The sequence below is a fragment of the Hylobates moloch genome, unplaced genomic scaffold (genome assembly GCF_009828535.3).
Source record: "Hylobates moloch isolate HMO894 unplaced genomic scaffold, HMol_V3 SCAFFOLD_17, whole genome shotgun sequence".
NCBI classification, from domain to species: domain Eukaryota; kingdom Metazoa; phylum Chordata; class Mammalia; order Primates; family Hylobatidae; genus Hylobates; species Hylobates moloch.
This window is the reverse complement of record NW_026652292.1, coordinates 35,841,660-35,913,748: the sequence shown is the minus strand read 5'-3', so window position 1 is coordinate 35,913,748 and position 72,089 is coordinate 35,841,660. Positions and strand designations below refer to the sequence as shown.

Below are 72,089 nucleotides of genomic sequence, written 5' to 3'. Positions count from 1 at the left end.
TGATCTTAGCTCACTGCCACCTCTGCCGCCTGGGTTCAAGCATTGTAAACATATTTTTAAAAAGTGTCCCCATATTTCCAGTTTTGGAAATTATTTTCATTACTTATCTCTGAGATTTAGGGGTCATATATTTAACCTAATTACATGTGATAAATATGCTATGGTTCTGTTCCTGAATAAATATTATAATTAGGGGATAATAATAGCCAAGACATTAATATTTTAGCATACATTAACTCTGTACAAAGTTTCTTACTTTTATAATCTCATTTATGAGGTAGATACTATTGATATTCCCATTTTGCAGATAAGAAAAATTAAAGTTTAGAGAGGTTAATTTTTTATTTTTATTTATTTACTTTTTTTGAGGTGGAGTATCACTCTTGTTTCCCAGGCTGGAGTGCAGGGGCACAATCTCAGCTCACTGCAACCTCCACCTCCTGGGTTCAAGCGATTCTCTTGCCTCAGCCTCCCGAGTAGCTGGAATTAAAGCCACCTGCCACCGTGCTCAGCTAGTTTTTGTGTTTTTAGTAGAGATGGATTTCACCATATTGGCCAGGCTAGTCTCGAACTCCTGACCTCACGTGATCCACCCATCTCAGCCTCCCAAAGTGCTGGGAGGTTAATTAAATGGCTAAGGTCACAAATTAAGAAAGTAACAGAAGCAGGAAGTTAATGAAAGCCACCTGATTTAAGATTGACCTGTTAGTTGCTTCACTACACTGCAATTCAGGCACAAGATAAACATAAAAGTTTTCTTCCTAAGTGTTATCCCTCCTAAGAGCTATTTCTTGGCTACCAAAGGCTAAAAGTAACACACTGAGCAAGGCTTACTGCTCTTTTTTAAATTTATTGAAATAGAGAATGTCCTATCCTGTCTATATAATTAGTTTATGTGTGTGGGTCTCAAGGTCATAGACTATACAAATTCATTCAGTGCCTTTCGTGGGTAGGCACTGAACAACTCCTTCTATAAAACATGAATAGGGCAGGACATAAATACGATCAAAAGCCTGATAGCATTGTTCATTTAACAGGTAAAGGTTTGCTAGCCACTACATGGGAAAGTCTTGCTGGGTGATATAAGTAGCATTCATATTTTACTTTCCGTAGAAGTTATGATCCTAGTCTTTAACTCCGAAGTCTTCATTTCTTTTTGATCAAGAAAAAGGAGTAAAGTTGGACATTTCCATAAAAGTTTCCATGGACAATTGTTTTACATGATATTTTCAGAATAGCTCATATTGGATGGTGTCGGTGTTAAATTGTGTCCAAAAAATATGTTGAAGTCTTCACTTCTGGTATCTGTGAATGTGACCTTATTTGGAAACAGGGTCTTTGCAGATGTAATCAGATTAAGATGAGCTCACGCTAGATTAGGAAGGTCCCTAAATCCAATGACTGGTGTCTTTTTTACAAGGAGAGAGACACAGAGACAGACACAGAAGGAAGAAAGCCATGTGATGACAGAGGCAGAGATTGGAGTGATGCAGCTAGAAGCCAAGAACCTCCAGGAATTGCTGGCAACCACTAACAGCAAGGAAAAGGGCATGGAATAGAGTCTCTCTCAGAACCTCCAGAACTGAGATAATCAATTTCTTTGTTTAAGCAACTCAACTTGTGGTAACTTGTTACAGCAACCCTAGGGAATATAAATAGCAATATGGTGCAATGGAATGAAAATTAAAAATCTCAACAAAAGATCTTAGTTTAATTCCTTCTATCCCTTTGCCAGCCATGAAGAAGACCAATTATTATGATGAGAGTTTCATTTGTCTTATCTGTAAAATGGGAATAATAACATTTTTCCTACCAATTCAGAGGATTATATAAAAATTAAATCAAGCTATAATAGGTATTCCAAAGCGTGTTCAATGGAACTTGAGGGTTTATAAGGTCTGTAATTAAGTAGGTTTCAAAAAATCCTATATGTATGACTTCTCTGCAGGAGACCCACAACACAGGTTATTATACAAAAGGCACAAAAAAGACATACAGTTTGGAATCTATTTAGCCTTACCTCATCCAGTCTTCAAATTTATTTGGCCATGGAATATTTCCTTTGTGGGACTTCAATTACTATTTTGTGGATGCAGGTATTCCTTTGGAGAACAGTTTGGAAAAGACGACATTATGTCATTATAAGAACTCTGGTTCTTGGGAATATATGCTTAGGAATTATTTATATAGGAATAAATGAGGGACACTTGGCATATCTGCAGAAATCATCCATATGTCTTCATGGCAGCATTCCTGTTCTTATATATCGCCCACATGGCTTCTGCTGAATGGAATTGGAAAAGCTGTGTAAATGTAGTAACAGCTTTTATCAAATGCCTACTCCATTCCCAAGTCCAGGAGCAACAAGAGTTCCTCTGCCTCCAGAAGGGTGGCAGGAAGAAAACTAAAACTCTTAGTGTTCTGAGACCCAGGACAGACAATTTCACAAACATTATATCATTTCCTAGAAATATTCATGGTCTTAATCTTTGTATATTAAAACTTGTATGTGACAAAGATATTTCTGTATGAAAATATATTTTCTTTAGTGACAAAAATGACTTAAAACTACATTATTTATTAACATTTTATAGGGCAAAAAACCCAAAATAAGTACTTAACAACCAAGTTCAGAATCCCTGATTATGCATATTTTATGTTAGAAAAAACAGAAAGTCTCAGTGGACTCTCAACTGTTAACTGTCCTAACAATTCTGAGAGATGAGTTAATTTGCCATTGTTCTAGCTGTGAGAATATAGCACCAAATATAACAAATATAGTTTCTGATCTTCCATAGCTTGTATATTAGAGAAAGGAGAATAATTACAAAGAAATGAGTATAAATATTTATATGGTGATGATATTATTGTGGAGAAAAATTAAGCAGGAAAGCAGAATAAAGAGGGAAGTGAGTGTGTTATTTCATATGCATGATCAGGGAAGGCCTCACTGAGCAAGGGAATTGAGCAGAACCCTATGAAAATGTACGAATAGTCAGGATATCTGAAGGAAGAGAAGAGAGTATCAGGCTAAGAAAAGAGCAAATGCGAATGACCTGCCTGTGATGAGAGAATACTTAACATATTCCTGGAACAGCAAGGAAGCCCCGTGAGGCTGGAACATAGTAATTGAGAGTGGAGAAATATGAGATGATGTCAGGCAGCTGAGAGTGGGATTGAGGGCACAGATCATGTAGAGACTTCACAGGCAGGACATGGCAAGAATTTAATTTTTATGTGCAATGAGTTGAGGAGCAACTTAAAGTTTTGAGCAGAGAAGTAATGTGATCTGACTGATATTACAAATATATTCCATGCAGAAAATATGATGATGGTGTGGCGGAGGAGAAAACTGTGGCAGTAGGAAGACCAATTAGAGACTGAAACCAGATTATTCCAATTTAGAGATGATGATGACTACTGACCAGGGCTGCAGTTGTAGAGGTGGTGAAAAGTGTAACTGTGTTTTGAAGACAGAGCCAACAGAATCGGCCTGAGAGACAGCAAGGGAGGTGTGAGAGAAAGAGAAGAGTCAAGAATGAATGTGAGGCTTAAAGCTAAGCATCTAGACAAATGCTTGGATGACATTAAATGAGATGGAATGAGTATGTAGGTGCAACATTTTTTTTTTGAGGGAGAATACGGATGGAGTAAATGGATAAGGGAGAGAATCAAGTTTAAGATGTCTTTTAACAGCCAAATGGAGGTGGTATGCAGGCCATTGGATATACTAATATGGTGTTCAGGCTAGAGTCTAAGCATGGCATCATCTGCTCATAAATGATACTTCAATCCATGGGACTAGATGAGATTACTCAAGACTTGAGTTTAGACAGAGAGGAGGAAAGGACAGAAGACGGAGTCTTGGGGTATGCCAGTGCTTAGAAGACCATTTTTATACAATGGCCATTTTATTTCTTGGCAAGGAATATTCAGGTAGCATGGCTGGAAATTGAGCAAGAGTCCTTTATCGTAGCCAGTGAAGTTCTTTATCACATAGCATATTTATACTCTTGTCACAAGAGAGGCATGTTTGCTGAGGATCTGGAAACAGTTCTCCTGCCTCCAGAGCACCAGGCTTAGGAGAGGACTGTAATGAACACTAAATTGGCAAGAATCAATATTTTAATCACATTGATTCCACTAGGCATATAACTGCAAATATTCTTTTGATTTCTTGGGGTGTAAAATAAAGCCAGTTATAGTTTCAAGATCATAAGCATTACATATCCTACTCTATTTAATAGTCATCATCATTTATTGAGTATAATATGCCAGGTACTTTGCTAATCATTTTGGTGCTGGGTATTTTCCAGTTCCTCTCCATATCCACCCTTCATCCTGCCCCTTTCCTTCCACTCTGTGCCCAGAAATACTGATCACTGTGGACTGCATCAAGTGGCTTCCTCATTCTCTATTCCACACCACTCTCTCCTTCCAGATTCCGGTCATCATTCTTTCCCCTCATTCCTTCCAGGACAGAGGAGCAGGGGATGAGAGAAAGTGTGTGGCTTTATTACCATACTGGCCATTCTGCTGCTTCCTCCACTACCTACCCACAGTTTTATGTCACCCCTTTCTTAAACTCTCCTCAAGTGTCTCATCGTTTTCCACTGGGACCCTGCTAATGAGAATGCTGGCTCATTAGCCCTCTCCCTTCCTGATATAGGTATAATCCCCATTTTACTAACAAGAAAAGAAAGGTAATCCTGTATTCACACAGAAGGACAAAGTCAGGATTTAAACCCAGGTTTGTCTGCCTTCAAAGCCTGTACTCCTAATTGTTTCACTAAATTGCAAAACAAAATTAATTCTAATCAATTTTAACTATAGTCACAGGAGTTACAAAGTTATAAATACATCAATTTGAAATATATTTAAAATAATTTTAATTTTTTCTTATATGCTAAGCATTTCATAAGCATTCGCTCATTTGATGCTTACTCTAACCCTATCATTATCACCATTTTAGAGATTTTTTTAAAGTCTAGAGTTTAAGAATTTCTCAGGGTCACAACCAATAAATAGCAGAGCCAGGATGTGAATGCTCCAAAGTCTGTGTTTAAAAACTTTTATGTTATATTGTAATCAGAATATTGTAGGCAAAAAAATATTTTTTTATCATTGGCAAAAAGGAACGATTATAGTTATATTTAATATACATGTTAGGTTTAAGCATTTTGAACAGGTTATACTTATTTACCAAGAATGCAATAGAACTGACAACAGCTTCCTGAGCGTCCATGCACATTGCGTGCTAATTTGCCTCTGTAGTCGACGTGGTCAATATGGGTTTGATAGAAGCTGACCAAAGTGTAGCCATCAGACTCTTGAATGCATGTGATACTCGTCAAGCGATAATCAACAAACCAAGATTTTCTGAGGACCTGCCTGTGCCCAGCACTAAGCCAGGAAGTGCCATATAGAGTATTAAAAATAAAACCCATAATCTCATTCTCTGAGAATATGTAGCTAGAGAGTTAAAACAGAACTATAAAACAATCATTCACTATGTAAGAGAATACATACTGATATGCCAAGCTGTGTGTGTAAATAAAAATATCAAAGGGAGAAGAGAGCCAGAGGGGTCAGGAGTGTTCACAGAAAAGGTAGGCTAACACCCTGGTTGATACAGCTTTGATTCCGTGCCTTCTGATTTCAAGATATTAATTACTAGATGTTAATTATTAGATTTCAACCCTTCAGTCTAGGATTCTTTTGAAATACATTTTAAGTAAAAATTGCTAATTTCAAAAGGTAGTAATTATTTTGAACAATGTTTTCCAATTATTATAGAAGGTTCTTGCCACTCTCAATAACCAAACGAGGTAAATCACAGCAGGTTGGTCCTGAGAGCTTTTCCTGCAGCTCACGCTGAGCATGTGTTATTCCTGTAGTCTAGCTCTTAGCATCTCTGCAGTCTTTAGACTGCTCAACAATCAAGGAGCCCCAAACTCTAAGAAAAGCACTCCAGATCCTCAAGCAAGACTCCTTGCCTCACCTGCCCCCCACGTCAGCTAAGGATTTATTAATAGTACCTTCAGGGATAAAGTTCAGGCAATGCAAAATAATCAGCCTGAAATCTTTGAAGGTCCAGGGCTTTCAGACCTTAATCACGCCTAGTGTGTCAATATCATGCTAGGATACTTTATTTGCTGTGCAGACCTAAGAGTTCCACAGAGCACATAAATGCTCTAATGGGGTCACCAATCGGAAGAAGGGCAGAGAAAGAGAGAGCATTTTCTTTTTTTGTTGTTACTTACGACTCTTTTTCCCTCTGTTCTTCATAATTCTTATGCTCACCCAAAAAGTAGAGGCATCCTGCCAATTCCTCACGAAGTAGCCACCACTTGATTTATACACATGCCTGGCCAAGAAATCTGAATATGTGTGAGAACGCTGAAATGTTAATACTCACTCGGCTGGCAATGGAGCAGTTAAAGAGTAAGGTCCGGACCAGGCACGGTGGCTCAAGCCTGTAATCCCAGCACTTTGGGAGGCCAAGGCGGGCGGATCACCTGCGGTGAGGAGTTCCAGATCAGCCTGGCCAACATGGTGAAACTCTGTCTCTAGTAAAATACAAAAAATTAGCCAGGCATGATGGCGGGTGCCTGTAATCCCAGCTACTCGGGAAGCTGAGACGGGAGAATCACTTGAACCCGGGACTTGGTGATTGCAGTGAGCCGAGATCACACCACTTTATCCTGGGCAGTTGAGCGAGACTCTATCTCAAAAAAAGATAAAGGGGGGGTAAGGTCCATTCTTCTATATTGGTCAGGCAAAGTCACCATCACAGAGCGTTAATACACTTACAGGTGAAAATCAGCATAGAAAGAGTGAAGGGAAATTTTGGCTATCCTTTTGAAAACTCAAAGCAATAACATAGTGGCTGGCAGTCGAAGTTCAAAAGGCCAGGAGTATTATTTTTCTGTTAAAGTCTCAGCAGTGCATATATGGTTTAGAGTTTTAAGAAATGGCACCAAAATGCCACAAACATCATATCCACAGAATAAAATGTTTAGAGCTGTTTGTTTTTTGTTTTGTAGTTTTAAAGAAAAAAGGGTCATAACTTTGAGTTTCTTCACAGGGATTCTCTATCAGAGTTCTGTTTTAGGTTTTAGAGAAATGAAACAAATTCCAAGGCACACTGAGGTCTCACCCAGAGGCGGTCATTTAGATATTGCTTGTGCAAGAAGGGAACAGGAATCAGATATGTGGCCATTAGTATTCACTCATTTTCACGTTAAGGAGGCAGCTGCCAGGGACAGGGTCTTTCTCTCTCAGCCAGGCTAGAGTGCAGTGGCATGACCTAGACCTAGACTAACGGCAGCCTCCAACTCCTGGGCTCAAGTGATCCCCCAACTCGGCCTCCCACATTTGATGAGACTCCAGGTGAGTGTCACCATGCCTGGCCACTGTTATGATTTCTGAAGGATTATAGTACTCACATCCTTTCCTGAAATCACTCCTCCATGCTTTGCTCCCATTTTAGAAGTCTCCTTTTGTTCTAAAGCAAGGATTTTCAAAGTGCTTATCAAAGTCCCAAGATTTTTTTTTATTGGTGCCTAAGGGACTACCAAAGAAGCTGATGAGTGGTCTCCAGAATTCCACTGTAGTTATATCTCCAGTTATGCATTGTTTTTTGTTTAAAATCTTTACTAACACATGGGTAGAAATATTTAGTTCATAAAAGGAGTTTTCCGAAAAAGTAAAACAAAAAGCCAAGAAAAAGAATAACAACAAAAAACTATCCACAAATTTAGAAAATTACTGAGTCAAGTCATCACGTTCAGTTGGTTGCATATTAAAATGCCCCAGTGCAGTGTGGAAGAACACAACTGCAATGCATTTGCAGGAGTCATTACATCAGCAAAGGGCAAGCCTCTAAGGAATGGAAGCCCCAAATCTGAAACAGGATGGAGAATGGGAGGGTGTGGAAAGCACCAGGACCAGATGTCAAAAAGAGATGAGGGGCCTGGCGGGTGGTGGCTCATGCCTGTAATCCCAGCACTTTGGGAGGCCAAGGCAGGCGGATCACCTGAGGTCAGGAGTTCAAGACCAGGCTGGCCAAAATGGTGAAACCCCATTTCAAAAACTAGCCAGGCATGGTGGCGGGCGCCTATAATCCCAGCTACTCAGGAGGCTGAGGCAGGAGAATCATTTGAACCCAGGAAGCGGAGATTGCACTGAGCCAAGATCGTGCCACTGCACTCCAGCCTGCGTGACAGAGCGAGACTCTGTCTCAAAAAAACAAAAAAGTGAGATGAGGAGGGTGAAGGAGGCTAAGCCTGAGGGAGATGACACATTTTACACACTTGGTAGAATACATAGCATTTTAAAAAATGACATTTGCACAGAAGAGCCTAAAAGCAGCAGAAAGTATTGAAGGAGATGATACACAATATTAAATGGAAGATCCAAGTAAAATGCCATATGAAAAACTGTCAGATACCAAGTGAGTGGAGATGCCTAAAATTAAAACACAAATTTCAAAGGAAATCACTCAGAATCAATTACATGACTTTGGGCCTCTCACCCACTTCAAGGACCCTAAAGCTTCCCCACACTGGACATGGAAAGGAAGGTTTCTAAGAAAGCTTTGGTTGGAAACTGTAGTGTGAGTTCTACCCTCCACTCAAAGGAGACGTTGAGGGTAAGATCTGGCTCCTCCCTTTGAGTCTAGGGAGAGGGATTTCAAAGGAGACCACTCAGAAAATTTGCATTTGTTGCCTGGAGTTCAGGAAGTTTCTCTGCTCCAGACCAAAGCAAGAGACCCTCTGGTGTTCTGTGAGAGCAGAGAGAGCTGCAACAAGAAAACGACTTCATATTCCTCCAACTGCAAGGCAAGATCCGCGATGCCTGGGGCCAGGTGGAGGCTCCGAGGAAGGAATGCCAGCCTGAAGCCCTTTTATATGAAATTCCAAAGATTTGTCTAAAAGCTGCTGGAAGACATGGAGATCAGGACAGGATATCTGTGTAAAACGAATTACTGGAAAAGCAGAATCTGAGGAGTCATCAGAGCGATGAGCCAAAGGCCAGCCCTGGGCACCATCAGGAGAGTTGTCTGTTGTTGGCTGAGGGGCTACACAGGTTGGGAGTCATGGAAGACCATCATCTGCAAGGCTGTGAGAGCAAGATGCCAACTACAGGCATGACAAGTAGGTTGTTTCTCTTCCTTGTATCTGCCTTGCCTCTGCCTTGCCTCTCCCTTCTTCAGCCCTGAAGTCAGAAAGGTGAGTGGCAAGAAAAGATGGCAAGAAGCCCATGACACCCCCTTTACCAAAGACAGACTTGTCCAGTGCCAGCTCTCGCAGGTGCAAGGCAGATCTTTTTTTCTGAATGCCACTTACAGTGTTTTTTAAGGCATTATGGTTGAATATTCGAATTTTGGAAGTAAGACTGTGTTTTTTTTTAATTTTATTATTATTATGCTTTAAGTTTTAGGGTACATGTGCACAACGTGCAGGTTTGTTACATATGTATACATGTGCCATGTTGGTGTGCTGCACCACCCATTAACTCGTAATTTAGCATGAGGTATATCTCCTAATGCTATCCCTTCCCCCTCCCCACACCCCACAACAGTCCCTGGTGTGTGATGTTCCGCTTCCTGTGACCATGTGTTCTCATTGTTCAATTTCCCACCTATGAGTGAGAACATGCGGTGTTTGGTTTTTTGTCCTTGCGATAGTTTGCTGAGAATGATGGTTTCCAGCTTCATCCATGTCTCTACAAAGGACATGAACTCATCATTTTTTATGGCTGCATAGTATTCCATGGTGTATATGTGCCACATTTTCTTAATCCAGTCTATCATTGTTGGACATTTGGGTTGGTTCTAAGTCTTTTCTACTGTGAATAGTGCTGCAATAAACATATGTGTGCATGTGTCTTTATAGCAGCATGATTTATAATCCTTATACTACAAGTCTACAGTCACCAAAACAGCATGGTACTGGTACCAAAAAACACATGAAAAAATGTTCATCATCACTGGCCATCAGAGAAATGCAAATCAGGACTGTGTTTTATAACTTAAGCAATTTGTAGCCTCTTAAACCTAAGAATGACCAAATATGTCATGATGCCTGACAGAGTTTTCTTCCAAAGGCAGAAAAAAAATCTTCCTCCAATGAATTAATCTTAAGGTGGCAGTGGTGGGGGAGGGAAATGCTTTTTAATTACAGGTCCATTAACTATTTGTTGTACCAGTCAATTGCTCCTAAGATACAGAGTTGATCCCACAGCCACCACAATGTCCAGGGCAGGTATTCACCTGGAGCTGCAAAGTTTAATTCCACATACTGTGGGCAGGAGTAGAGCGATTAATGAAAGGAATGATAAAGGGTTTGAGGTATGGCTACTTGTTTGTTCGTGTCTTTTAGTTTTTCATTGCAGAAGATTCTTGCAGGTTGTATTCACCCTGGAAAGTCTTTTGATCTCACCACATGCCAGCATTTTACATAAACACCATCCACAGTAGTACAAAGAAGCCCATCTTGAGTATTCATTCCCTACACACACACACGACATACATATGTGAGAGGAAAGGAAGGAGGATTATGCAGGAAGAGTCTCAGGCTACACTGCAATTCCAAGGAATGTTCAGCCAAGTAAATGGGGAAACTTCAAGTCAAAGCCATCTTTTGATGGGCCCCATATCTCACAGTTATGGTCTGCATTGGTACCGCTGTGCCCCCACAGGTATGTGTGTGTGTGTGTGTGTGTGTGTGTGTGTTTGCTTTTGGGGGATAGGAGACTGGTTTAAGTCTCCTTTCAAAATATTAACTATTTATTTACTTCTCTCAGTAAATCCATTCACAACTTCTCACTACAGAGTAAGAAAAAAAAAAAGAAAATCCTTTTTTTTTTTTTTTTTTGAGACGGAGTCTTACTCTGTCACCAGGCTGGAGTGCAGTGACTCAATCTTAGCTCACTGCAACCTCTGCCTCCTGGGTTCAAGCGATTCTCCTGCCTCAGCCTCCCGAGTAGCTGGGATTACAGGCGTATGCCACCACACCCAGCTAATTTTTGTATTTTTAGTAGAGTCAGGGTTTCACCGTGTTGGCCAGGATGGTCTTGATCTCTTGACCTCATGATCTACCCACCTCAGCATCCCAAAGGGCTGGGATTACAGGCATGAGCCACTGTGCCCGGCCAAAAAAGAAGACTTTCTTAGGAGAAAATGGGATATGCCTTCACAGAATCGAAAGAATAGGCATAATGTGACTGACTGTATGATTAGAAACAAATCATCTATTAGACTCAGCAGGAAATAGAACTGGAATAATGGCTGAAGGATTATAGAAAAAAATATGAGAGCCTTGTTTCTTTAGAGTGTTAGGAAGCTCTCCTAATGAACTATTTTATTCATAAAATATTTTAGAATATTTTAACAGAACAATAAATAGTAATCATCTGGGAAAAAAATCAGTTCTATTCCTTGGCCCACAGATAGAGAAAGAACTTGTGTGCAATGCAGGCCGTTCCTATGAGACATGGAATCTTCCAAAACTAGAGAAAAGATTGTCAATTTCTGGGTCCAACAAAAACAGAGTGGCGTTGATTATTGTCATCTCAGATTTTCACCTTCTCACAGCAACACCATGGTATGCTTACTTATTCATACACTCAACCAATGCCGATGTGAAAGTCACATGACAGTTCAGAGGCCAGACTCTGGCCCTATCCCATTACTACCTGAGTGATGGTAACAAAGTCACTTAATCTCTCTAGGTCTCAGTTTCCTTACTTTAAAACATGAACGATAATAGTCCTGACCTCATAGGATTTTTGTGAAGATTTAATGAACTAAGGTAGGTGTGGTGGCCATGCTGTGAGAGCATAATTAATTAACAACCCCCAATACTGTTCTTTTCACCACCATATTCCCACAGGGCTGCTCATGGCCAATGATCAAACACAGTGGGGCTACCAAAGCAGACTGCTGCTGTGAGATATGGAGCCCCTCGAAAGATGGCTTTGGCTTGAAGATTCCCCATTGGCTTGTCTGAACATTCCTTGGAACTGCATTGCAGCTGGAGACTCTTTCTACCTAATCCTCCTTCCTTCCCTCTCTTCTGCCACAGGTGTCAGACCATCACTGTGGTATGAAGGCTCCTGACACTTTCTGCTACTCCCTCCTGTTTTATTCTCCACAGGCTTTCATCCAACCCTAATACATTTTTTTTCATTTTGTCCCATCATGATGTATCCAAAGTAACACAATAGGTAAAACCAACATCTGATATATAATAAGTTCTCAATAAAAAGTATTGTTTATTATTATTAACAAATAGAATGAGATCTGGTATAAACATGGAATGCCTGGAGAAATTCAGAGGAAGAAAATGTTATTTCAAACCAAGCATTCAGAAAGATTTTATGTATGAGATAGATTTTGAGCTAGCTAGAAAGATCTCTGAAGTGGGGTCTATTGAATATCAGGGAGGAGCAATTTCAGCTAGGAGAATAATACAAGCAGAAACATGAAGGCGGGGTACTGGAAAGGCTTCCAGATTGGCTGGAGTGTAGGGTACATGTGCAGTTGTAGTTCCATATAAGTCTATGGAACTACATAATAAGTAAACCCAAAAGCTATCATAATAAGTAAACCCAAAAGCTCAGTGGTTTATGACAAAAGATATTTGTTTCTCATTTGTGTTATATGTTGGTGAGTATGGATCAGCTGCTATGATTCTGTTTCATGTGACTTCTCATCTTAGCCTGTGACCCAGGCTGAATGAGCAGTCCCTGATTTGGGAAACATGGTTTCCTAAGGAAAAGGATTGGCAGAAAAATAGGAAAAGGGCTGGTTTTTGAAACTTCTGCTGGAAACAAGCCATATGTCATATCTGCTCATAATCCACTGGCCACACGGCCAAGCCTGACATCAAAAGAATACACCTGCCAATAGAAAAGTCACATTGTGATGGATGGGGATATTTTCTCCTCTTAGAGAAGAGGGCTAAATCATTAGTAACTATAAATCAATCTACCACCAGTAAGAAGTTGACCAATGTGAACATGTGATATTTTTTAGCAGGCCGGTGACACCATCGCGGTTGTCTTTTGACATGGAGATGAATCTGGAATGTGAAAGTGGAAAGAAGAATACTACTACATGGTTCAGGCAGGAGATGATAGCAGGCCTGGCTAAAGCACTGACAGCAAGAACTTATTTGTGCCCTTTCCCCAGGAACCTAACTCTCCAGTCTGTATTATAAAATCTTCATAAGCAGATGGGGCAGAAACTAACATGTTAAGACTAAGCGCAATTGAATCACTTTACAAGTATCTGCATATTGGGGAAGGCAGGGCCAATTCTCAAGTCTGGTCTCAGAAAACCGTGAAAGAGAAGTTGAATTTATGTTTGGAGCCCACTCTCTTCTTTGTACCTGTCTCTTCGCAGGAACCTACAATTTCCATCCTCATTGACCAAGACCTACCCCACAGTGCCTTCATTTTGTCTCCAGTATACCTGAGTCTCTCACTTGCAAAGCTGCACGGGGCCTCCCAGGTAACACCCACTGTCCCCAGCCTGACCCTTCCCTTCAGCCCATCTTCCTCAAAGCACTGCACTCCCGATCAATAATGTGAGCCCTATCATCAGGGCCTCCTGGCTAGGTAAGTGATTAGGTGTTCCCTCCAAAGATATAATCCAGTGTAAATGTTAACTTCATTCTCCTTTCCTGAAATATTTACATTTTTAGTTAATGTCTTAGATATATAATACTTTAGCTTCCAAAAAACCATCTACTATATAGGCTAATTGAAGGAGATATGTTTTCCTAAGCAATGCAACTTGCTAGGAGCAGATTTTAAGCCAGATCACACAGGCATGTGCTGAAGTTTGTCAGGGTCTCTGCTGGGTGTTTTTTAGCAAGGTATATGGAGTGTGTGATGTGCTGTTTACCTGTCTGCACAGGGTTCATATTGACTATGTGATACCAAACATAGCATTCCATAATCCTAGAAAAGCATTTTAATGAGGGTAATAATTTCAGAGCCAGGCGCCAATGCCTGAACTTCCAAAGACCTACAATGACCACTTCTGCGTCCTATAAAGCTCCTTGCAGTGGGGAGGGATCAGTTCTCTTGCCGTAGTCCTTTCACACCCATAACTAAGCTCTAAGTCTTTGCATTTGATGGAAACAGAAAAGAATATCATGCCAGAGAAGGCGGTGACCAGGAACCAGCACTGCTTTGGCAAATATGCATGCAATATAAGAAATCTTTCACCTACAAGTGCCCTGGTAGAGGCAATTCTTTTTTTTTTTTTTTAACTCAATGATTCTAACAGCATAAGCCCTCAGGTGAATAAATAATCTACTACTTTCTTACCAGTAGCACCAGGTCATATAATCTGTGGCTTGGAAGCTCCATCACCACACAGGTGCCACCATGCCTGGAGCTTTGTGGGACTTTTAGCACCAGGTTCCCTTCCATGGGAAACAGAGTGACATCTACTTGCTCCTACTGCAGGTAAGTTAAAAGGCATCCATTCATGGTAACAGTCTGAGTGGAGTGAGGGGACATAAAAGGGCAACAAAGCACAGAAACCTAAGCTGGGAGGGGCTAGGAGACTTGGGCTGACTTGGCAGATGACAAGCTTTGTTGCAGATTTTAAAAATAATGTTGCTTTAAGAACGGAAAGAAAGCCAAGCCAAGAAACATCAACAGTAAGTTTTCCTTCTTTTTCCCCCTTAAGATATGCTGAAGCCAGGTTTAATTTTATGTCAGGAAAGAATTCCCTCCTGAGACTTTCCTGGCTACGGTTCAATTGAGAATAATGTTTTCCAGCCATGTTTCCAGAGTCCCTGAAAAGTTGAAAGAAAGTTACGAAGCTCTCACTTTGTATCAGCAGGGGGAGCTGTTATGATAAAGAAACTAGGTGGTTTCTTCCTGTGCAATGAAATTGTCAACGTTCTCAGCATTTCATTTTCCGGACCAGGGAATACCTAAAGAATGAAATATTGACAGATACTAGCAGCTTTTTTTATGTCTTATTTTAATGCAAACCCTTCGTGTTATTTTAAAACGTTATTAAATAAATGTTAAATTCCAGAGTAAACAATTTTTAATCAGAAGGAAAAAGCCTTAGATATTTATATAAGTGGCCTGTATACATGCCATATTTGTATAAAAAGCTTGCAGAGCATAAGAGTATTTCATGATACTTCGATCACCACGTGATGTAACATATCTCATACTACCTATTGCAATCCCGAAGTCTCTGATGGAAATGGTTGTCTAAAATGGGATTTCCAGGGCATATAAAAGAGCCATTATAATAGCCTCATCAAAACTTAGCTCCCTTTACCACATAAGATATGTTGATGCTGCCATCAACATATCTGTTTAGTAAACATCAACTTACCTGTTTAGTACATTCCGGTTTTCAAATTGCTTGAGCCCATTTAAAAATTGAGGGGGAGGAAAGTAGGCAGGCCAAACTCTCTGCTTATTAAAACCAGTCTTTACACCTCTGATGGTTTGTTTTGAAGTCCTACATTACAGCCACACAATATGATTCCACACCAAGTTAAGGATTAAATGACTATTAACATCTTAAGCAATTATCAAGCTCACACACCTCTTATAACTTGTTTTCTTCTAGCATCAAAAAACACTTACCTGTAGAAAATTTGAAAATTTAAAATTCGAAAAATATTGATGTCTCTCATAGACATTTCTGTGGCTGCTGTATATACATTATTGTCAACTATGTCCCCTAAGTAGACTTCCAGGGAGGGCTGGCCAAAGAGAGTGCTGAAGTTCAGGTGAATTGAGTCCTGGAAAAGATGGACTTCATGGGGGATTGATTGTTGGGACACAGGGGATTCAAGAAAAGAAGAGACGATTTTCAAGGAAGAATTTGAAAATCAATGATCTCTCAGACCAGGTGTATAAGCAATACAATCACCTTAAAGGCTGATATTATATGGGCTAAGGAGTTTCATTACAGCAAAGCATTTCAGATTCTCAGAGAGATTATGGGGAAAAGGATATGAGAAGGCAATAAATTGTCCAGAAAATAGACCGAAACTGATAGAGGGCTGGCAGTAACAGAGTCGGCAAGCAAAGAATACAGTATGCAATATATATCTTTTTTTTTTTTTTTGAGATAGAGTCCCACTCTGTTGGCCAGGATGGAGTGCAATGGCACAATCTTGGCTCACTGCAACCTCCATCTCCCAGGTTCAAGCAATTCTCCTGAGTAGCTGAGATTACAGGCGCCTGCCACCATGCCAGGCTCATTTTTGTATTATTAATAGAGATGGGATTTCACCATGTTGGACAGGCTGGTCTCCAACTCCTGACCTCTAGTGATCTGCCCATCTCGGCCTCCCAGTATTGGGAGTACAGCTACAGGTCATACCTGTAATCCCACTGGCCACCGCACTTGGCCAGTATGCAATATACATCTACGCAGTGGAGGTAGAAGAATTGAGGGAACAGAGAGAATTCAACAGAACTCATTCAATAATAGCCTAGTCTTCCCTCAGAAGAATTTTGACAGAAATAATTGTTAATATCCTATAGCATCATGAAATACTTAGTATATCTGCTCTCGATAAAAAAGAGCTAACGTATTAGCTATTTTCAAATATGACTAGCTCACAGTAATATACTTTATGATATACTTATCAGCTGGGCTCTTACTGGATACAGAAAGTTCTGAAGCATCTCGTAACTGGCTAGGTACTCATTCTAAACTGTGGCCCAAGCAGGGCTAACCTGTCTCTTGGGGCTAACATGTTTGTTTCTCCTTTACACAATGAATTCTTTTGAATTAGAATAAGACTGTGCATTTCTGTGTGTCCTCCAAGGGGACCCCTGATCTCCAGAGACTTCACTAGAGATGTAGTGAATGCGATATTACCTGTCGGATCCAGCAATAAATCAGTAATGGAAGGTTTGCATTGATAGTAGTCTGGGGTTGAAATTGTTCTTTCTTTGCAGACGTTCTATGAATTTCAATAGTTTTACATAAGCATCTCATTTATTAAGCAGTATTAACTTAATCAGAAATAAGAAGCTTTTGTATTTCTAAATCATTCTTTTCCAATTATTTTATACCAACTATTCATTCTCCACTGGCATCTAAGGTAGCTCCATAGTTGCCAGTTGCTTTCTGATAGTAAAGCTTAGTCCAATTTAAAACATCAAACATTAGTTTATTCTCCTCTTCTTTCCTCTTCCACTTTACCCAGTGCAAGTAGGAACTGGCACCCTCTCTAATTAGGAGTCTGCCTCAGGTACACCATCACCTTGCATTCCCCTTGTTGTATTCCTCTTCAGGGTATTGAGCTGAGAGGTAGAACAGGGAAATGAAAGAGCGTAATGCTAACAGGCTGCTATCATACCTTTTCCTCTTGGTTCCTGCTTTTTTTCTGGCCAGCACAGCCTGGCTGTTGATATCATCTGCAAGGCAGGGCTTCAAATTCTAGCTCTGGGGAATAAAGGTATGAGTTTTTGGAGCTTCAATGATTTTAAGCCAACTTTTTCAAGCCCCTGAGCTCTCACTACTGGCCATATAGTGCATGACCTCGTGTTGCCGGGAATCTGTCTTGGAAAGAGGTTGAACAAGCCCAGCTACATTCAAAGTAGCATCCACTTGAACCTCAGGCATCACCTATCTTGGCTCTGAAACTGGGTGAATCCACACTAACCCTACATCTCTTCTCTCCAAGATTCTTCTCCCCTGCTCCTACGATGAACAGGTAAATCCACAAGTCCTTTTCCTAAGCAGATGTGCAATTAGGTAACTAAATTATACAACAGCCTTTGTAAATGAGTCTCTTAGAGCCTCTCAGGAGGTTTTAGGAAGAAAGACCAGGTACTCTAATTTCCCTTCCCTCCCTTGGGGAAGGCAGGGAATTTCCTCTCATCTCAGACGCACCGCATTCTAATGACCCTTGGATCTGCTCCTCTCTGTCTTGTTCCCAGTCTTATTATATAGAAGATGGAGGCTGGCAGCAGTTTGCTGCATCCATCACCTCTTAAGAGGCTTTGGCTCTGACTCTGGTGACTGTCAGTTCAGATATTAAATACTTTCCTGTCCTCAGCCTGGGTCCTAATTACCAATCTCAGAAGTCCCACTAAGAGCTTCTTACATGTGGAAGGTAAACAAAGTTCCTTGGAAGAAAACAAAAATACAGATAACATATGGATATTTAGAATAGGTATTTGGCCTCAGTTGGGCCACTGTTAAGATTTTTCATCATCATTCATTAATTCAACATATTTAGCAAATAAGAACTAAATGCCTACCACAAGTTGAACAAGATGACAGACTCTTATAATTCAGAGAAGAAGAAAATGTATTCCCTGCTCTCTAAATGCCATTTCCTACTGTATAGTATTTAAAATCCAGGACTGTGGATGCCAGTGTGAAGGTAGGGGCTGAGGACAGTCAGGGCAGAGGGAGAACATACAAAGCTGGAGAAGGCAAGGTAGACTTAAAGAAGAGATGGCATTTGAAAGGGCTCTTGAAAAACGAGTGGCATTGATCATCGGCCAGGAAAAAGAAAATAGAGGAAATAATATCAAGTAGAGATAATAATGGCATGAGCAAAGACAAAAAGATACAAAGATTGTGGGGCAGTTAATGCCTGTGCCTCTGTCAGCGGGGTGGTGAGAATATAGTGAGGGCTGGGCCTCACCGAATCGATTCATTCAAATTCCAACCTCCTTAACTGCTAAGGAGTGAAAATTCCAATTGAAAATGGGAAATTTCAAACCGGTCAAGGAGTTTGGAATTTTTCTGTATATAAAATGGGGAATTATCAAAGGTTTTAAAGTGGAATAATGATGCATGGAATACCATTTTAATAGTAAGTCTCAATATCAATATGAAATAGATGAGCAACTAGCGAGTTGGGAGACGACATGATCTGGAGAGCTGGTGAGTGCATGAACTCAGTATATAAGAATGAGGAAGGAAGAGAAGGAACAGAGATGAGAAATCTTTAATAGTAGAATTAAATTGAGAATGACTCAGGGATTTTAAGCTTTGGTGTCTGGGCGTGTAAGATATGCAGATATTCTTGCTGAGATAGGGAACACAGGAAGAACCGGCTGAGAAGAAGAGAATGAGTTCATTTGGAGATGCAATACTTTAAGGTGATGCAGAACATCTAGGAGGAGCTTCCCAGGAGTCATTTGGGCCTGGAGTTCAAAGCAGACTGGCTAAATGTGGGAACAATCAGTGAATAGAGGAGGCTTGAAGCTAGGTGAGTGCACGAGAGAATGTCCAGTTAGAGTATGTAAAGGGAGCAGGGAGCTTGGGACGGGGCACTTAAAGAACTGAAAAAATGATGGAGAGGAGGTAGTGAAGACGCTGGAGATAAAGACATCAGGAGAAAAAAAATCAGGATGGACCAGTGTCTCAAAAGCCAAGGAAAGAGGAAATGTCCAGCCCGACTGAAGCAGTTCCAGTGTGAAATGTTAGAGGAAAGCCACACAGAATAAAAACTGAAAAAAAAAAGTCATAAGATAAAGAAATTGGGAAGTATTGGGTGATGCTGGATTTAACTAGACCATGTTTCTCTTGTGTTTAGATATTTGAAATGTATGTTTTAAAATAGACTTTTTGGAGAACTCTTAGCTGTCTTTTGTGTCAGAAACCTGTGTAAATGCTGATTTTTCCAAAGAACGTGAAATGTGCTCATATCCTTACATTTTTCTTTAAGATAAACAAATTTTGAGCTAATAAGCAAAAAGGAAGAGACATGCACTTAAAAAAAAAGCATTTACTGTACATGAAAAGGGCCATTACTAAAACGGTTGGAAGTGATAACAGCAATTTTTCTCTTAGGAAAGGAAATAACTTAGATTCAGGAAAAGGAGCTTGCTGACAAGGCAGTCAGTCACATGTCTCCCCAAAGGAAGTTAAGAGATTGGTTTTTTAAGGTCGTAGTTCAGTGTAAAGCGAAGTTGATGTTCACTTGAATAAAGCTTTCTTCAGTTATACTGAGTGGATTGTCAAAATAACTAACAGAAACAATAGAATGAGGTGGTGATACCTCCCTCAGTGCTCCAAGCTTTTCAATGTCAAGTCAGATTATTTGCTGAAAGAGCAAGCATCTTGAAATATAATGAGAAAGTTCATATAGATTTTTTTTTTGGCTCAACATCTTAGTCCCATGTAGCTACTTAATTGTATGTTTTCTTGAATAAATACATCAAGAATAAAAGATTTTCAAAAATATGTCATTCTCCTTTTGTGAAGAACTAGATCAGTGGCTCACCATATAAATGTGCAGTATTAGTTCTTATATTCATAGAAAATACATTATCAAATAAATAATGATTCTTTTATATGTTAATCCTAATGAAAAAACTACTTCAGAATATGTATGGACCCAAAGATAACTCAGGAGAAAGGAGATAAGTTTAATAAAGTGCTTGCTGTACTTCAGGCATATGATGAGAATTGTGGTGATATTAATGACATAGTCTATGAGTCATGCCCAGTGACCAAGGGCTCAAGTGTCCTCTCAACATTTGAAGCGGTCTTCCAAGCTACCCAAAGCCCCACTGGATGTTGATCTCATCAGAATATGGTTATCAATGATCTTTGACCTGTTGTCATCCTGAATCAAGGATAATTTGGATCTTAGAATAAATGGAGGTAAAAAAGAAGTAAAAGACTTTTATCTTGAGCCCCTCACTGTAGGCTGGTTTATCTCTCTTTCAAGGGCCTGTCTCTCGGCTCTTTTGTTGAAAGCAGGCCTGCTCAACTATACTCAAAGCATAGGAAGCTACTTAGGTCATTTGCATATTTTTAGTATTTTATATTCCTTTGCAACCTTTGTAACTTCTACTTTCTACTCAATGTGAGAATCCCTCCTACACAGTGAGGCATTGAAGTTAAATACCTAGAGCTTAACATTACCCAGACTCAAGTTCTAATTCCTGCACTGTCATTTACAAGCTGCATACTGAGGCAAGTTGCTTGACCATTTCAAGTAAAACCGGGATGACTAAAATGCCTCTATTTGTTAGACCATTATAAAGACTAAATGTGATACTATGTGTTATATACTTGGTATAGTGCTAGGAACTTAAATAGTCATAGGGAGAAAAATGACTTAGCTAGTTTCAGTTAGTCATTATCTTCAATAACAGTCTATCCCATTTTTAAAATTTCAAAACGTCATGCAGTCTTTCCTTTTATTAAGCCAAGTCTATCTTATTCTCAACTTTGCCCACTAATCTAAATTCTGTCCTCTGGAACACCACAAAATAAATCCAATCTCTCACATTTTTCTATTCCATTTAGTACTGAACTATCCACTGTTGGAAAACAAAAATGAACACGACATAGTTTCAGGCTGAAATAACCTTAGATAGAAGAGAAAACATATGTATACACATATGTATTTGCACACACATATGTATTTGCACATGACATATATTTAGTGTTTAAGGGTGCAAAGATTTAAGTTGTGTATTCAATTATTACATAAATGGAATAGGAGTATTTCAAAATACAAGAATAAATGGTTAAATTAGCCGGGCGTGGTGGCGGGCTCCTGTAGTCCCAGCTACTCGGGAGGCTGAGGCAGGAGAATGGCCTGAACATGGGAGGCAGAGCTTGCAGTGAGCCGAGATCGCGCCGCTGCACTCCAGCCTGGGCGACAGAGCGAGACCCTGTCTCAGAAAAAAAAAAAAAAGAATAAATGGTTATTGGAACACAAAGGAAAATGTGACGTCTAACTGATTGAGTGGAGAAGAAACTATACTATGACCTTAAGGATGGGTAAGATGAAAGGGCCTCCTGGAGGAAACACCATGTACAAAAGAACCCAGGCATATTCAGAAAACCAAGGGCTTTGCAGTTTTCCTAAAGCAAGCTTTCCAAATTGTGAACTGTAGGTGTGAATCTTTAGAGTTTCAAAGGATATGTTCATCTATATATGCACCAGACATTAGGTATGGTCTGAATCGCAATAACAAAATGCCTATGGCATGACTTTTCTTAAACCGTAATTTAACGGTTGTTAGTATTGATGATAAAGTCAGGCTGGGCACAGTGGCTCAGCTGTATATATATATATATATATGCACATATAGCTCAGCTATATCTCTCTCTCTCTCTCTCTCATTGATAGCTGTACAGCAATCAATGAGATAGGAGACATTTAGAATGTACTGGTGTTTCTGAAGAAGAACACAGAAGGAACTTTCAAATAAAAGGGAACTATCAATTGTGTGCAATGATAAAGAGAATTTATGGCTGGGCACAGTGCCGGTAATCCCAGCACTTTGGGAAGCCTAGACATGAGAATCACTTGAGCCCAGTTTGAAACCAGCCTGGGCAACAAAGTGAGACCCGTGTCTCTACAAAAACTCAAAAAATTAGCCAGACGTGATGTCATGCACCTGCGGTCCCAGCTACATTGGAGGCTGAAGCAAGGGGATAGCTTGAACCCAGAAGGTCGAGCTGGGTGTGGTGGCAGGCCCCTGTAATCCCAGCTACTCAGGAGGCTGAGGCAGGAGAATCGCTTGAACCCAGGAGGCAGAGGTTGCAATGAGCCAAGATCGCACGACTGCACTGCAACCTGAGCAACAAGAGCAAAACTCCATCCCAAAAAACAAAACAAAAAAGTCGTAATTCTGTGTTTTCTTCATCACTGAGTACTCAGAGTACAACCGCTAACATAGGTAGTCCTTGAGAGTTATTAGCATCAAAAAGGGATCTACTCAAGCGTTTGGGAGGTATCAGGTCAGAGTACAGAGGGCTAAGCAGGAGTGGGCCATTCCTTCCCCTTGGCATAGCTCCCTTCCCCTCTTATCTATTCAAGGACATTGCTCTGGCCATTTGCCCCTGTTTTAAGTTTTTCCTTACCACTACAGTTTTCTCATTATCATCCAATTATGTTGTGTTTTTTTCAGTGTGGAAAACAACTCATCTCAACATTGCTTCCATCTCCAACCAGCTAGTTTTTACTGAAAGAAAAAAAAAAGCCCTAGGAAAAACAACTGTGTGTGCACAGTTTCTAATTTCATTCTAGTATTTTCTCTGTGAGCTTTGCCTTCAAAACACATCTACTATCTGAATTCTCATCTCCATAGTTGCAGTTACCACCCTAGTCCAAGCAACTCTTATGTCAATTTTGGATCCCAGTAGCCTCCGGACTGGTCGGTCTGCTTTCATCTCCCCTTGCCCCATACTTTTTTCTCAACAATGTATCTGGAGTGATTCTGTGAAAACATAAGTCAAATCATGTCATTCCTCTACTCCAAGTCTCCTTAAGTTACCCATCTCATTCAGAGTGAAATCCCAGTCCATACAATCATTTTTCAAGACCTGCACTCTTTCCTCAAAGTTCTATCTGACGCCATCTCTTAAATTTGTCCTCTTTTCTCACTCTCTTTCAGCCATACAAGCTGTCTTTCCATGCATCAAACTTGCCAGGTGACTCCGTTCAGCTCAAAAGGTGATGTGATATATGCCTAATTACCTAGTAGCAAGCTTTCATTTTTTCGTATGATCGTATTCCTTGATGTACACGAAAATTAGAGTGATCTATAGAGTTGGTTAACAGTGGAAAATTAGCTTTTTTTGTCATTTGAAAACACTGTCTGGCCGGGCGCAGTGGCTCATGCCTGAAATCCCAGCACTTTGGGAGGCCGAGGCGGGCAGATCACGAGGTCAGGAGATCGAGACCATCCTGGCTAACACAGTGAAACCCCGTCTCTACTAAAAATACAAAAAATTAGCCGGGAGTGGTGGTGGGCGCCTGTAGTCCCAGCTACTAGGGAGGCTGAGGCAGGAGAATGGCGTGAACCCGGGAGGTGGAGCTTGCAGTGAACCGAGACTGCACCAGTGCACTCCAGCCTGGGCGACAGAGTGAGACTCCGTCCCCCAAAAAAAAAGAAAACACTGTCTAGAAACTCCATAAATAAAACACATTTATTTTTCTTTTCAAAGTATTCCAAATGACTTACTATATTTTTTTTATCATGTGACGCCTTTTCAGCTTTTGCCCTGCTTAAATTCTCTCTTTTTTTTGAGACAGTGTCTCACTCCGTCGCCCAGGCTGGAGTGCAATGGCATGATCTTCACTCACTCAATCTCGACCTCCTGGGCTCAAGCGATCCTCTTGCTTCAGCCTCCAATGTAGCTGGGACCGCAGGTGCATGACATCACGTCTGGCTAATTTTTTGAGTTTTTGTAGAGACAGGGGTCTCACTTTGTTGCCCAGGCTGGTTTCAAACTGGGCTCAAGCGATCCTCATGTCTAGGCTTCCCCAAGTGCTGGGATTACCGGCACTGCGCCCAGCCATAAATTCTCTATCATTGCACACAATTGATAGTTCCCTTGTATTTGAAAGTTTCTTCTGTGTTCTTCTTCAGAAACGCCAGTACATTCTAAATGTCCCCTATCTCATTGATTGCTGTACAGCCTCCTTCACTGGTATTCCTCCTCAGCTCCCAGCCCTCTGGCAATTCATAGAATTCTATCTTTGGTCCCTGACTTTTCATACATATGAAACCTGAGAAATCTTACCCCACTCACAGACTCAAATCTCCGTCTATACGCTGAGCACGCCTAAATTTAGCCCAGACTTCACTCCTGAGCTCTGTTCGCCAATTGCCTTCTAGACAGCAGAGTTGATAGGTTCCAATGTCACTTCAAACTTAGCATGTCCCAAACTGAACTCATTAAAATCTTTTGCAGTCAATTTTTCTAGTAAATCATATCTTCAGTGAATGTACCACCATCTCCCCAGACACTGTGCTAGAAAACTTTGAGTCCTCTCTTGCCTGTCACATCAATTTCCTTACATAGATCCTCAGGAGAAGGTGTCTTTTCCAAGACCACAGCCAGCATCTTGGAATATAAGAGGGTGGATGGCTTAATGCAAATCTATCCGTAAAACTGGAAACCTTATTTTGCGTTCAACAGAGCAATCTTCTGACACTCTAAAATGATAGATACAAATTTTGAAAAACCAGGAAAACTGGGTCTGTATTCTGGTTCTGCCTTCTGTGGTCTTAGGAAATTTAGTGAGCCTTTTTGATTCCATTTCCTCCCCATCTTTCAAATGGGGAGAATAACTATTACTTCATATATTCTTTGGAAAAATTAAATGGAAGTAAGTTAAGTTATATGCAAGCCCCCAGTGACATACTAACACTTTTAACAGGCCCTCAAATAATTTAATTTCCTTCATTCTTTCCTATCAAATGAAGCAATCACACTTATTCAAAGATTCTTCTGTTCAAATATGTTTGAAATGTGCCTCCTCCCCTTAAGAACAGGTTGTAGAAATGATCCAGCTGTGATTTATATTGACAAAGCAGAGGAAGTTAGCTGGAGGGTATAACTCACCTGACCCTCAAGCCATCTGACTTATTATCCGGAATGTGCAAGGAATCTTGTTACTGAAACTGTATTACAGGATGGTGTGTTGTTTTTGTTTGTTTGTTTATGTCATGATGAGAGCTTGTTTTTATCATTCTTATACTAAGATCATTGGAACTGTACTCCAAAACTAGTCAACAGAATTAAATGAATAGATCGATAGTGATTAAAAGTCTGGACTCTGGAGTAAAACAGCCAAAATTTAAATCATTGCATTCACTGTGTTGCCTGGGACCAATTACTTTCTTTTGATATTTCTCAGTTATAACATAGGGTTGCTGAGGAGTTAAATAACATAAAAAATGTAAAGGACATAGGAAGGAGAAACCATTTAACAAGCCATTAAAGAGTCATTGAACACAAAGTTCTTTCAGTGAGGGTGCATAAGCTGGAGGTTTCTGTTCTTGAGAAGGAGTAGGATGGCCTAGTTTAGGGAAAATATCAGAATTATTTTAAGTGGTAATTATGACCATTGAAAGAAGACATTTAAAGGCCCGGCGCAGGCGAGACAGAGGGTGAACCGGAGGCAGAGTTGCAGTGACCGATTCCGCCATGATCCAGCCTAGGGACAGAGAAGACTGTCAAGAAAGAAGACATTTAAGAGTTTTCAAATGTTGATTTTAAATATTGTTCTATATATTCTCATTCTTTAGGTTATGAAGTAAAATCACGTTTCTTGTTTAGTGCATAATTCAGGTTATTTTAGAGCAAGGCAATTTCATATTAAAAGCCCAAGCAGGTTACTAGTCTTTTTTTTTAGACGGAGTCTCACTCTGTCACCCAGGCAGTGGTGTGATCTCAGCTTACTGCAACCTCCGCCTCCTGGGTTCAAGTGATTCTCGTGCCTCAGCCTCCTGAGTAGCTGGGATTACAGGCACGTAGCACTACACCCAACTAATTTTTGTATTTTTTTTTTTTTAGTAGAGATGGGGTTTCACCATGTTGGCCAGGATGATCTTGATCTCCTGATCTCGTGATCTACTCACCTCAGCCTCCCAAAGTGCTGGGATTACAGGCGTGAGCCACCGTGCTCAGCCACTAGTCTTAATGTATATTCCTGTTCCTCTCCATTATTCACACAAGGGTATGACTTGTTCCTTGGACCAATAGTCCCATTACCAGGCACCTCTACCCACTTCATTGTATCTGTTATTAAAATACCTAAGATCCTATGAAGAAATATGTAATCTATCTAGGGCTTGAATTTCTGAAGTTTGTATTTTCAAATCTATGCAATAATGGCAAATATTACAAGCAAGCAATAAGATTACTTCTACATTTCAATAATGATTTCAACTCGATAATGATTATCAACTACAATGGAATTAATATAATCCTTTCACCACGCATTTAACATAAAACACTCATTTTTCCCTCTGCAAAACTCTCATTCTCACGACAAACTTTGTACTGACTCCCTAACACCTTGCCATTAGATTCTCTTCTGATTTTGTGTTTTCACTAAAGTAAAAGAATTATGCCTCTCAGGATTATCTGCATTATATCTAAATTAAAACCCTGACATTATTGAATAAAGTTGAGGTGTGGGATTTTATTATCCAATAGATATTCCTAACCTTACTTAATAAGCACTCTTGGAACTCCAGAAATCACACTAACTAGATTTGGAAGATCAATTTTATCTTTTATCTAGCCAATTACTTCCACCAAATATACATAATTTTGTCTTTTTAATCACTATGATTTTATTATGGAATAGCAAGTAAAATAATAGGAAATTAAGTTCATCTTTAATCATGGCTGCCTAGATGGATCTAGGCTACTTTAGGCATGTTGTTTCATAGTTTTGTATCTCAATTTCATCTGAAAATTGATTTTATAATAATTGTATCTATATCATAAGATTACTGTGATGATTAATTAAGGTGATGTATAGAAAGTGATTAAAATGGTACTTTGCATATATTAACTGTCATTAAGCTATTAGTATTATTTTTGTTATTATTTTACTCAATTCCTGAAAATATAGGTACACTGAGACAAGGTATAATAAAATCTGGAATGTCAAAATGTATGGAAATCTTCATGCCTCCCATGTTTCAAATGACATCCAGGCTACTCAGCTAAAGAAGAGGAGGGGAGAAGAACAGATTAAGTACTAGCATTAAAAAAAAATTCACTCGAATTGTATGCATCACATTTCCCCACTTCTCTCCCAGGACAGATTGAGTTTAGGCAATTATTCTGAGTTTATCCCTCCCTATATGCTGAGTAAATAGTGTCTAAGAGATTAGAACAAGGACTGTTAAGACAAGAACTTGTTTGAATCAGAAGGAAGGAAACTACCACTTCATCTGAGAATGTGTTGATGTGATTTCACAGCTAGGAAAATAATCCATTTACTTTAAAAATGACAAAGGCCTCCACCCTCTATAGGTATCTGGCAATATTGTTTACTGAGTATCATGTGAATACGCCAAGGCAACATTTTTCTGCAACAATGACCACCTGACACAAGAGATTTTATCACAGAACTACAATGGCAAAAACAAAAACATTCATTGATTCTCAGAAAGCTCAAAGCCATTAAAAACAGAAATCAAGTTAGTGTGTAATATAGAATAATTGACTGCAAATCTGAGTACTCCCAAGTAATATATTATAAAACCTTATCCTCAGTTCCCAAATAAACATTCAAACAATATTTTAAAATGTACACAAAGTTATAGTATTACTGGCCAGGGAACATATGAATAAAACGAGGCTCTCTTTCTGTGGTAACCTGAATATAGGGTATGTTCAAGTGTCAGTGCCTTTAGTGCTTAGCTATCCAGGGGGAAGAAAAAGAAAAGAAGGAGGTCTCTCTTGACCCAACAAAAATATAGGAATGAATAAAAGTAAAATTGAAGAGTTAAATAAGTAAAAAGAAATCAAGTGTTATAACTGAAGAGAAAACTAGTTAGACAATGAAATAAGAAATTTTGTTGAGATGATTTGGGAGAGAAAAAGGGTCTTAGATGATTAAAGGTATATGCTTAGGAATGATGAAAAAACTGAAGAGGAAAAAAACATTTCTGGGAGGAACTAGAAAATACGACTCAGCACACAAGATGAGAAAATTGGTTTTAAAAATTGAGACAGTGAAAAAGAGAGAAAGAGCAAGAGAGAGGGAGAGGCAAATGCCTTATACTTTACTGCACAGAATACTTCCCAGAGCATTTGGCAGAAGCAGTCTTTCTTCATTCCTACTTCCAAAAGTAGCCTTTCAAATTAGACTTTGTTCTTTTCTTGTTGGAAAATGCCTTGAATCTAGATGTAGATGACCTCATAGGTCCCACTGACCTGAAGCCAGCCATCCAGGCTCTCTGTGCTGTGCAGAGGATTGCCAAGAGCTGGGGCAGGAAATGTTTGCATCTGGGCCTCGTCTGGAGAGTGACACAGATGCAAATCACATAAAGATAGAAAGTGCATGATGATATAAGAATCAGCGGTCCTAGAGTGAGAATTCAGTCTTGGCCTTAAAAGAAGGGCTAACTCTGGCTGGGGCGGTGGTTCACACCTGTAATCCAGCACTTTTGGAGGCCGAGGTGGGCAGATCACAAAGTCAAGAGTTCAAGACCAGTCTGGCCAATATAGTGAAGCCCCATCTCTACTAAGATTAGAAAAATTAGCCAGGCCTGGTGGTGAGCACCTTTAGTCCCAGCTACTCTCAGGAGTCTGAGGCAGGAGAACGGCTTGAACCCGAGAGGCAGAGGTTGCAGTGAGCCAAGATTGCACCACTGCACTCCAGCCTGGGTGACAGAGCAAGACTCCATCTCAAAAAAAAAAAAAAAAAAAAAAAAAAAAAAAGAAGGGTTAACTCAAGGAGGAGATCTGCATTCCAGGAGTGGAGAACCATGTAAGCAAGTGCAGAGTGTGTTTACAGGACAATGAATGGGGGAAAATCCATGTGATAGGATGGACTGGGTCCTGCAGAAGTTCTTAATTACCTGACTAAGAGAAAGAGGATTTCTTTTTTTTAACTATTGTAACATGTGGACTTAGTGGAGAATTGGGGCACAAAACAGGCATTATGAGAGAAGCATGTCAGAAAATGTACTTTGGTGGCAGAGTGCAGAATGGTGGCAGGGAGGGGAGATTAAAATAGGACTTCATTTCAATCACCCACATATCAGATGTAAATATGTGTAAATATCAGGGCTGAAATAAGGTGGTAGACTTCGTTGTTGGGTTAAGTGGAGAAGCAGAGGCTTAAGAGACTATATAAAAAAATTGGTTTGTTATTGAGATGGGAGGAGAATGATGAGACACATTATCATTCAATGATATGGCTAATCCTTTAATTTTTAATAGACACACAATGATTGTACATATTTATGGTATACAGAGTGACATTTTGACGCATGTATACAGTGCGTAATGATCAAGTTAGAATAATTAACATACTTCTCACCTCAAACATTTATTATTTCTTTGAGTTTCTCCTTCTTATTTAAGTGTTTATTTGAAAGGCCTTTCAGCACTTAATCTTAGTCATTAAAGTAGACCTGAAGTCTGAGGAATGCTTACCTTATCTTCCCTAACTTAATGATCTTCTCTCTCAGATCCATCACCAATCTTATCAGAAAACACTGGCCTTTAAAGACTTTTAGGCAATTTCTTGTATGAGACTCACATGTAATATAATTATTGGGAGAATTATCTGCAGCATATATTGCAGCAGGAATGTTTCCTGATTGCCAGGAAACAATCAGATCTTTAGAAAACATCTTAACTATAGAAAGAAGCCTCTAAGATTACCCATAGTACTAAGAAACATGAGGAATATAAATATCATAAGTATAAGACCACAGGTAATCTGAAAACCAGCATTTTTAAAGCTCAGATTTGAATCTACACGAGTACAAGACTTCTGTCAGAATTCTTTCTTGAAAAAAAAAAAAAGGCTTGATAAGTCAGCACCACTCAGTTTTCTGTTGACAAAAAAAGAGCATAATATTTGGGCTTCAAATCTCACTCCATTTCTGTTGAAGGGGGAAGCTGAAGGGAAATAGATCAGTGTCAAGTGGCCCCATTGAACATCAAGTAATATAACTGGTGTATCCCTAAGGGACATGTTATTGGCTCTGGCCTTTATTGAATTCTACTTGATGTCTCTTGGATGTTTACAGACATCCCAAACTTTGTATATCCAAAAGGAAATGGTATTCACAATCAATTTCCCACCTTCACAAACATCACGCTCCTCTAAGGATTCTGCTCAGAAGATAGTGCCACATTTCATCTACTTCCAGAAGCTAGTATTCTGAGTTGTACTCGTCATTCTAACTCCTGGTATCAAATCAATGTAATTCAAATCAAGTCATCAAGTACTATTAAATCTACTCTGAAATATGCTTTGAATATAGCCATGCCTTGACATCTTCACTGCCTCCATCCTTGTCCAAAACATCAACTCTCATCTACACATCCAATTTTTCCTTCTTTAATGCATTCTCCACATAGAATCCAGATAATTCATTTTTCTTTAATGTGTTTTATTTCATTATATTACTACCCATGTTAAAGTTGTCCAGCGGCTTCCCATTGTGCTTAGAATAAATCCAGTTCTTTCAAAGGCCCCCAAGACTTGCCTGAACTGCCCATGACCCACCTCATGCCCCTGTCTCCCCTGTTTACCTTGCTCCAGTGACTCTGGCCATCATCATAAATGGCCATCTCATCTCTAATTTTCTGTATATTTATATATTGGTTTGCGTCATGTGTTCTTCCTCTACAGATTGTAGAGATCATGAGAACAGAAACCTTTGTCCCCAGATCCCTGGGGCATACATAAGTCTATCTTATAGCATGAACCCAATAAGCACTTCCTCATTCTTCTTTTCATTCTCTGCCCCTACTATAGTATTTTTCCTCTTGAAAGGCATTGTTCCAACCTGTATCTGCAACCTATACTAAGGTATTATTCTCCCCAATTTCCACACTGGATATTTTTATAAACATTGCCTAATTACATATCTTTGCATTTAGGCTCCAATATTAATTTATTTTGAATTTTCAGCATACCATTAAACCCTAGGAACGTGATTAAGCCAGGTCATCTGCTTCTAGTGCTCATGGATTTGATATTCTGAACTGTCATTAGGTTTTTACATTTATCCCTAGTAAATAACAATGGGATCGAACTCTAATTTCCATACTCCTGACATTTTTTTGAGTCCTGGTTCTATCATCCAGTGCACTAACTCTGTTTCAGTTTTCTATCGTCCAACACTCAGAAATTTTCACTGTGCTCTTATTCTTTTTTTTTTTTTTGTAATCTCATTCTTAAACTTCTGCTACCTTATCTTCTAAGACATCATTCTCTACTGTTTTCTGTCATCCTTCCAACTGCACCTTCCCAGTCTCCTCTGAGGAGACTGGGTCTCCTTACTCAGTCACTCGTTCATTTGGTAAGTCATGAAATAAACGTTTATTGAGCAACTCTTCTGTGCCAGGCACTAGGCTAGGTGCTGGAAATACAAAGACAAACAAGTCACAGCCTTTGTCTTCCAAGTCCATTTCCCAAAAGTCCCTTGGCCTTTTCTTATTACTGAGCAACGTTACCCATAATCATTGCTTCAGCTAAGTATGTATACTTTGCTAAATTTTAAACCAGTGTATCCAGCTTCATAATCTTTCCTGAGCTCTATATGCTTATTTTGTGTGGTTTACTGGATTTTACTAAATCATCCTGCAAAAAAATCTCAATCTCAACATGGTCATAACATATTTATCCCTATTTATCACCACCCTTGATCACCCCCATAACACCTTCTGTATTCCTGATCTTGATTAATGGCATCATCACTTGCCCACCTAGCAAGTTGAGGATCAAATCAGATTTCCTACTACTATATTTAGCTTTCACATAAAATGTGCTTTCGCATAAAGGTCCTCTCAATTTGATTTCATAAATACCTCTCTTTCTCTGCATCCCTACTGCCACTATTTTAGTTGATATCTTCTGTCAAACTAATTATTCTTATATTCTATTTCAAATCCCATTCTGTCCAAACCCATACCTCACACTGCTATCAGGTCTCCAAATTGAACAAACAAAATTTACAATACAAAATCATTCTACATGGTAATAACAGCAAAATTTCAACAACAATGCAACAAAAGTAATCGGGACATAAGCCAAAGAAAAAGTAATCTGGAAAAATAAGATGGAGCCAGGAATAATATCTAACACATAATTTTGCTTTTACTATGTCTATGATCTTATTTCAAATGTTTTGAATGTGTTATTCTATTCAATCATAGATGCCACTATGAAGATTGATAAAGAAACTGAAAAGGAATGAAATATAAATACAAAAGCTATTCTGTGAAATTTTATACAATTGCTATGGTAGGTCAACAGATTTAACCCTTAATCAAACAGCCAATACAAAGAAAAAAGGAAACAGTCAGTTACAAGACTCACAGTGTCTGAAAGTAAAAACAAAACAGTTGCTCATGGAAAACACTGCAAAGCTTGCTTTAAGACTAATAAAAAATAATTGTGGAAAACTGACAAAAGACAATTTGGCTACTCAAAACTGTCAAGTCTTTTGATAGGATCTACAGCCTCTGATGGTGAGATACAGATAGGAGCTATAGATTCTTTCCCCTAATAACCACACTGTGCCACATGGGTATGCCACGAGGAAGGAAAGTCTTCATCTAAATTCTGTCACTCTTTACAACATTTAGTTGCTACCAGCCAGTTTTGTACAAAACAAAACAAAAACACAACCTTATGAATTTGGTGAAATTTCAGTGTTTGCTTTAAGTACTGAGGACTGCCTGGTAAGAATGATTTACTCTTAGAAAGGCAGCCCAATCAGTTGGCCTTCCAGTGTGACTTGTTTATAGAATCCTCTGTTGAATGTTGTTAGACTGCTTCCCATTCATGCAAGGCCAGTGGTACCTTTATGGCATTTCTGGCAAATTCACCAACTTTGAACGCTATTCAGTGTACCAGTGCACCAATCAGTTCCATTATCTCTTTGCTAGGAGTTCTTAAACTTCTTGTACATGGACCCCTTTCACTGTGTGAAGGATTGGTCTGTCTGTAGAACACTTCTCAGAATAATGCTTTTAAATACATATTTTTTTAAAAAAAAATCATATTTCAAAGCAAGAAAATGATATTGGAAGGCATTTTCAAATACAGCTTAATAAAAATGTGTGCTTCTCTTTAAAACCATTGAACAACAAGACCTAAAAGCTGTGGGGTTTGGAGCATTTCTGAGTCAATATTTTATTTTGAGATTTCATGCCTTAACTATAAAGTTGCATGAAAATTGATCAAATTGTTGGTGAGCCCCAAATCAAGAAAAGGAATGCTCTCTCTTTAAATGATGCAAATATTTCACAGTATCAGATGATGATACCTTAATATATCCATTTTCAAATTAAACATATTCCTAATAGAGGGACCAGAAAGTAAACAAGTCCATAGACCTGGGCAAATGTTTTCTAGGCCAGGAATAAGAACAGTAAGCAAACTGTGTTGTGGTTCATATGATAGGATTAACATATGAAGATTCTACCAGCAGGTGAATATTTTTTAAAATTATAGAAAACACAAAAAACGTGAAGATGGGAAGAGCTGGTCTTGATCATTTAGCACTATCCAGGGAAGAGGGTCCTGAATCTTGTGTGTAGAAACGATTTAGTTGTAAAGGGCTTTTGACTATACCTATCCTTATCTATTGCATATAGATCTAGTTTAACTCTCAAAATACTGTGGGGAGGCATGGGTGGCTTGCTGTACCCCTATACCACAGGGACCTTCCACATTAGGGGCGCTTCAAAGGGCTCCATGAACCTCTAGGAATTCTTTATATATATATATATATATTTTTGTTGTTGTTGTTGTTGTTGTTTGTTTGTTTGTTTGAGACGGAGTTTCACTCTTGTTGCCCAGGCAACAAGATTGTGCAGTGGCACAATCTTGGCTCACTGCAACCTCTGCCTCCCAGGTTCAAGCGATTCTCCTGCCTCAGCCTCCTGAGTAGCTGGGATTACAGGCGTCCACCACCAAGCCGGCTAATTTTTTGTATTTTTAATAGAGACGGGGTTTTACCATGTTGGCCAGGCTGGTCTCAAACTCCTGACCTCAGGTGATCCACCCTCCTCGGCCTTCCAAAAGTGCTGGGATTACAGGCGTGAGCCACTGAGCCCAGCTGAACCTCTAGGAATTCTTAAAAAAAAAAAAAAATCATCAAAATTTCTGATCCTCCTAAGCATGGATACAAACTTTAGTGTAGGCAGATAATCATGGCTCTCACCAGATTCTCAAAAGGGACCTTGGCCCACCAGATAATAAAATGTGCTTTTCTATCCTGTTTCTTTTTCATTCTATAACACACCCGTTGGCATCCACCACAACAGTGTTGCATTGCTCCCCTGGGCATATTTTCCTTTCTTCCCAAATTTCAATTCAAATCTTCCTTGAACCAGTGAAGAAATCTCCTGCCCCATCTTTTGTTATAGTCCTTGTGAAAAGCACTAAATGCCTCTCCAGAAAGGTCCTTCTATCATTAAACCTAGAGTGTGTGAGAACCAGCAATGTAAAGCACCTTTCCCTGGCCCTACCACCATCCAAAGGATTTAGGTTGGATGCTCACTGAATTTGGAACCAACACAGGAAACGGATGAAAAGCAAACACTGTTCTCTTCCTACTTCTCCTCCTACACTAAGCTTCATGCTTGGGATCTCAAGAAACTGGTTGAAGAAAGAAGAAAGGGCACCAACTACATTTCCCTGAATACATAGATATTTGGAAGCAGGTAAAGAACTATGAAGAAGGCTAGACTAGAGGCAAGCTACAAATGCTTAAAAGGGGATTTACCACCCATGCACAAATGTGGATCAGTCTCTATTGTCCTGATGTCTCCAACCAGGGAGTGGGAATGTGCCTCCTTGTTGACATAGGGCGGTCCTAGAACAAAGAAAGTTGATGACATAAACATATCCTTTTTTCCCAGCACTTGAGTTGTGTGTGATTTAACCTTTAACACTTGCTTGTTGATGTAGGTGAGATGTCAAATATTTTCTACCGGCCTGTTGGCAACTGTTTAAAGTGTTTTCATCACTCTTTCACTAAGGCAAAGCCAGGCTCAGGCTAACCGGTCCTTCTAACAGAGTTGCTTCCCCCACCCTCTCTCTCCTTTCTCTGCCACTTCCTTCAGACTCAAACAGGAAAGCCATGACAAAGAGCTGGGATCAGCCTCGTAGTCACTGTAAATCTGCAATTACTTAAGTGTTGCTTCCTGTTTTTTGAAAGAATACACTTGCAGCACGGAATAGACTGAGGTCTTGTGACCAACTGTGAACAAATGATTTAAATTGTGACAGGAACAATAAGAAGCCCAGTGTCAGATCCTGCTGTCCTTCTTTTACCCTCCTTTAATTCTGTAGACCCAGAGTTAAAGCCTCGTACTTCCTCTAGATCAAATTGCTGTCATGAAAGGACAAAACAGGCACATTCTGCCTACTTCATGCTTAGACGAAAACCATCCTACCTTTTCCCAAAGCGGAACTCAAACCCACCGGTCTACTCCTTCAGGGCAAAACAATTTTTTTTTTTTTTTTTTGAGACAGAGCCTCACTCTGTCGCTCAGGCTGGCGTGCAGTGGCATGATCTCGGCTCAATTTTCCTGCCTCAGCCTCCCGAGTAGCTAGGATTACAGGCACCGACTACTACGCCCAGCCAATTTTTGTATTTTTAGGAGATGCAGGGTTTCACCATATAAGACAGGCTGGTCTTGAACTCCTCACTTTGTGATCCGCCAGCCTTGGCCTCCCAAAGTGTTGGGATTACAGGTGTGAGCCACCGCACCCAGCCTAAAACGTTGCTTAAATAGGCGTATCTTCATTTAATGTTTAAGCCGAAGGCATAAAGTTCTTACTAGTTTTGCCTTTGCAAGACAAAGGTCTTTCTACCATCAAAAAGAACAAAAAATGGGGTCAATATTCTCACCTGCATAATTTCATACATGTTTATTACTTAATGGTCGTTCTTGTTCCCTTAGATACAGAAGACAATCCTGCTGAAAGAATGGACTTTTAGCTACCAGCAAACAACAGCACATATACAACATATACCTGAAGAAAGCAACTTGGATAAAGGAAGCACTACTCATTTGCATTTTCACATTTTTAGTCTGGAGCTTGCACTCCTATCTTGGAAAGGAAATCTCTTTCATTAAAGAAAACTGGTTATGCCAAATGCACAAAAATAACAGTGGGAGGCACTGGCGTGGGGATGGGTGGAGGAAAGTCACTGCATGACTCAGAAGCACGGCTTCCATAATTCATATTTTAAGCCATATTACTTCATAGTCAAAACAGAATTGGCTAGGCGCAGTGGCTCACGCCTGTAATCCCAGCAATTTGGGAGGCTGAGGCAGGTGGATCACTTGAGGTCAGGAGTTCGAGACCAACCTGGCCAACATGGTGAAACCCCATCTCTACTACAAACACTAAAATTAGCCAGACACTGTGGTGCACGCCTATAATCCCAGCTACTCAGGAGTCTGAGGCAGGAGAATTGCTTGAACCCCGGGGGCAGAGGTTGCAGTGAGCTGAGATCGCACCACTTCACTCCAGCCTGGGCGACAGAGGACAGAGCAAGACTCCGTCTCCAAAGCAAACAAACAAACAAACAAAACACATAATTTTAGGGTCAGAGGAAAAAACTAACACCTAGTTAAAGTAGGGTTTCTAAGTCATATACATATATACTATCACATAACTAAAGTAGGGTGTGTCTAAACTAGATGTGTGTATGTATATACATATATTATGCATACATAGCTGAGTATAATGACACATAGCTAAAGTAGGGTATGTCTTTTATGTGTTTTTTGGATGTAGATTTTTTAATCATATATACCACATTATATAAAATTGTCTCAGCTGAACTGTCTACTTGGAAACTCATTAAAATCTTTCCATAGGAAAGTTTAAACTAGCCATAGGCTTAATTCTTATTTCCCCAGTCATTTAGCATATCTATTACTGCTTCTTACAGGAAGAGGTGGAAAATCAGGCACTTTGGGAATCATGGAACCTTTCTCAGACATGATTTGGTATTACTCTGTGCACTAAATAACTCAGTGGCCTGAAGACTTGAAAAAGTTAATGAACAAGTCAGAAAGGGCCTTTTGGATTACCACTTAAAGGTACCCCATGACATAAAAAATTTTGTTTGTAGAAAACAAATCTTAGAGAACTGATAAAGTATGGTGCACTCTTGTTAAACATTAGCCCCAAGTTCCCATTTAAGCCATATTATATTTCTGAATTACAGTTTAGACAATATGAAAGTTTACATGATTCACCCTGATACAGGAATTACTATCCAGGGAGCTAAATGCTTCATGAGTTTCATATTTTCACTGGTAGGTAGACAAGAAAGAGCAAGAACAAAGGATAAGACAAAGTAAAGCTGTACCAGAGCAATCCATTGAAAATGACCCAGTGTAGTCCAAAGTCAATATTAATTGACTGAATTAATAGTTTTTGAAAAATAAAATGTAGTAAAATTAGTTCTGATGTGGAGATAGGGTGGAAGAAGGTCAAGTTTTATTTTGTTTGTAAAAAGTATTTCATTAAAGCTATGTGGTAAAATTATGTTTTATACCATTTATGGACATCAAAGTACTAAGATAAAACACAACTTTCTTAAAAGTACAGCAGCAACATACTTTAAAAAAAAAAAAAAACAAAGAAGCAAGAATATGATGACTGGTAAAAGTGTCTCGTTGAAGAACACCCCCATTGAGGAACTTGGGTATCAAAGGAGCAATAAATGGAAAATGTCCTGTTCGGTCATAGAAAGTTTGAATCTGCTTCATGTCAAAGTGTCACTGCGGCAGAGTTTTTTGTCAGGCATTCTTCCTGACTGCTTTTTCTGGTTTTCCTTTCCTTCCCAGTCATCTGAGGGATCCCCTCCCCTATTTGTTTCTCTTTCACTTCTTTCTTCCATTCTTTTCCTTCTAGTCTTCATGCTGTTAACAAAGCTATAATTCATTAAACATTGAAAATGATTTTTTTATTGAAATCACATGCACACAGACTCATATTATATATTAGCAAAAATACATGTACACTCTAGTCACCACTGTAACTCAAACAAAGAATATGGGAGTTATTTATAGTATCATACATATTAGATGAGTGAATTAACCATCACAGCATCACATTCTTACTTAGCACATCACTTGGTGCATTATAAAATGAGGAACATACCAGACCCATTCCATAAGAAACCTTTGGGGAGATACAGGAAAAATCTGAAGATGGTTCATGCCCTTTTCCCGTGGCTTGCATAGCACTGCATGGCTGTTCACATGCACCTCTATACGCTCCTTGCCTTCCGCATTTCCCTGTTCAGTCCCCCTCGCTGTCATTCCGTCATTTGCATGCTCCTTCTTGCCCCGTGATATTTTTGAGTTCTATTAAATTTGCTTATACCATATTTACTTTTATGCTCTTACTTTTACTAAGTCCTACTGATATTGAGCACAATTTCTGGATCACTCAGATGTGCAGTAATGTTAATGTAGGGATGAAATGTCCTTAAGACAAAAGCATACAGTAGTTGTGTTTGTGATGTGGCATGTCAACATATTAAGACAATTCAACTGAAATTAAGGTTTGATTGACTGTAATGAAGTGAAGAAATTCAACTGATTGCTTGCATCTCATGCCCTGCAAAAATGAGTTGATTGAACCTTTTTCTTCCCTCTTCCCCCAACAATTTAACTTGTTTATATGTTTTTGAAATATACAGTTTCTTTGGGGTGTCTGTTTAGAAGCCTGAAAAAGGCATTACTAAAAGAAAAAAGGCAATCAATAACATGCTTATTCTAAAGTAACAACAACAAAAGTTTTTCGTCTTTAAGAAGGACAAAAATATCCAAACAGCACGTGTTTTTAAAAAGTAAAAAAATTTTTAAAAATAAATACAATGTTAAGTACGAAATTTGCTTAAAAATTTAATATGGAATGTTAGTAATGGCATTATAAAGTGGTATTTTTATTGGAGCATTTATATATTGGCACATATTTTTTGGAAAATAATTGGCATTATGTTGACAAAAATTAGAACATAAGCTGGCAAGTTATTTAAAATGTTCATACATCTGACCCAGTAATACAACTACAATAATGTAGCTTATAAATGTAAATCTAAAATGAACACCAAGATTTATGTTCAAGGCTATTATTCTTACAGCAGTGCTCTAAACAGCAAAAAAATGACAGTAACCTATATTCTGATGATATGTATATATTTATATTATGGCAAACCTATAGAATTTAATATTATGCAGATATTGAAAATCAGATTTTCAAGGAGTACTACATGGCATAAAAATGTATGTAATGTTCAGGAAGAAAATGAAGGATATTAAATTGTGTATGTAGCAATTCTCAATTCATAAATGTAAATAAAGACATACGAATAAAATACAGAGATAGGAAGACAGATACATCGAAATTGGAAGGAAACATACAAAAATAGGGGTGATGTTTGGATAGTAGAATTACAGGTGATTTTGATGTTATTTTTACACTTTTCTGTGTTTTCCAAATTTTCTTCAATCACAAGTGTTAATTTTTTTTTCTTATCCAAGAAACAATTTTTCATCTACCTCTGCAATTTTTACTAACTTAATTAAATTCTGTCAGGTAACCTAACAAGTACCAGTGTTTCCTTCTTTCTTAAACTCTCACCTTAAATGTTTTCCCTTAGATACTGCTGCTGACTCACAGCCTCACAAGCACATCCCTTCCCTTGCCATCTACCCTGATAGAGACCCTCCTCATGCTTTGGACTCTTGAAACATAGGACTTTGTAGACTCATCACTCTGATATCATTGTTGGTAATCACAGTGTCTTAGATAGGGGTCCTTAAAAGCAGAGACCGAGAAAGGGCTTCAGATATATGGGATGTACGGAAGGAGTGATCTTTAGGAAAAACCTGGAAGGTAGTAGATTAAGCTGAACAGTGAGGGGGAAAGAGCAAAGGAGAGATGTGGTCTCAGGTAAAGTGTAGCCTTGGCTGATGCCCAGGAAACTGGGGCATAAATCACACCTCCCACAATCACACCCCCCAAGAAACAACCTTGTTTCACCTTGAGGATATGTGCCCAGGCTTTTGTACTCCCAAACCAGTCAACCATTGGTGACCTAGAAGGGTGGGGAAAGGTGGCGCTGTAACCCCAGCAGATGGCTCCTACCAGCAAAGGGCAAGCCTCCAGGAAGAACCCAAAACACCTGAGTACAGATGCACCAGCTGGCAAAGGAAATCTGGTGGAGCACCAACCATGTCTCCGACCCATAGTGATGATGAAAAGAGGAGGAGAAGGAAACAGGAGGAGAAGAAAATTTCAAATAAGTGCAGGCAATGTGAAAAGGACACAATTTTTAAGTGATGCTCCCCTCCCAACTTGGAAGAATGGTAATTCAGGCATGCAACTGCAACATTCTGGTAGAATAGAATACCACAGTAGATTGAAATCATATGAAGGCATTTACAAATTCCGAAAAGTTTTTAATGTAGGAGCTTAAGTAGATTGCTGCTTAGGTGAACTCTCTATTTGCTCTGACCTCCCAAGAAAGTTTGAAGAGCAGGTACACTTAATTTCCTCTAACACTAATACTTTTTCCATACAAATGTGAGGCTTAAATGCAGCTGCTAGGTTTTCCCCAAGAGATGGCTTAATTTTGGAATCAGATGAAAGAACTCTTTGGTCTGGTGGTACAAATTACTGAGACACTCAGGGACAAGGAGATCTGTAAACTCTGCTATAAAAACATGATGAAGATGCCAAAAGCAATTGCAACAAAAGCAAAAATTGACAAATGGGATCTAATTAAACTAAAGAGCTTCTGCACCTCAAAAGAAACTATTAACAGAGTAAACAGACAACCTATGAAATGGGAGAAAATTTTTGCAAACTATGCACCTAACAAAGTCTAACATGCAGCATCTGGAAGGAACTTAAACAAATTTTCAAGAAAAAGACAAACAACCCCATTAAAAAGTGAGCAAAGAACATGAACAGACACTTTTGAAAAGAAGACATACAGGCAGCCAACAATCATATGAAAATAAGCTTACATCACTAATCATTAGAGAAATGCAAATCAAAACCACAATGTGATACCATCTTACACCTGTCAGAATGGCTATTACTGAAAAGGCAAAAAACAGCAGACGCTGACCTGGTTGTGGAGAAAAAGGCACACTTATACACAGTTGGTGGGAGTGTAAATCAGTTCAACCATTTGTGTCCTTTCCATGTGGAAGACAGTGTGGCGATTCCTCAAAGACCTAAAAACAGAAGTACCATTTGACCCAACAATCCCATTACTGGCTATATACCACAAGGAATATAAATCATTCTATTATAAAGACACATGCATGCATATTTTGATTGCAGCACTATTCATAATAGCAAAGACATGGAGTCAGCATAAAAGCCCATCAATGATACACTGGATAAACAAAATGTGGTACATATACACCATGGAATACTATGTAGCCATAAAAAGGAATGAGATCATGCATTTTGCAGGAACATGGATGGAGCTAGAGGCCATTTTCCTTAGCAAACTAATGCAGGAATAGAAAACCAAACACCACATGTTCTCACTTACAATTTGGAGTTAAATGATCAGAACACATGGACACATAGAGAGGAACACACACTGGAGTCTATTAGAGGGTAGTGGGTGGGTGGGGAGGAGGGAGAGGCTTAAGAAAAATAACTAATGGGTATTAGGCTTAATACCTGGGTAATGAAATAATGTATATAGCAAACCCCCATGACACATGTTTACCTATGTAACAAACCTACACATGTACCCCTGAACTTTAAAGTATAAAAATAAAAACCTCTACCCTTCCTAGCTTTAATTTTTTGGTGATTCCAACAAATATGATAAACTTTCCAAATGTTCCTCTTCACTCAGTCATGCTCTGTGGGCTGTGCTGTGAGGGGTAGTTACAGCAACACCTTGGTAGCAGAACAGTCTATGTCTATCCAGAATTATTTCCATGCTTTGCAAGGCCTACATCTACAAGTTCAAAATATGCCGTCTTTGAGTGACAGAGTCAATCAAGTCCATTACTGAATATTAAGTAGGTCAAAAAACTCTTTGGTTTTCAGCACATTCTGACCAGATTGTACAGACCCAACAAAGAGGATATTTTTCTCTTTAACTCCCTCACAATTTAGAAAGGAGAAGCCCCAAAGTAGACTGTGCAAATATTGAGGGGTATATACATAGAATGTATAGAAAAAGGGGGAAAATGTTAGAAATGCTAGAAATAAGAAAGAAGTACATATGAAAAAGAGACATTTGAGAAACATCTTTCTCTTTACCAAGCAATTTGTTTCCGAACTTTTTCGTGGCTCCAGCTATAGCCTTCAGGAAACTTGATGATGTCATTTCCTTTCAATTGGCCAGTTACATAAATGCTGGAAAACAGCCATTTAAAACAGCCCTCAAACAGATGGCCATGTGTGTAAATGCCAGAAAGTGAGAACAGCCATTTGCAGTTATTTATTTATTTTTTTCCCCACACATGGTATAATGTTTATTTTACAGCCTCTCTTATGGACTTATGTGGATCATTCTTGTCATTTTTCTAGGAAAAAAAAAATCCCAGAGGAAGCAGTCATAAAATACAAAAGACAAATTATGAAATGATGAAAAATAAGGTAATGAACAGAAGTGAGCATCACGTTGGGAGAATATAAACCATCAAAAAGTGGTCCATACAGTGCTATTCAAATGATCAAACATTCTAGGGAAAAAAAAAAATCTGTAACTGTCAGGAAGTTTCAAGCAAGGGGAATTTTTCAATGAAGAAGATAAATCCATCCTATGATCCGAAAGAAGTTAAAAATGGAATGCCTGCATAGTTTTTACCAAAAAAAAAAAACAAAAAGGCACACTTTATGGATTTACTTTTATTCCTTCAAAGCAAATTTAAATGTAGCTACAGAGTTCTTTCACAAGCACTGACCTACATATCCCCCTGTTCCAAGTACATATTGATGCAATCAAGAGAAGTTTACACTTTTGTAACTGTGAAGAATTTCAGTTATGCATAATAAAACACAGCAAGGAGTTTGAGCCTTCTCAGCCTCAAAAACTAAATTCTGTTCTTGTCTACAAGGGCTGATACTAGCATTTCCTGTCCTTTCTACTAGTGAAAATTGTGTTATTTTAATAGCAAGTACAGCAAATGTTATGCAATTTCAAAGAAAAGTAAGTTAATTCTTTGCAAATTCTATCAATTGGCTTCCTGTATTTAATATTTAATTGAAATATTAAAATATATTTTAAAAATCAGCTTCCTGTATTTAATATTGTATTGAAATATTAAAGTATATTTCAATTAAATATTAAGAACATGTTAATTAAAAAAAAATATATATATATATATATACTCATTTAAATCCAGATGACATGGATGTCAATAGGGAGAGAAAAAGTAAGGGTAAGCTAATCATGGTCCTTCTTTTGATGGTTTTCTTCTTTGTGAAAATATTTATTTCCCATGGAGATTAGAGAATTCAATTTCCCCTTCATCGGTGGAATTTCCACAAGTATGTAGCTATGCATTCTAAATTCTACTTGAATATATAGCAGCAAAATATCACTGACTTATTTGTTCACAAATAATTATTAAACATCAAATATGGACCAAAGGCTGTGCTAGAAGTGGGTGATAAAGAGATACCAACTGAGGGATCATTCACCAAAACAAGTCCAATATTTTATAGACTGTCTATTTAAATATTACTTTTTTTAAAAAGCTTCTATCTAGTTTTGAGCTATTCTAATACTTGAATTACAGGAAAATACTTGGAACTCTGCTATTTCCCATGAGACTTCTATACGTCTTGGGTCAGGGAAGGACAGTTTTAGAGACCCTGCTACCTTTAGGTAGGATTGTGTCCTCAAAAGGTTTTTGTGCTTACTTTGGACCCTGCTGCCTGAACTCCACCAAGCAGAGTAATAAGTTCCATATGCCCATTTTTTTGAAGAACACATTTTCAAAGCAGCAAATGTTTTGACGGATTGGCTCTTGGAGAGCCTGAATACTGTTATACACATCGTTTAGCATTTCACAAGGCTCCTACTGTTAAATTCTGGGAATGGGGCCAGGGTAACCTACCTACTGGTGCTCTAAGTAACGTTAAAATATTGAGAATTCTTAACTATCATGCTTCACTAAGACGTATTTGGAATGTGAGAATTTCTTTGCTGCCATGGAACCGTGTGAATGTGTGTGTGTGTGTGTGTGTGTGCGTGCATGCACATAAGTAAAAGAAACAGGCCCTTAGAGTCAATAAATTAACAAAAAATCTCAATGGTGGGACTTTTAAAATATTTAAACTATTAAACCTTTCATCTAATGTAGTTGTTGAATTCTGATCATAAGCATACACATTTTGTGTGTGTATATGTATATATATATACATAAATATGTGTGTATATTATATATATGTATTTTCTTACAGACGTAGCTTATTAAGGAAGAGGTACAAAGAACTTAAAAATAAAATGTTAAGAATTATTGAAGCGTAATACAATCCAGTGGTCTCTGATAATATATATATATATGTATACAAACACACACACACAGAGACATACAAGAAGCAATGGAAAATGACAAAACTGCAATCGTGAGTATACAGTAGGTTTTAGTGCTGCTGTCTCCGGGTAAATAATTACTTGAAGACCTCCAACTGCCTAATATTTTCATCTCCATGCCTCCTGTATTACTCACAACCAATAAGCATTCTTTCTCCCAGTGCTTCTCAAATGTGCATAAATGTAAGATTCACTTGGGATGCCTCTTCTTCCCCCACCTCCACCCCAGGATTTTGATTTAGTAGATCCGGAATTGGGCCCTAGAATTTCTATTTTTAAGAATTACCTCAAGTGTTTCTTAGGACCCAGTATGAAAACAGCCGAAAACTAATACTATATCTGTATACTGTCATCAAATCTATTCTTCCTAACCATTTTTCTTTACATTTATTGGCTTCTGTATTACTTTCATGCCATCTATTCCTATGCTAAAATCTCATTTATGTTTATTCATCTGATCTCATTGTTTCAGTATCTTTCTGCTTACAGAAGACATTATATACAGTGATGTGAGTGTTTGACTGAACTAAATTTTAAAATTATTATTCATGGTAAGAAAAGATTCACCCCGGTAACATATTTTCTTACAGACGTAGTTTATTAAGGAAAAGGTACAAAGAACCTAAAAATAAAACGTTAAAAATTATTGAAGACTAATACAATCCAATGGTCTCTGATAGTATAAAGCAATGGAAATTTTTTACTTGATTTATCAAATGTGGAATGCATAAGGAGTCATTATAGCAAGGAATTAAGTCAGAAGTTTAAATTGTAATTGCATATAATATAAATTAAGAACATTGAGATCTTGGGCGTGTTATCTTCTCTAAACTCCCAGAAGCCCCTTTTTCTTCATCTGTTAAAAGATTAATAGAGCTTCACGCCTGTAATCCCAGCACTTTGGGAGGCCGAGGCTGGTGGATCACGAGGTCAGGAGATCAAGACCATCTTGGCTAACACGGTGAAACCCCGTCTCTACTAAAAAAATACAAAAAATTAGCGGGCACGGTGGCAGGCGCATGTAGTCCCAGCTACTTGGGAGGCTGAGGCAGGAGAATGGCGTCAACGTGGGAGGCGGAGCTTGCAGTGAGCCGAGATCGTGCCACTGCAGTCCGGCCTGGGCGAAAGAGCGAGACTCCATCTCAAAAAAAAAAGATTTATAGAGCTAATTTGAGATTTAGGGAGATAATCTATATAGAGCCTGACATGTAGTAGGTGACCATAAATTACTAGGTTTGTTATTAGCACTAAAATTATTATGAAAATATTAATCAATGTACTACTATTGGTCGGGCATGTACAAGACAGTCCAAGTTCCCTGAGCTATGGAAAGTCTAGTAGGGTGGACAGAAAATAAACAAGTGCTGAATGCAAATAGAAAATAGTTTCAAATATTACTAAATGTTAAAAAGAAAATAAAACAGAGTAAGGTTCTGAGTTAACAAGGTGTTGGCAACATTAATGGCTAGAGATAACCTGTTCAAGGAGGTGATATGACACTCTCTTGATACTGAATGATGAAAAGGAAGCTGTTGTTCATGATCTGAAGAGGAAGCTGTGGTTCATGATCTGAAGAGGAAGCTGTGGTTCATGATCTGAAGAGGCATTCTGGATGGAGGTGGGCATGTGTGTATCGTTTTCAATAAATGTAAAGAAGGCCTGTGTGGATGGACCTGGTGGCCTGGTGGGATGGGATGGAATAAGAGGTAGGCAAGGATCAGGTGGGTGCTTCCCTATTTAATTATTTCTTTTAAAATTGGAGACTGGCCAGGCACGGTGGCTCATGCCTGTAATCCCAACACATTGGGAGGTCAAGGTAGGTGGATCACTTGAGGTCAGGAGTTCAAGGCCAGTCTGGCCAACATGGTGAAACCTTGTCTCTACTAAAAATACAAAAATTAGTCGGATGTGGTGGCACTCGCCTGTAGTCCCACCTACTTGGGAGGCTAAGGCAGGAGACTCTCCTGAACCCAAGAGACGAAGGTTGCAGTGAGCCAAGATCGTGCCACTGTACTCCAGCCTGGGAGACAAAGCAAGACCTCATCTCAAAAAAATAAAATAAATTGGAAACAAACATATTTGTATTTTAAAGGATTAAAATATATATTCTCATTTGAGGGTGGGAGGAGGGAAAGTACTTTTAAGTTGTGTTTTCTATGGTTTAGTTTTTTAAGGCTTGTGTTCAGGGTGGAAATTATTTGTGTTTGGCCTCTATTCTGATTGGTGGGAGCTCATAACATACCTTTTGTTACTTATTTGGTAAATCATTGCTTGTATCTGATATTTCATTATCTAAGAAAAATACCAATGGATTTTTTTTTTTTGTAAACCCAGAACAGGGAATGTACCCAGTGACTTGTCAGTAAGGGAAGAAATCATAAAATGCTTATTTAGTTAGAATTTCATGCTCAACTTCCTTCCCTGTTTTTAGAAGTAATTATGTTGGGTTATTGATGGCTGTTCAGCTTTCTAGCTGAATTGCCCAAGCTTTTAAGTCATTACCTACTCAATTATGAGAACTTTGTGATCTACCATAAGGAATGTTGCTTTCTAGTATAATGAGCAACGACATATATATTCTAAGGAATAATTGCTATACTTTTCTATAAATGAGGCACATTAGCAGAAATATCAATTATATCATTTTAGATTAAAAATGAAGAGTTTTCACAGGATTATGAAATTTCAGAATTGGAAAGTGCCAACGAAGTTTACCAGTCCAAACCATCATTATAGAGATGAAGATAAACTCAAAGCAAGCCACTTTCACATAATCACTTCGATAAAAAAGACAGGATTCTACCTAAAATTCAAATTACCTAATTTTCCTGGCTTTTGCTCTTTCTATAAATAAAAACACAGGATCACATACGTTTGCTGTGTGTGAAGAAAACTGAATTCTTATAAAGAATAAAGACTTGAAAGAAAAACAAATTAAGGCATTCATTTAATTATTATTATCTAAGTACATTTTACTAAACCTTTAGCCAAGACCAAATAATCCTTATTGATCCACGCTTCCAACAACATGGTCTTCATTTTCAATGCATTTTCATATTTTAGTAGTCCTAAAATATGAAAAATAAAGACTAAATGTGTGTGCTTACTTTGCAAAGGGGTTTGGAATAAATACTTAGAGGAGTTTGGAGCAAAGATTTAGAGGGGTTTGGAGTAAATATGAGTGCAGATCTCAGTTCTCAGGTAGTAGTTGAAGCAGATTCACCTATTTTAAAACTGTGAGAGGCTATGGCAATTACCTACTGAAGTCTTCCATGCGGTTACAGCCAAAGGGCTTTATACCAGGATGGAGTGCTTGCTTCACCATTTACCAATTTTGTGTCTCTGTTCAAGTGACTTAAACTCACTGAGCCTCAATTTCCTCATCTCTAATAGAGAGTCATAATAGTATCTTCCTCAAAGGATTGTTGGGAGGATTAATTGAGATAATTAGGGGCACAGAATAAGCACTAAAGAAGTATTAACTGCTTTTATAATTATTGGGATTCATATGTGTATCAGTGAAGTAATCTTGCAAAAGGTGGTTGAGATTAAAAACACAAATAAGTCAAAAATGCTTTCAGGTAAATTCACGATTTTTTGAAGGGATTTCAAAACTTGGACCCTAATTTTTTTTTTTTTTTTGCCAAACTGAGAAATGGATTTTTGAAATAAAATAGGACTTAATGGTAGTGATGCAATTACCCAGGGTAATTGTATTGAGGGGCCTACGGTATCCAGCGTTTAATAGTGGATCTAAACGACACAGAAATTCAAGGTGTTCCATATCAGTCATGAACATCTACAGTGAGATGTTAGACTTTGTCAGTATCTCAAAGGTGGAGTAGACAATAGACAGTAATGTTTGGAACAGGCATATACACATTAAGGTGTCAAACACAGGGCAAGAGAGGAAGACAATGAATATTCATCAAATGCTTTCTATGAACTAAGCTTTGTGGGAGTCACTTGGAAATTATATCATTTAGTCTCCCAATACCCTTTGAAGAGGCTTGAGCTTCTAACCTGGTTCTATATCCAGTAAGGGCATCCAGGCATGAGAAGTAAGATAGCATTCATGAGTTTGGTCAAGTAAATCCAAAGAAAGTTTTGTGAGTGACTTTTATTTATTTATTTATTCTGAGACAAGTGGCAAACCAAAGGGCTTGCAAAGTTTCTAACTGGATGAAAGCGTTGTTTCTTGGACCTGGGATTAAAGTTTTTTACCCCTCCTTCAAATGCAGCATCAGAGATGTAGCGTGGGGCTAGAAAAAGTGTCTTGCCCATAAAGGGAGGATTGAAATATAAATATGTGTTGTCCTAACTGCTGACATAATCATCACTGTTTCACATCTTTCAAACCTAGAACTTTCTTTTGTCTTCCCTGGCCACCAGGAATTGCTGCTCCCTTAGATTGGTTTTGGTGAGTTTTCCCTTTTCAAACCCAAGTTTTCATCTTTAGAAATACAACATGTCAGATTAGCCACTGACAAGCTTCAGACACAGCTCATTGGCTAGACAGTGGTTATTATTTATAGGAAAAATAATCAAACTCTAGTTCTGCCCCAGTGAGGAAGAATGAAGATGGGTTTAAAGGTCACAAAAGTTAGCGGGGAATTAACATTTAATGGCTCCTCACCATGTGGTCAGGGGAGATCTGAAGGTGAAAGTCTAAGCTATTATCACATTTCAAGAACCAGCACAACCAAGATATAATCAATCTAGTGGCTCTCCTTTCTAAATGAATGTTAAACAGAAATACTTCTGTTACTATACGAACAGGATAATTAGAACACTAGCCAGTATTTACTGAGCACTTAACATAGGCCAGCCCTGTATTGGCACTTTATATTTGATTCTCATATGAGTCTATGAAGTAGGTATTATCATTTCTGTTTGCAGTAAGGAGGCTGAAGCTTAAAGATGACGTTATATAACTTCTGCAAGTTCACATAGCAGCAGCACAGGTCATAAAGGCCAACTGGAACTGAGGGTGGGACTTGGGCATAACTTATCAGTGGATCTAATTCCCTCTTTATGAATCAGATATTTAGACTTCTGCAAAAGGCCTATTGTTCCAGCAGCTGGGACAACACACACTTATATTTCTATCTTCCTTTTGTGTTCTAGGGAACTCAAAATAGGGAAGTAGATTGTATAGCACACAGTGTAAAAAGCTAGGATTTTATAGTGAACATAAAGTTTACGATACACCTGAGTCAGACTTCATTCCCCCTCAACCCGATAAAATGCCTCTGCCCCAAACATTCTAATTCACCTTGAAAACATCAGTGCTTATGAATCCTTCAAACCATGAATTTACCTGAAACCTTCCTCAACTTGTTTGTATTTTCAGTCTCAGCCATCTATTGGAAGATTACACATGATACAAATTCCAATGATAGAAAAAGTGGTTATTACTTCTTTAGTGCTTATTCTGTGCCCAGAATTACCTCAATTAATCCTCACAACAATCCTGAGAGGAAGGTACTATTAGTACTCTCTATTAGAGATGAGGAAATTGAGGTTTAGTGAAGTGAAGTCACTTGACCAAGGACACAAAATTAGTAAATGGTGAAGCTGGGTCTCAGTCTACCTCTGAGTCCACAAGGCACGCTCTAAACCCTGATGCTTAAAGTGTGGTCTGTGGACCAGTAGCATGGCATCATCTGAAAACTTGTTAGAAATGCACAATCCTAGGACTCACATAGACAAACTAAATGTAAATTTGTATTTTAACAAGATCTGCAGGTGCTGAGGATACACATTGAAGTGTATCCTTGACTGGGGGTAGGGTGACCAATTGTCCCAGATCACTGAGGACTGAGGGTTGTTTGGGACATGGGACTTTCAGTGTGAAAACCAGACAAGTCCTGGGCAGGACTACTGTACTGTGCTCTCTCTGCAGGGGTCAATGAGTATTTGTTGCTTTCAGTTAGTGCATCCTATGCTGTCTTTCAACCTGCCTCACAGTTACAGAAGTTTGTTGGAGGTATCTTCAGAGATACTGTGGATAGGAACCACCACTGACAAAAGATGAATTCTAAGCTCCCAATTCCATGGGAGTGAACCATGTCTATATCTAGGTTTCTAACACTTGGTGTTGCACCTAAGCTATGATAGGAAGGATGTAGGTTTGCCTTTCATAGATCTTCCTAACTCCATTATAATCCCAAATCAACACATGATAATTGCAAATAAGAACATTCCTGCTCAGTGTCTTATGGGTTTATTTATTCAGTTCTTGGGTTGGTTTTTTTTAAAGTTTCAGTAAAATCCAGATATGTAGAAAAAAGAACCCTCATTATTTTCGTATTATTTCCGTAAGGAAAAATTTAATCCATGTGTTTATAATTCATTCAAATATCATCATGTTATTGCTTTTTCAAAACTATTAAGCCTTAAGCCATTGCTACTGATTTCTTCTCATGAAATAGAATTTGGAGATTTTGTAACCTAAATCATAGTCCAAAAGAGGGAGCTTATCTTCAGCAAAGATAGCCTATGGGTTCTACATGTGGGTTTTAGAATGCTTCTTTGTCCTACGGGAGAAAAATTTGTCTATTTTACGCAATCCTATTTACATATAGAAAAATACAAAACATTATGGTATATGGAACAAGATCATTTTCCTATTTGGCTTTAATTTACTTTGTGGGGAATGAGAAGGTCTTGGAATTGCTCTCAGGTGTTAATGTCCTGTGAGAGACCACTAAAATTTTCAGTGGCCAGACTAAATCTCCCTGTCATTTTCATTATTTCTCCTCTGAAATTTTGAACCATTGCTTACACTCCTATTTGGCACTAGCTCTACCTATATTTCATTGCTATTTATTCTGAGGCCTTTATCGTGCCTCTCAACCCCACTAAGAAATTTTAATAACAGCACTGTCCTTTATTCATCTATTCAGCAAACATTTACTGAACTCCAGCAATGTGTTAGGTCTTGCATGGATTAGAATTAAAATGTCATTGGTACCTTAAGTAGCTATTAATCTGTTATATAAAACTCAGAAAAATAAGCACACTATGGTATAGATCATGTTAAGAGTCATCGCAGAGATGCATAAAAAGACTGTGGAAATTCAAAAGTTTGAGAGAGTTCTACTTACTGGAAGGGTCATGGAAGAATATTAGGAAAAGGATCACATTTTGAATTTGTCTTCTTCAGAGATTTACAGAGAGGCAAGCCACATACAAAAAGTCCCAGGGCAGGAAAAGAATAAGACATGCGAATAAGTATAAAACATGTCCAATGTGGCTGGAGTGTATGAAGAAGAGCTAGGAGAGATGAGGTTTTAAAGGATTTTTTTTTCTTTGTTTTAATTATACTTTAAGTTCGGGGGTACATGTGCAGAATGTGCAGTTTTATTACATAGGTATGCAAGTGCCATGGTGGTTTGCTGCACCCATCAACCTGTCACCTACATTAGGTATTTCTCCTAATGCTATCCCTCCCCTAGTCCCCCACCCCCATCAGGCCCGTGTGTGTGATGTTCCTCTCCCTGTGTCCATGTGTTCTTGAGATTTTAAAGGAATTTGTAACTTGATTACGTGGGTTAGGATGTAATTCAGACAGGAGATCACTGAAGGTTTCTGAACAAGGAATTGTCATAGTGTGGCAAACTGTTCATCTAGCAGAAATAACCAGGAAGGGCTGAAGCAGGAAGATAAACTGACCGTGCAAAACTTATTTGAAGGTCATTAAAATAGACCCAGGAGAAGCAATGAAACCTGCATTAGGATCTTTTTCTCTCACCTTTTGTCATTGGCCTTTCATTTCCTTGGACACATTTGCCTATGATTCATCCATCTGACCCACAGTAACGTTGAAGGAATCATGTTTGATTTTTGCTCTTCTTTCACCAAAGAGTCTTCAAATATTTGTCAAGAAGTACACAATAGGGTACGTAATATGGTTTGGCTGTGTCCCCACCCAAGTCTCATCTTGAATTGTAGCTCCCATAATCCCCATGTGTCATGGGAGGGACACATTGGGAAGTAATTGAATTATGAGGATGGGTTTTTCTCATGCTGTTCTCGTGATAGTGAATAAGTCTCACAAGATCTGGGGGTTTTATAAAAAGCAGTTCCCCTGCCCACATTCTCTTGCCGGTCACCATGTAAAATATGGCATTACTCCTCCTTTGCCTTCTGCCATGATTGTGAGGCCTCCCCAGCCATGTGGAACTCTGAGTCCATTAAACCTCTTTCCTTTGTAAATTACCCAGTCTCGGGTATGTCTTTATTAGCAGCATGAGAACAGACTAATACAGTAGGTTTAATAGAATACACAGAGAGTATTGTTTTGAAAACTATCATTTTCAAAAAAAAGTAGCAACTTTCCTCTAATAAGGACATATCACACCACATGTTGTGTCTGGGTGCCCTCTTTCATTCTCAAAACAGTCCCATGAGAAAAGTATTATTATTTCCATTTTACTGAAGTGCAAACTGTAGCTTAAATAGGCTCATTTCACACATTCTCTAAGGATATTATGTGAATGTTGTTTTCTACAGGAAGAATCCAGAATTCTCTCATTCTGAAAGAGTTTATAACCTTTCTCTATTCTTAGTTCTAGTTTTTAGTCAGAATGAAGTAATAATCTTTTGGTGTCCATTAATCTGGAGGAAACCCCAACTAGAACAGCTGTGAAGGAAAAACAAGGAGCCAAGATTGGGTTGGCAACCTTAGGGCATAAGGTTCCAGGTGACACTGGATGGAAATGGGGCAGAAAATTGGAAAGGTTGATGACATTGTCCATATTTCATCTAAATTACTCCTTATAATGCAATTGCAGATGTTGTAGGAATATAAAGATATTGCATCTGAGGCTTTTAAAGCAAGTGTTCTCAACTGGATAAAATTCACTTGACTAAATGGGAGAACTGAGGTAAAGTACAACATGCTCACCATAGACAAATAATCTTTGAGCTTCTGTTGTCACCTGTTCCTGCCATCAAGCCTCCCTTAGAATGACCACCACTGTGAGTCCAGTAGCCAGCAGGTTTGTTTCTGAACTGCACGCAAAATCAAGAAAACAAAATATTACATCTTTTTGAACTGACTATAGCCATGGAGTATGCTGTGAAACCAGATCAGTTTGAATAATGAAAGCATGAAATCACTCCCCATTTCTCACAGGAAAGGCTGGAATATTTAATAGAAACCAGGCAGGAGCTGGATATATGAATCCATTTCATCAAAATGTGACTTTAAGTAGAATTTTGTTGGAAAGAATTGTGGATTCTTCTTGGAGGCTCTAAATATTCCTGTGGCATCCTCAAAAATAAAGGAAGGCTAAAGATTAATGCCCAGTGAGGTCAAAGAGCCTGTTAACTTTTTGCTCATGGCTAGACTCTATTCCAGCGTTTTTTCTCCTACTATAGTCTCTAACTCACACTCACTACACTCCAGTTGTATGTATAAAGATGATACCACATTTCAAAAAGTTCCTTTTCTTAGAGGTGGACTAATTACATAATATGGTACAATGAACTGCCATATTCATCATGGTTTTCCACTTCACAGAACTGGAAGCCAAGCAACAGAGGAAAAGCTTCCTTAAGTTTTTAATGGGGTGGAAAAATTTGACTGTAGAGAAAATCTGACTAAAACTAATTTATTCAGTATCCATCCATCCATTTTTTTCCACAAATAGGTGTTACATACATGGCACTCTGCAAAATGCTATGGGGAAACTTTTCAAAAGTAATTATTTATAATTAAAAAGAATACTTATATGACACATTCAAAAAAATGTGAACAATACTTTTGGATATCAAAACAGAAATGACCTAAACCATTAAAACACAATTCTAGGTTGGGTTTAGTTAAATTTGTATTCAAAAGACGAAGATGATAATAATCACAGGATATGCTCATAGCGTTTCATCAATGTATGTGGTCATGTCATTTCCAAGTGCTGAATGTGGAATAAATCGTCCATTTGACTCTTAAAATGTTATGTCTCAGGTGTAATTAGTTATGTCTCTTTTGCCCATGGCTCTCACTCCATGGTCATTGCCCAGATGTTTACCCAGGCCATTGTGGAGGGTGGAGGTCGCTGGAATCGTGGGAGCCCTTGCTCTTAATGCCTGTTTTTTTCAGTACAGTCACCCTACCTGAGGGTCTACCACATTTGGGAGAATAGCAGCTCTCTCTTTCTCTAGTCCCCATCATCTATCCACCTTCCTCTAGTGAGACCACTCCTCTTTAAACCCTCAGGAACCTTTTCCATGTAAGAGAGGGCAGTTTTAACACATCTAGAGGTTAACACTTTAAAAAATGAATAAAAAAATGACTTTTCCCCTGAGTCAAGAGAAATCCCAACTCATGAATTCAAAGGTTCATCTTTTCCCTTAAGAGGAAACTGTAAACAGATCTCCCATTTTTTCTGTATCACAGATAATTATATTTGCAGACATTATCTGTATCTATATATTTCTCTATACACCATATAAATATATATATATATATATCCATATATCATCATCTGTGTCTCTCTCTCTCTTTCTACCTGTATCACAGATAATTTCTTAATGGATAATTTGCCATATTGAGTTGTCAGTACATTGTCTTGATACATTAATTTTTCTCCTGTTAGCCACACTATTCCCTTGGAAATATTACAAAAATCAAAGAAATTTGAGGCTGTAAAGAACCTCAGAGTTGACTTATTTCTTATTTCCTAAACTTCACATTTTTAGCACAACATTCATAATTTTTATTATATTCACATAACATGGTCTATGATTTTCTTGATATATTTCTTTAAATCAACTCATTTATTTTACTAAAATATATTAAAACTAAATTTGCATAAATGAAATAGTACTAACAAAATATTGTGTGAAAATGAATACAATTTTTAAAAAGCATTATTTATCAGTCATAGCTTCTACAGTATGCAAAGACCCTGAGTCTGAAACAGCTAATGGCTGCATCCCTTTGTGACCAGAAAGAGAATTTAAAAGGAAATAACTTTCTTACCATGAGATTTAATCTTATTTAATTCAGGGTCTATGTGTTACCTTAAAAAAAAATCACATCTCATGCTTTGAGAAACACTGATCTAGCTTATTCCCTTCAATTTACTAATAGAGAATTAAGCCCTGGGAAGTGGGTTTAGACACCTTGTTCCTGGTAGAGCGGAGACTAGTCTTTGGGTCTCTTGACTTTGAGTTTTATGCACTTACCCACCACAGCCTTGCCTAGAGTTATTATATATCCTTCCATAAGTCTGTGCCCCACTGCTCTCACTGGATTGCAAGCTCACTGAGGTCAGGAGCTACGACAATGCTCTTTGCATACTGCCGTACACATGGTGTTTTCCCTTCATTAAGAAGTGAAGTTTGGTTTGATGTGAAATGCCAGTGGTACATCACCAAAAACATTTATGAGGAACTCTGAATTGTCCCTCTGTTGCCTCCAGATTAGGATAGATGGCCATCCTTGCCAAACATTATGCAAGATTGCTTGGGTGTCTGAGGCATGGTCTCTGCCATCAGAAAAGTCCAGGTAGTGACAGGCAGGATGGGCCACTGAGCAGGGGGAAGAGTTTCATAGGCACAACTCTAAGAAAGGCAAGAAATGCAATAGCAGTGCTTTTTACATGGAATCAAAGGAGCACAGGTAAATAACCATTATGAGAACGAACACAGATGAGGAGTTGAAGAGAAGTTTGGGGGAAAGTGAAGGAAAGGAGGAAGAAGAATTGGAGGTAAAACACATTTGTTCAGCACACTAGGACTGCTGAGAGAGGGTCTCTGTGCAGCTAATGGAGGGCCAGCTAAGCTCAAACTAAAACCATGGAGGAACCTCTGCTATAGAGTTCAGATTAAGAGTACAATATCAACATTCAGAGCTACTCGAAACAAGGCAAATCAGTAGGAGTGACTTCCAAAATCTGTGTCTATCCTATATAGCTGGCTTGCTACATTGGTTTGCAGTCTCTGTCTCTGGCCTGCTTCACACAGCTGTCCTGAGGTCATGTTGGTGTCCTGATGATTTGTTATAGGAGAGACTCTGGAATGCCAAGTGAGAAGCTTGCAGGGATGAACCATCCAAGCCTGCGGCCAATGGAGAACAAGTTACAGAGCAGCCCTCCCTCAGCAGATGAGGTGGATCCAGCCATGCAGCCAGAACTGACAACAAATTTCCTTTTGTCCCATATAGGAACTTTTCTTTGCTTCTTAACTTGCCTTAAGGCCAATTTATTTGTATGAACTTATGTTTCTGAGAAAACTTGTTCCTTGGGTAATATTCATCTACAATTTCCCTTCATGACTATTTTACTGTAAACAGGAGAGAATTCAGGGCAGCTGCTTTGGCAGAATCTATTACTACTGTGTTTTTACGAAAATCTAGCTGCTTTTCACTCCCCTCCAATTTTAGCTTCTTTCAGCTTCCCACCCCTACAACCCTGCCACCCATTCCTACGCTTCTCTTTCTCTGGACTTGCCTTATTTCTTTTGGAGATGTTCTTTGACTTGTCAACCAACCACAGAAATTGGCGCTGCTATGTTAGAGCCTTATGGGGCCTCTGGAGAGGATTCGCAGTTATGTCAGAGGGAGGAGATGTCCAAGTTCACGCCAAGAGAACTAATTAGCCTCTAATAAAAAACCATCTCCAGAGAATGCAACAGTCTTGGTGTTAGAATAAAAGTCACAGGCCAAACTTCCCACCTCTGTTGCTCATTCCATTCCCAGATATAAGAAATTAATGTTTTCATACTTGTCTTATGGACTTGACAAATTCAGCAACTTCTATCATCTAGTCAAATTTTTGGTCCTTTGAATAATCCTTTGGAAGGGGGGCTTATGACTCCTACATCAGAAATCATCTCTCACTCATGTCTTTACCTCCAAAATCTAGTAGAGTAGGTATAGAGCTAATGCTCAAAACAGAAGTTTTGCCAAATGAGTGATTCATGAGGATTTCCTCAGAAATATTCCAGCAAGTTAAATGTGAAAGTGAAGGAAGCATTCTACTATGTAGATGGCTAGTAATTTTCTCATATTTTGACCCACCATTTAAGCTACATTACCTATAGATTTTCCATAGGCCACTCATAGTTGAAGTACCTATAGACTATATGTGATCTGGTGGTAGTATTCTTGGTAGTATTTTGTGAATTCTAAAGTGCAAAGATGTTGTTTGAATCTACATGACTTACTAATTGAACTAATAGTACCTACAGCCTCTGGAAGTACTGTTATTGCTATGAGGCTTTCCAAGCTATTGCCTACATGCACTTGCCTGGAGAAGTAGTATATGGATAAGAAGAGGAGGCATTGAGAAGTAGAAGAAGGTGGAGAGTGCTAACCTGTATATAGGACAGGTCTCAAAAAGCAAAACGGCAACATAAGCAGCTCAAAGCACAGATTTGAAGTTTCCAAGGTCAGCAGTGCTAGCCATGGGAGTCTAGTCAGGTAGCTAAGGCATGGTAACAGGATTCTAGGCTGGGTGGTTTTCGTCGGGTGAGCTACAGTCAGTACAGTGATTCTGATTGGTCTCTCTAGCTTAAAGCTCAATTCCTGGCAATAACTGGGAAATGCAGGTAGGAAGTTTCCAGTGTAAGAAAAACAGTTTGATTAAAAACTAGGCAATTGGCCAGGTATGGTGGCTCATGCCTGTAATCACAGCACTTTGGGAGGATCACTTGAGATTAGGAGTTTGAGACCAGCCTGGGCAACATGGCAAAACCCAGTTTCTACAAAAAATACAAAAATTAGCTGGGGGTGGTGGCACACACCTGTAGTCCCAGCTACTTGGGAGGCTGAGGTGGGAGGATTGCTTAAGCCAGGGAAGCAGAGGTTGTAGTAAGCCGAGATCACACCACTACACTCCAGCCTGGGTGACAGAGTGAGACCCTGTCTCAAATTTTTAAAAATTGAAAACAAAAACAAAAACAGGCAATAACCTTGCTATAGGTTGAATTGTTTCCATCCCTTGTCAAAAAAAAAAAGTTTATATGTTGAGGTCCAATCCTGTAGAGCCTCAGAGTGTGGCTTTATTTGGAAATACAGTTATTGTAGATACAATTAAAGTAAGAACATACTTATACTGGAAGAGGGTGGGCCCCTAATCCAATATAACTGATCTCCCCATGAAAAGGGAAAAACTGGACGTAGACATGCCCACAGGGAGAACACCTTATAAAGATAAAGGAGTAAATCAGGGTAACGTAACAGGAGCCAAGAAACATCAAAGATTGCCAGCAACACACCAGAAGCTAGAGAGAGACATGGAACATATTTCTCCCTCACAGCCCTGAGTAGAAGCCAACCCTGTAGAATCTTCGATCTCAGACTTCTAGTTTGCAAAACTGTGAAACAATACATTTCTGTTGTTAAACCGCCAGATTGGTGATACATTGTTAGGACAACACTAGGAAACTAGTGCAAACCCCAGCTAGTCAACTGCCAAAGCTCCAGAGAACTGGAATAAAAGATGGAGACAGCAAGGCAGAAAGATAGTCATGGGGACAAAGAAAATGGGGCAGAAGTAAGGAAGGGATGGCTGCAACTCAGCCAAGTCATCTCAGTCCCACCTTGCAAATCCTGGATACTGGAAATAGAGCAAGCCTGATCTCACACACTACGCGCTGGTGGCCCCAACCTTCTCCTCTACTAAATGCTTGGCCAAACTAATTCAAGGCCTGAGGAGCCTGAGAACATAGGCTGGAACCCCTTTTGCCTGTAGGGAAAGGCAGCAACCAACCTGCTGGTATCTTACGGAGAAGGCTGAATCAGAGGCTATCGCCAGCCAATGCCAAGTTTGCATTTCTTTTCTTAACACCTTCTTGCAAACCCCAGTCCACCCCAAGATTTCAATGATAATTTCTAACATTCTCTATGTTCTTAAAAGAGATTTGATTTTTCATCTGAGTATTCCTGCCAGTAGCCTAGACTTTCCAAACATCTCTCTTGCAAACCCCACCCCCAATTTTTGTTTATAATATTTGAAATTCCTTTGCCTCTTGAATTTAGTTCTTTATATACCTATCACTAGCCTGGACTACTTGATTAGCCATGTGGTTCCTTACACGGCTCTACCCTCCCATCTCTAGATTAATGTCCTTCTCTTTGGCCTCCTGTAGCTGACTAGCCACACCCAAGACACTATTTCTGCTAAGTTCTGTCTCATGAGAGAGGACACCTCCCAAACAAGGAGCCCACAGACAGATTGGGAAATCACATGAGCCAAAACAGCTGCTGTTGGAGAGTTCCATAATCTAACGTGCTACGAGTACAAAAATTACTAGCTGTCTAGAAGCATACAATTTTAAAGTAGAAAAGCACTTTAAAAATGTATCTAATACAACTCTTATTTTATAGGTAGAGAAACATCTTCAATTTCATCATAAGCACCGAGCTGGTAATTTGAAGAGCAAGCCTATTGGTGCTGCAGTTTCCACTTTACCTGGTAGGACTTTGCAGTATGCTCAGGGCAGCCGGTTTGATAGAGAGGAACAAACAGCAAAAGGAGAGTAAATGTCTACTCTCGGCACAGACATGGGGCAGGGGTTAGCTCTAGAGAGTGCATGCTACTCTCTAGTCTTGCACAAGACTTGCCCAAAGGGGGCTGAGGGAAGCAGGAGAAACACCACGGAGCCCCAGGGCAGCCAAGGTGACTGCTCTCAAACACACAGTGAGCCGGTGTTCAGGGGCTCATAGAAGTAGCTTGTGACATGGGTAAGGTGATAGGAGAAAAGGCTTTAAAAAGGAGTTGAAAGTCTTATTTCCACTGAATTGAGACCACATTAGGGAATTAATGTAGCGATTGTTCTCAGACTATGGTGTAGGAGACCCAGAGAGCCATTCCTAAAGGTCCTGATTTAGGGCCTTCAGCATAGGGATTCAGGAATATATATTTTTGACAAGCCCCACCTATCTCCATGATTCACACCAAAATTAGCGATCCATCACTGCATGTGAATACAAAAATGACCCAGGTAATATCCCAGGCTTTTGTAGCCTGTTTGCGGCGATGTATTTGCTCCGGGGTCAGGATACAGGGAAGTGGGAGAAGGTGATATAATTTTTAAAATAAGAGCTTAAATTTGTAAAATTTAAATGTAAAAGAAACATGAAAAGCATTATTATTTATCATTTATAGTAACATCAGTGTGTAATTTTGCTAAAACATTAGCATATAAAATTATGATTGAATCAAAGAGTTTGAAGAAGGGTCTTAAACTGCCAGTGACAGGGAGCAAGGAAAAAGCACAATGAATGACTCTCATTTCCTTGCTACCACGTGTGGAGTGAACGCAGCTCAGTAATCCGATGGACTTCCTGTAAGCCCAGATACTGACAGTGCCCAGCCTGTCAGCACCTGAGCCCCTTAAACAGCTTTATCAGCAGAGCTTCCAAGTAGAATAAAAAGGCAAATTGTCCATGGCTGCCTAGAACTGAAACTAGATATGCCGACCTAGGGCAAGAGCAAACCTTACCATGCCCAAGACACACACACACACACACACACACACACACACGAAACACATGTTAATTTTTTAAAAACTATCAAAATGTAGGAGTCGCATGGTTACTATCTGTGCAAACAGCTAGCACTTGGTCATTCTTCACAGCTGATGGATGTTTTTCCCTTTAGCCTTTTGAGCTACATTAAAAATAAAATAAAATAAGAGAGCAATCACAGGGTCTGCACTGAAATAAGAGGGACAATGAACTGGAACCATCCACATTCCCGCATTTGTCCCCTTCTGCCCTGAACGTAGAAATGCATATATTTTTCAAAAAGCAGGAAAAAGTTTGAAACCCTGTGAAAATTTTATAAATTTTTCCTGTGAATCACTCTAGAGTCATCCAAAAGGAGGCCTCCCCATCCCATTCCAGGAAATGTTATTCCAGTTCACGGCTGTGCTTGCTGGCTGCGGAGAGCTCGCTGGGAATGACTTGGCCCTTTGGCTAATGGCCTTCCCCTGCCTGCTGGAAAGAATCCAGCTTAACTTTAAGAACTAATATCATCTTTTTCATTTCAGTTGTTGGTTTTTATTAAACAACTGTGCCTGCTGAAGATATCTTGACTTAAATACTAAAATGTCCATTTGAATCTGTTTCTATATTTTAGTAATCATTTTTTTCAAAATATTTTCATCCATGGGTAGATATTGAATGCCCACCTTGCTCTCAGCACTGCACAAACATTATTTGGAAATAAGCATTCTGTTGCAATTATAAGACCTATATGCAGCTGACAACTTTTGCTTCATTTAAGATTAAATATATGATTAAGTGTAAAATTAGGTAGACATTCAAATTCCAAAAGATTTACTATTTTTTATAGTTTATTAGACACATAAGGTGTCACTGTGTCACAAATCATCCAAAGTGGGGATGTTAAGCCCAGCTGTAAAAATAAGCTTTTGTTCACATGCCCGGAGCTTCAAATAATACTGGATTCTATGAAGAAATATTAGGCAGTAAGCCTAACATGTGTACCATGTAAGTAATTCCACACTTTTTTTTAAACTCATGGTTTTTAATTTAAATCTGTAATCATGGAGGTACTGTAAATACCTTTGTTGCTTCCCAGTGTATACTCGGATTAAGAATGCTCTCATTTCATGTCTATGGATGACTCCCTGGTGATAGCGGTAGTGGGAGAGGGTGTTTTTAAGGAGTAAGGTCGTTGTTACTAAGTACATTTGAGTGAGACTAATGATAATTTTGCTGATGTGAAGAAAATTTCTTTGCTAATTTTTTTTAAATGTGCAGGGCTGGATTAACACAAGTTAAATCTAAACTGCTCATAGCATAGACTTTCCCATGCCTCTCCCTGACTTAGCCACTGTATATCTGCCTATTATTTCAGGACTACTTAAAAGCAGAATTAGACTGCTTAAAAGACAGAATAAGATTTGCAAGAAATGTACTGGGAGAGAAAGCAGGAGAAGACAAGGACATATTTAAGATGGTAATGTCAGTCTGACACCAGTGGAAGGAGAGAGGGAAAGAAGAAGGATTTGGTAGAAGAGTCTCAGATGGCAGCATAATTCCAAGTAAGATTTGGCCAGGCAATGGGAACTATCTGGGACTGTTGGAAAGTCCCGTGTCTCATGGAAATTAGCCCTCGTTAATTTCCTCCATCCCCACCCCACACTGTGCTCAGTCATTGGCTAGGAGTAGTTCTTGGGAGGCATGACCCTGGCACAAATACAATGATGGATCCGGAAGGGCAGCCCCTGAAGCTGTCAGTCAACTGGGTTCCCTACAACAGGTGACATAAGGAATCCATCTTACTGATCACCACTCTCTGTCAGTATAAACATTATTGCAACCAAAGTATATAGAATACATGTATTCATTCATTTATTCAATGTATCTTTATAGAGCCTCTGCTCTGTGTCAGGTACCATGATCAATACTAAGACTCTATGGGAAACAAGGTCTTTGTCCTCATGGAATATATTGTATAATTAATTCTTTTGAGAAATACTGTCTTAGGTGGGACACAGTGGCTCATGCCTATAATCGCATCACTTTGGAAGGCCAAGGCAGGCAGATCTCTTGAGCCTAGGAGTCCAAGACCAGCCTGGGGAACATAGTGAGACTCCAACTCTACAAAAAGTACAAAAGTTGGCCAGGGGTATGGTGGTATATACCTGTAGTCCCAGCCACTTGGGAAGCTGAGGTGGGAGAATTACGTGAGGCTGGAGAGGTTGAGGCTGCAGTGAGCCATTGTCACACCATGGTACTCCATCCTGGGTGACAGAATGAGACCCTGTCTCAAAAAAAAGAAAGAAAGAAAGGAAGGAAGAAAGAAAAAGAAAGAAGGAAAGAAAGAAAAAGAAAGAAAGAAAGAAAGAAGAGAGAGAGAGAGAAAGAAAGAGGAAAGAAAGAAAGAAGAAGAAAGAAAGAAAGAGAGAGGGAGGGAAAGGAAGGAAGGAAGGAAAGAAAAGAAAGAAAGAAGGAGAGAAAGAAAGAGAGTGAGAGAGAAAGAAAGAGAAAGAAAGAAAGGAAGAAAGAAAGAAAGAAAAAGAAAGAAAGAAAGAAAGAAGAAAGAAAGAAAGAAAGAAAAGAAAAGAAAGAAAGAAAGAAAAGAAAGAAAGGAAAGAAACTGCCCGAGAATTTGAGGATTGAGGATCTCTTAGGCTAAAGACATGCTGCTCAATTCTTTTTGTTTTCTTTTCTTTTTTTAAGAGCCAGGGTCTTGCTCTGTCTCCCAGGCTGAAGTACAGTTGCATGATCATAGGTCACTGCAGCCTCCAAGTACTGGGCTCAAGCAATTCTCCTGCCTCAGCTTCTTGACTAGCTGGGACCACAGGCATGTGACACCATGCCTGGCTGTGTTTTTTTTTTTTTTTTTTTTGGAGATGGGAATCTCACTATGTCACCCAATCTGGTCTCAAACTCCTGAACTCAAGCCATCCTCCTGCCCCAGCCACCCAAGTGTTGGGATTATAGACATGAGCCACTATGCCCAACACTGCCCACTTCTAATGGTTAAGAAAATGACTATTTTTAGCTCTTAATCTAGTGTCTACTTTGGAGTTAAGTTTGTTTCATTTACTTATTAGAATCTTCACAGAAATTCATTACAATCATAGAAAATAATCCTGCCTGTGCTCTACTCTTACATTTTTAAATTTTAATACATTGGGCTGAACAATTTATACACAGTATATGTCAGTGTTTCTTAAATATGTTTGTTCTCACAATCGTTACAAATCCTGTGTTTTGTGGATTTTCTCTCTAATGGTTGAATGTGTCAGACAGAATGGGGATTGACAGAGATATGTAGACATGGGCGATTATAAGAGGGATGAAAAAAATCCTCTTTTTTTCCCCAACTCATATTCTTTTCCTCCCTCAATAGATGTTCATTCCTATGAATTTCTACAAAGCCTGAAATTCCGTCATAAAATATGAATTCCTTTGAGATAAGAATTAGCCTCTCCAGGCATTTTTTTCACATTGCCAACCTTTTCAGAAAAATAATATACACCTCTGTGTGGATAGGGCCATCAGCACACTTTTCCTGACTATTGCACAAGTGGAAAGTATTTACGTTGGGATCACTAGATTGCTGGAAGTGAGAAGGATCAGAATCGATAAACTATAAGTTTGCCTGTGGTCAAGATAGAGAAAGCAAAAAAAGCAGAAGTTACAACATCATCAGTGAGATTAATGGTCATGATAAACTCGATCTGCTAGAACCCAACAGGAGAGTTATTTTTGAACATAGTCTGGCATTTTTCCAATTCTGTCATTGGAAAGATATGCAGAAAAGTGCACATTTAAAATCCTGATTTTGCAGAACAGTGAAAAACTAGATAACACCAGCCTGTCAGGTTGAATAACTATGGGCAATTTCCACTGATATTTACCCCCCTCATGTTATCCTCAAGTGAAATTGTTAAATAGGTGAAAATGTGTTTGGGTTACCCTCATCTTTGCCTTTGATACACACCAATTCTCTTTTGTTTACCCAGCTGAAAACCCTGTATCCTGAACTCTACCCAATCGTCTCCCACCGGTAAAGGTACCACACTCAGGATGTCTTCTAACTTGCTACATCATCACAGCCAGTACTTACCAAGTGTTTAAGGCATCTAGGTTCTATTATTATCCTCATTTAATATATAAGTACATTGGGGCAAGGAAGGCTAGGTAACTTGCACACCTTAAAGAGCTAGAGTGTAGAAGAGCTCAGTTTCAAATCCAAATTTTTCTGGCATCAAAACACCAAAAATTAACTCAGATTCAATCAATTTTGGCCACCAGTTTACAGGGGGTGGGTGTGAGGCACATTCTAAACTCCATTCTATGGAAGGGTTTCTCTTGATGTGCTGCTCTGAATTCGTGCGCTTCTGCATGGGAATACTCACATTTGTGCACAAGCTAAGGCATGCCTTGTCCTCACTGAGGCTTGAGACTCTTAACACAGGATCTATTCCATGTCAATTAACATAGGTCACCCCAGAGATCTATTTGAGTTTTCTCTAATACTACAGGATGCTGTCTCCCAAGAGTCTGTACATCCATCCCATCACACTCCCCAGTAAAAACTACAATGCATTATTCTGTTTGGGAGAAAGGATCACAATGGCTAACCATCTCTATCCTCATCTACCTGTCTTGTTTCCAAAAAGATGAGATCAGTCCACAGGCATAATCTGTTGTGCATTTAAAAAATATAAGTAGATAGTTTATTTGGGCCAAATTTGAGGACTGCAATGCAGGAGACACAGATTCAAATTACCCTCAGTATATTCTTCCACTAGCAGCCTTTACAAACGGATTTTTAAAGGAAAAAATAAGGAGCAGTTTCTAAGTTTTTAGGAAGAATTGACATAAAAATGCTATGTTATTGTTTACATTGTTCTTTGTATCACAAAGTCTAGGAATATAAAGATAAAAATGGGTGAGGGTCATATTGCGCAATTGGGGGTAGCATTTTAGGTAATTTTGTTCACACCAAAAAAACTCCAGTACTCTTTAACATCTGTATAAGGATGGCCATGTCAAGCCATGTGATTAATTAAATGAGAAGTAGTTACTATGTCTGGTGCATTTATTCATTCAATGTATATTCTGTGACTGTTTTCTCTGTGCCATGTACTGTGCTAGATTCTGGGGATATGATGATCAAAAAAGACATGGTTTTTGGCCCCACAGAACCTACCGTCTAGAATCCCAATACCCAGTATGTGCTCATAATAACTATACATTGAGTACTTATGTGCTTGGTACTTTACATAGAATTAGCTGTAATCTTTACAACAACTGCAACTGTGTGAAATAAGAAGGCCTTAGCCCCGGCTGGGCACGGTGGCTCATGCCTATAATCCTAGCACTTTGGGAGGCCAAGGCAGGTGGATCACCTGAGGTCAGGAGCTCGAGACCAGCCTGGGCAACATGGTGAAACCCCGTCTCTACTAAAAATACAAAAATTAGCCAGCGTGGTGGCGCCTGCCTGTAATCCCAGCTACTCGGGAGGCTGAGGCAGGAGAATTGCTTGAGCCCAGCAGGCGGAGGTTGCGGTGAACCAAGATGGCGCCATTGCACTCCAGCCTGTGTGACAGAGCGAGACCCTGTCTCGGAAAAAAAAAAAATGCCTTAGCCCCATCTTACAGATAAGCAACCTGAGGCTTGGAAAGTTTGAGTCATATGTTCAGTGTCATGCAGCTAGTAAAAACAAGAGCTGGAATCCAAACAACCTGTGCTTGACTAAAAGTCCATTCTTTTTATTTTTATTTTATTATTATTATTTTTTTTTGAGACGGAGTTTCGCTCTTACTGCCCAGGTTGGAGGGCATGGTGCGATCTCGGCTCACAGTAAGCTCTGCCTCCTGGGTTCAAGCGATTCTCCTGCCTCAGGCTCCTGAGTAGTTGGCATTACAGGCACCTGCCACTATGCCCGGCTGATTTTTTGTATTTTTAGTAGAGACGGGGTTTCGCCATGTTGGTCAGGCTGGTCTCGAATTTCTCACGTCAGGTGATCCACCTGCCTCAGCCTCCGAAAGTGCTAGGATTACAGGCATGAGCCACCGCGCCCAGCAGAAAGTCCATTCCTTTTATCATGGGTCAGGGAACGGAGTCTAGTCCCAGTGCTCTCTCTTTCGCTCTCTATTTTACAAAGCAGCTGTTTTAGGGCCTAAGGAAACTGCCTTACCTCTTTATGTTTCATCCATCTTAAAATATGAATGAGAATTACACTTTTACAGAAAGGCTTAAATGATAAAAAAAGACTACAAAAATGTTTTCAAAACATTCATGAATATTAAATATTATTGACTGAATAACATGCTCCAATTTTACGCTGATGAAAATTTGCAGTAAAGATGAATTATTATTCCTCTTCTAACCTAAGTATATATGAAGGGAAGGCTCATATAGCCTCCTCCCACCCTAAGTGATGTTTTTAGTAAAATTGAAGTTGCCTTTGGTTTCTCATAAGGCAAATCTCAGCTTTCTGGAAATCCATGCCAATGGGTATGATTCAGTTGAAAATCAATTTGACTAAACTGGTGATAAAATAAAAGCTCTGCCCATTTTAATATGACATACAAAAAGGAAAACATTTAAGCATACATGAAACAGCACTGCATCTGGCATTGGATTTGCTGAGTAAGTTGGATGTTCTTATGTTCCTACTTTGGCACAGTTCCAGTTTATGCTGTAATAATAACAGCTTTCACTTTTAATTAATAACAGTATTATTAATTAACTGTCACAGTTGCCAAACCAAAAGAAACAAATACGAAGCATGGTAATTTTGCTTAATTACAAACCAGAACTGAATGAATTTTGCTTTAAAGACCAGAAAGCTCCTTATATGATCAGAAGCCTAATGAAATTATTTAGAAGCATCTACCTCTAGGCAACACTCTCTCCTGTGAACCGTGGACAATTCCAGCAAAGCACATGGTTAAAGGCTGCTGTTTTGAGAATTTTAGAATCATGAAATCTTAAAGCACAGTACCTACATTTAACTGCAGGTTGTCCACTCTTCCCAGTTAATTCAAAGGTGTCAGATAAAGATCAGATAAGTTGTTTACACTGAAATAATTAACATCTTGTAAAAGACAATCTGCTGCATCTCAGCACTGATGCATCGTTTTTCATAAGCACTCAGATGTGTTATTTTACAAAAATACTAGCCACATATACCATTCTTTTCTCTTCTTCTTGGAATAATCATACTCGGAGGCTGAGTCACTAATGTTTGGGTTCCTTAATATTTGAGAATCAGGAGCATAGCTTTTTGTGAGCTAAAGCATCTAGTTATTAACTGGGGGGCCCTGGGGACTTAAGAGTTAATATAGTGGTTCTCAAAATGTAGTGCCCAGAACAGCAGCTGTAGCATCACCTGGGACCTTGCTAGAAATGCAAATTCTCAGCCTCCATCCCAGACTCATAGAATCAGTAATTCTGTGGTTGGGCCCAAGAATCTGCATCTTAACAGGCCCTCCCTGCAATTCAGATGCAAGCCAAAGTTTGAGAACCAGAAAGCAAATGTAAGTGTCTATCATTTCTGATTTATTATCAGGATGTAAAACTTCTGCAGCTTAGCTCAGGTGCCATGAAGTAGAAAGTTCAGCAACTAACAGACACAGTTGGGTTTGATAGTCGATTGACTTGCTTGATAAAATCTCTGTAAGAAGTTTCAAAATATGGAAAATTGAGCTCTGAAATGTTATGATGTTGGTATTGGCAACCAACACTGCTGAATTGCAGAGAAATACAGGATCCTCCTGCTGTTTCCTTTTTGCTGAATTCCTTTCTGGCCTCTTGGAAAGGTTCCCTTGAGGCAGTTCTGAAAATATAAACCTCCCCATGTAAATGAGTTGTTTACCCTCCTGATCATTTGTTAGAAAGCATTGAATTTTGCTGAATCAGGCGTAATTGCTTTTGACAAGCATACACATAAAACAGTAAGTGATACTGAAAACACTCTGTGCAAGTCTCAAAACTTGGAATACTCTAGACTCTTAATAATGGGTTATGCTGTTTGGCACATCTCTTCCCGTGATCGTAAACAAAGTCAGTCAAACCAAGAGAATAATGAAAGGTGAGTACTAAAAGTTGGACATAAATGAGATGTAATCCTAGTAAAAAGACAGAAAACAAGGCATCAGAGACTTCAAGATGGGGAACTTTTAAACATTAGAAGTTTAACCTCGTCTGTCTCAACACTACTTAAGAAAGAAATCTATAGAGAGAAAAACTGAGTTCAAGGAAGTGGCCAATTTTTGAGTGTTCCAGGAATAGAAAAAGAAAAAAAAGTAAAAAATTTAAAGAGTAAACAAAACTACTTTATATAAAAAAAAGCATTTTCTAAGTGTAGTAATATTTTTATTCTTTAAGTTTAATTTTCTTTAACACACATTTAACTACAAGTTTTATTTTTTAGTTATAAAAATATTAAATTCCAGTGTTAATTCAAACATAGAAGACTAGAGAAGAAAAGATAAAGTATACCCCCTTTAATTCTTCTTTTTTTTTTCAATTTGTAGTCTGAGTAACCACTGAAAATTGTTTGACATATATATTTCCAGGCAATTATATATGCATATATATAATTTGAATTACATTTCTGTCTATTAATCCATTACTGTATTACATGAAATTGACTGAATAAATATTCACCAATTTTGGAGTATATATTGGAAGTCATGATGGCATAAACAAAGAGTAACTTCAAATCTGTGCCCTAAATCAAACATCAAAAAGGCAAATATTCAAATTCCATGTATTTTCACTTGGGATAAAGCTATTTCCCTTATGAGTACTAATCTATATCATAAGCTACGATAATTGCAGCAAGTATTTATCTAATTAGTAATGTTTAGGTGTTTCCTGAGAAATAATGGGCACAAAAGCCTTGTTTTACATTTATTAAACCATAAGATATTATATTTATACATATTGTCATGTATTATAATTTTTTCCCTTGTCTTTATCTAGCATGAACAACTTTCCATGTTAATGTATACAGATTTACTTCACTCCTATAGAAACAGGAAAACAGTCATCCTATACATAATGACTATATCAGTCGTTATTAAGTGTCTTCCCTATTGATAAGCTTTTGGGTTGTTTTCATTTATTTGGTATAGTAAATGATTCTTCAGTAGTCGTCCTTATTCTTGAACCTTTGTGTATTTTTGTATTTTGATATGGTGTATTAGTAGAGGTAGACTTTCTGAATATAAAGAAAGGAACATTTAAAATTTTGATACACACTGCCAAACTACATTGTAAAAGAAAAAAAGCAACAGAGAATATATTCCCACACTATCACTGAGTCTAAATTTTGTCACTATTAAAACATTTTTGTTCTAGTTGGGAAAAAAAAGTATCTAGTTTCAAGATGCATTTCTTTGTAAGTACATTAAGAACAATTGTGCAATTTGTCTTCTCATTTTCTTGATGGTAAAAAACATCAAGCATGAAAGTTTTCAATTTTGAAGTCTAATTTATCTTTATCTTTGTTGCTTATGTTTTTGGCATCATATTTAAGAAACCATTGCCTAATCAAAGCTCAAAAATACATACATACGTGTTTTCTTGTAAGAATTTTGTAGTTTTAGACCTTACACTTAGGCCTTTGATCCATTATGTAATTTTGTGTGTTGTGTGAGATAGGAGTCCAACTTTATTCTCTTGCAAGCAGATATCCAATCGTCCCAACATTACATGACAAAAAGACTCTTCTTTCTTCCATTGGATTGCCTGGCATTCTTGGCAAAAATCAGCTGACTGTAAATGTGAAGGAATCCCAACTCTATTTCATTGATCTATGTTTAAGATCATACAGTCTATGTTTATGCCAGTGTCACACAGTCTTGATTGCTGTAGCTTTGTAGTAAGCTTTGGAACTGGAAAATGTGAGCCATCTAACTATACTCTTTTTCAAGATTATTTTGGCTATCTTGCTGTCTTATATTTCAATGTAAATTTTATGACCATTTCATCAACTTTCACAAAAACCATCTGGGATTTTGATACAATTGTATTAAATCTATAGATCAATTGGGGGAGTATTACAATATTAATAATATTAGGCTTTCTGATTCATGAACTTGGGATGCTTTTCCATTTATTTGGGTGTTCTTTATTTCAACAAGATTTTATAGTTTTTAGAGTATAAGTTTTGTACTTCTTTTGTAAATTTATAACTAAGTATTTTATTTCTTTGATGCTATTGTTAGAGAAGCTATTTTAAATATCTATTTTGGATTTCTCATTGCAAGTGTACGAAGCTACAATTGATTTTTGTCTATTGGAAGTACTTAACTAGATTATTAGTTCTAAAAGATTTGCAATGGATTCCCTACAATTTTCTAAATACAGGAACATGTCATCTTGAAACAGAGATAGTTTTACTTTTTCCTTTCTAATCTGGATGTCTTTTATTTTCATTTTCTTGCCTAATTGCCCTGGGTAGAACTTCCAGTACAATGTTCAATATAAGTGGTAAGAGTAGACATCTTTCTTTTGCTTCTAGTATCAGGGGAAAGCATTCAATCTTTCACTTTAAGTATGATGTTAG

General features: G+C 38.7%; 1 long non-coding RNA gene across 1 annotated transcript; it reads right to left on the bottom strand.

The window, feature by feature from the left end:
• Positions 1-37,945: 37,945 nt before the first annotated feature.
• LOC116457131 (uncharacterized) lies at positions 37,946-42,811 on the bottom strand. Its single transcript, XR_004244915.1, has 3 exons — positions 42,780-42,811; positions 41,617-41,725; positions 37,946-38,404 (listed from the first exon to the last, which is right to left on the bottom strand). It is a non-coding gene; the product is annotated as an uncharacterized LOC116457131 (long non-coding RNA).
• Between the last annotated feature and the right edge of the window lie 29,278 nt (positions 42,812-72,089).